Here is a 72,089-nt window from a genome sequence, read left to right on the forward strand (position 1 = left end):
AAGCAAACCAGGTCAGATACCATAAAACCATTTTATTTCATCAGCAGCTGATAATACAAATAAATTATGTCAGGGTCTCACCTCTAGTGAACACATATTAGAGTCTATATATTTCTTCTGAGAGTTGATGCTCTCAGTCCTCTAACGCTCGCTGAACGTAAAAGCTCTATGGCACAAATAATTATCATTAAATGTGGGTCTATTTCCTGGTTATGTGCAACAGACTGAATATTCTTTATAGAATTTAGCATATTGAGGTCCATCATGCTGACTTTAAAAAATCAAACTACACAGAATTGTCTTTTATAGTCAAACAATTTCTGTGGTGACGGTAAACTGACGGGATAACCTGAAAATATGCAATATTATTTTAAACCGTAGTTCTTTATTATTACATTTGTACATCAGTTGTGGTATAATTGACTGGCCTTTAGTGATAATGTCATACGCAGTGTTATTTATGGGAATCTCTCATATGGCTTTCTGTAGAAGTGATCACCAAGCATTCTCATCTTCCCATTTGAGGTCATCACCCCAGCCTTCTGTCTCCGTCTAGGGAAGAAAAAAAAAAGGTGTTCAGCCCATGCTTCAATGATTGTGGTTTGCAAACATTTCAACAACTGCAAATGTGCATTCAGATTTGACAACATGGCTTCATCATTGGCTTATCACCGGTTGCATATGAAATGGTAAACATTTTGAATGTTTTGAAGTCATTAGCTGCGTCCCAAATGGCACACTATGCACTCATGCACTATGTACTTATGCACTTACACACTCAACAGGATAGTATATGCATGTAGTGTTGTCCCAAATGGCACACTAATGTTTTTTTTACTAAGCGGAAATTCAAACCGTTTCCCTGATGCCAAATCATTGAAGTAAACGGCCGAATGATCAAATAATACCTGCCGTGAGTATTGCCGCAATCACTATCGGGAGGCGCTATAATCACTCTCGTAAAAGAATTTTGCTTTCACCATCCAAATTAAATAAAGTTATTCAACATGTGCGTCCGATAGCTCTGCCCCTTCCGCTACGTAAGCAAACCTGCGGTCGTTGAGTGCGTGAAGTGTCCATCATTACACACTTCACTTTAGCGGCTGAATGAGTGCATCATCCGGGTAATTAAAGTGCACTTATTATTTTTAGAGTTTTCAGTGTGAACGCACTACTTACACTATTTATACTACAAAATGGCGTAGAATAGTGCATAAGTATGCGATTTGGGACGCAGCTCCTGTATTGGTTGAATTCAAAAGAAATTCTTTAAAAGGTCTGCCAGGAAACAAAGTTGTCACAAAACCACAACTAACTTATACCGAGTCCAGACCACAGCAGAATGAAATGCCAAATATTCCGGCATATTCCGTCTAGGGCCCAACCCTGTTCTTGGAGATCTACCTTCCTGCAGAGTTTAGCTGTAACCTTGATCAAACACACCTGTCTTTAATTACCAAGTCCACCTTCAGATCCTACTTAGTTGTGTTTGATCAGGGTTGGAGCTAAACTAAACAAGAGGAGAGCTCACCCAGAAATAAAACTTACCTCATCATTTACTCTCCTTTATGTGGTTTTAAACCTTTATGAGTTTCTTACCACAATAGAAGAAATTTTGGAGAATGCTGGTTGCTGAGGTCTATTGACTTTGTGGAACCATTGCAGGAAAAACAATACATTACTGTGGACATCGATAAGGGCTGGGCAATTAATCGGAAATTGACATTCAGATCCTAAAATTGATCAAACTTTTTTTTAAGTAAATTTTTTCAATTACTTTCCCTTCCGTGTGTGGAGTCTTGTGACCCCGCTCTGTTAAAGTTAATTTATACTTATTATATTAAGTTTTATACTAATTACTCTTACATTACACTTCACCCAAACGCACGCGTATGGTCCAGCGCAGCCTTCTCCTACCCGCACCCCCTTAAAAAGTACACATCACAACAACACGTAGCACAAGCTTTGTGATTGGTCGGTTTGGTAGCAGTGATGAGGGTGAGCAGCGCGGAGAGCCACATTTAGGCAATGTGTGTTTTAACTTCAGTTATTCAGCATTGATGTTCAATAAAGAATCATAGATAATATATAGTGTGTGTTTCAATTATTTTAGATCCAAGTAATGCACCCTTCATTTAAAATCTCTCACTTGTAATATGCAAGCATATTTACTGCACAAAACTTGTCAGTGAACTGTAAGGGCACAAACATAAAATAAATAAATAAAATAATTGTTAATTAAGTGTAATCAAGTTTAAATGTTCAATTAATGGAGATTCTGATTTTAGGCCAAATCACCCAGCCCTAATGTCAATGAAGTTTTGAAAAATCTTTTTTTTTAACATGTGAAATGGGAGTAAATGATGACAGAATATCAGGGTTCTGACGGGTCTTTGAATTTCTGAAATGTGGAATTTTACAAAGTCTAATTCAGACATTAAAAGTCATTGAATTTTTGATTTTTGTTTTGCAAGTCATGGAATATCAGGGATTTGTCATTTTAAATTCGACTTCCTATTTATCATGTTTCCCAGTACTGGGTTGCAGCTGGAAGAGCTCTATAAAACATATGCTGGATAAGTTTGAAGTTCATTCCGCTGTGTCCGAAGAAAAATGAATGAAGGAAATTATCAAAGTGTTCTTGGTTTCTATATCTTGTTTTTAAAATCACATATCCATATATCATATATTTTAAAATCTGAATATTTTGTAGTTTAATATAAAACAATGCAGATGGTGCGGCAGAAATCTGAACGATGTCTTGGCTGGCCAAAATCTACAGCAATTTAAAACAAAAAAAATTTCAAGCTTTAAATTTGTTATTTCAAAAAAAAGTTTGCTGTTAAATTTATCGATTGGAGAAACAAAATTCTTGATGGAGTGCTTAATACAAGACCTGCCTGTTTTTCCATTCATTAAAGGTCATGAAAAGTAAGCTTTTAAGTCAATGAAAGACAGTGAAAACCCTGGAATGTTCACTTGTGGGTGAACTGTACCTTTAAATCAATGCAGAGTCTCACAGTTCAACTTACCTCGGTTAAATCAGCTGCAGCAAACTTGGCAGTGAGGCTCACTGTGTCTATGGATGGATCTGATGTTACGTGTCCCATGACGGCTACACTGGCTGAGCTCTCCACAGGGAGCAGAAGAGATGAGGAAGACAGCTTTATATCCGGGATCATGTCTGCAAAGAAGTCTAGTTCTGGGTCTGGCTCGAACTTCTTCTTCACCGCGATGGTGAACTCCTCGCCGAGACTTCCAGCTGCAGGGCTTCTGATTGTGCTTTTTGGCCTGGGCTCTGATGATAAGCTTGTTTTGTTGGGTTTGAGGGTGTTCGCTTCCTGGTTCCAGCCGGTGTCCCATGATGTTGTATGGTTGTGATCTGGAGCGCTTTTCATGCTAGGGTTCAATCTGAGTGCTTTTGATGGCCTTAGAGGTCCTGCGCTAGGTTCAGACAGTGATAATCCAGTGCTTTTAGCGGACATCTTTGGTACAGAGACTGGCAAACGAGTGGAGGGCGACTGGTCCGAGGTCACTTCAGAGTCCTCAAAATCATCCCAGGGTTCCTCACCATCATCCTCTTTGTGAGCTTGTATAGTGGAGTTCCTCTGATCTGGGATTTCCGCTGACTGAATACTGATCTGGACTGACTGGCTCTTGTCTTTCTCCATCTCCTCTGTGTCACTCCAGTTGGGCCAGTCTTCATCAGTTCTCACCTCGCCGTTACTCTTCCTGCTCTCCACAGGTTGTGTGCTCATTCTGTACCCATTCAAAGGGAACGACATCTCGCTGCTAAATACTGGAGAAAACACTTGATTTAGAATGATAGCACATCAATTCATTCTTCAGATCATATCAAGAGTTCACACTTAGCTGATGATTGATTATAAAGTGTGTTTAGCATGTTGTTCCCGGAGAGAGCCCTGAGCCCATAAGATCCTCAAGCTCTGGACTTTCTCCCGTTTATAGGGTGAGAGGGGAGATTGAGTTCAGGTAGATCTCTAGAACTCCCCTGCTTATTTATGGCTAATGGCGAATTGCTTTAAGAGGGAAAAATAATGTGGATTGGGAACTTGACAATGGTGCCATTTTGGTTTAGTCAATTTACAGTGCTTCCCACACATAAGACTACTTGGGCAGGCCACCCAGGTATATTAATGTCTGCCCAGGTGTATTTGGTGGTGACACATGAATAACACTATTATTATCATCATCCTTTTACACTTTTTTTATCTGCTCAAGAAAGACAAACATTCGCGATGGATTACCAGTGAAAAATCTTCTCTCGCTCTGCACGTTTCCTACTGCTGGTTCTCTGTGTGTGAGAACTGTCAACACTTACACAATCTCACCTGCTCTGCAGACACACAGACACGCGCCTTTTGCACCAAAATGCATCCAACTGTAGTTTCTGAATCTCCTAAAATGCCGAGATTTGGGTTTTACTTTTGCTTTGTAAAGTTGCAGTTATTTGTATGAGTTTTTGCATTACCTTCTCGCAGCTTACTGCGCACGCACATCCGCGAGAGAAACATTAAATGATTAATCACTGAATAACCGACTCAGATAAACTTTACTATATACTCGGAGAGAACAAAATATACTGGCTGCAAAATATTTGTACAACATTAGAAATGGCTAATCGACTAATCGACTAATATTTATTATGATTTTTAGAAATAATCTCTATTTTTAAGATTCATTTATTTTTCATATTTGCTGTATATTTTATAGATTTAATGATGCTAATATATTACATACTTTTTACTAAAATGCGTTGGCAATACTGTACTATATCATGCTTTATTGGCATAACATTATAAATATCATGCCAAAAAAGCAGAGAGAGAGAAAGAGAGAGAGAGATGGAGAGAGAGAGAGGGGAGATCTGAGGAACACCCTGAGCAGATACAGACTCTGCAGACACTAGCGGGCCGGCACAGACAAACATGGCTGCCGGTGGAGGAGCGGCTGTGCCCACACTGCACTCAGCAGCTGATTGAGACGGAGCTGCACTTCCTCACTGAGTGCACAAAATACTCTGAGATCCGGGAGAAATTCTACCCGAAACTTAAACACATACAGAAAAACTTTAAGTCCCTGCCGAACAGTGAGAAACTGCCTATCTTACTGGGGGAGTGTGTGTGCTGCTGTGTGTTAGCAGCTCAGTTTGTGCACTCCTGCCACCGTCTGAGGAACCCACAATGACCCGCTCCACTGTCTCCAACACACTAATACTGGAACTCTTTATCTGTGGACTTACTTTTGATAATACTGTCTTCTACCTTTATCCTGTTTTATACATTACCATTAATATTAATCTATTTTTATTTTTATTAACCTATTTTTATTTTATTAATCTATTTTTATTTTCTATTTTCTTTTCTTTATTTCTGTATTATATTTTCTATTTTTTGCCCTTTTTGCAGTCTTGTTTGTACGCAGCGATGCTGCACTGCTTTTTAAATAAGAATGTACAGTTATTTGTCATGCCAATAAAGCACCTAAAATGTGAAAATGAGAGAGGGAGAGAAAGAGAGAGAGGCCTTTACTTGTCAATGGGCTTACATAGCTTCTAATTAGCATAAAATAAAAGAAATAGTGGATTTCTGTTGTTTCAATAGCCTTTTTTAACTTTAACCCATTGAGAATGTGTATAACAGTGTGAAAATAAAAAAGATAAGTTAAAAATCACAATAATTTTTGTTTGTCGCATGCAGTTGACCATTTATGTGCCGAGTGTAAAAGATGTGTTTCAATCCAGCTACCAAGTATATTTCAAACCTGTGGGAAGCACTGACTTACTTATGACACATGTCTTTGGTCTGTGGGAGGAAACCGGGGGAAACCCACGCGAGCATGGGGAGAACATACAAACTCCGCACAGAAACTTCAACTGGCCTAGTAAGGATAGGAACCAGTGATGTTCTTGCTAGGAGGCAACAGTGCTAACCACTGGGCCACCATGCCACCCAATCTAGGAAGCAGGGGGAGACAGGAGGGACTCTTCAAGACGAAGAATGTGATAGGAAGAATGGAGAATCCAGTCATGGTCAATCATAAGCACGTGATCGTCTCAACACTAGTTTATAAATAAACTTCACAGAGACATAGTAAAGAACTGTGTTTTTTCACCTACCCGTCCTTTCTGAAATGTGCTCGGATGTGGTGTTTTCAGCAGCTTGGAAGGAGTACATATTTTCTAGAACCACCTTTTGGTCCTCCGAGCCTTTAGAGAACAAATTTAGGACCGTTGGCGGTTGTGAGATATGGGGATGCGATGACCCAACGATATGCACAGGCGATGCTTCAGAGAGAGAGAAAAAAAAGTTACATTTTACACGTGCACATTTGATTAAACAAAAGTTGTTTGATCAATTTAATGCAACTTTAAAGTGTGTAAATATTTATATAATCGCAGTTGATATTTAGCCGCACCATACTGGTGTTTTGTTACATCTAGTTTTTATGAAGTGGGTTGTAAGCCCCATTGATCAACCTACAGCCTGGAGATACACACAAACACTATGGACAATTTAGCTTGATCAATTCACCTATAGCGCATGTCTTTGGACTGTAGGGGAAACCGGAGCACCCGAAAGAAACCAACACAGGGAGAACATGCAAACTCCACACAAAAATGCCAACTGACCCAGCGGGGGCTCGAACCAGTGCCCTTCTTGCTGTAAGGCAACTGTGCTAACCACTGCGCCACTGTGTTTCCACATAGTAATTAAGTTAAATTATTAAAGGAATATTTCCCACACAAAACTGAAAAATTGTCATCATTTACTGGTTCAAAAGCTATTTGAGTTTCTTTCCTCTGTTGAACACAAGAGAAGACATTTAGAAAAATAAGGGTAGCTATTGACGTCCATAGTAGAAAACGAATACTCTACAAGTATTCTTCAAAATATCCTTTTTTAGGTTTAACAGAAAACATGAGGAAGAATAAACAATGAGGTCATTTTAGGTGAACTATCCCTTTAAGAGATAAAATGTTGTCATCAGTGTAATCCATCTCAATTTTGTTTCATATTAGGTTTTGTTTTGAAAAGATAAATGAATAGATGCCATTTATGTATAACTGACACAGCAGTGTCCTCAAAACTATCAAAACTATAAATCGAGCATTTCAATTTAATAAAAGCAGAGATCCTATTCACATTTCTGGGTTTCTCAGTAGCGGAAGGTGTCATGGTTGGGTAAACTTAGAGCGCAGTGACTCAGATAACACAACAAACAATTTTATTACAATCTTATTTGCTAAAATAATAAAAGAAAAACGCCACGATAGTGGTATCAAGACTTTCAGAAAAAGGAAAAAAAAAATTGTGACACACTAATGATGGCAGCCAGAGGAGAGAACAATGTCAAATCAGCCCCATAGACGGCGCATTAAAGACACCTCGCATAAGTAGTAATTAGTTTTTTTGAAACAAAGATGATATAGCACATTAATACATAAATGCATATAAATGTTCATAAGTTTTTTAAAAATCTATATATTAAAAACTTTAAAGGGTTTAAGATTATGATGACCGTTAAAAGTCTTGTTGAAAGGGACCATTAGCAAGTATTGACTGATGTACAGTATCTGGCTATAGGGCTTTATTGTCATTCCTCTCCATATGTGTTGTCATTCAGTGGAATAACATATCATGACTCACAGGACAACGGTGCAACAGAAATAAACATTCATGAATAATAACACAACTATACACAAACTAGTGCAATTTCTGGGTCAGCTCTAGCAGCCTGAATGTTTTGTTATAATAGGAAGAAAATAATTGCTAAACCTACCAAAATACAGGGAGATTTAAAGTAAATAAGTGATGGCCTTTAGTAAAACACAGAGAAGGTGTGCATGTTGATTAATATATTAAATAGAAGTGCATTAGCAGACATGTCTTACTCTCTGGAGTGACTTCTGTGGACTTGGTGAAGTTTGGTGTAGTCCGTTTAAAAACTTTGGTTCTTTCCCCACCAACAACCACTTGTGCACCGAGCAAAGGGACAAGCACGGCCAAGCTCTGTAGTGTCATTGCGACAAGTGAGTCATTTGTGTCTCGCATTCCCAGCAAAACCTGCATGACAAGAGTGTGAGAAATCACGATCACAGTGGAAGTACAGTATTAACATAAAAACAACCGGGACTCAATCTCTTTCACATTCACTTTGGCTTATTTGCCTTCTTTATCAGGGGTTACCAAAGCACAATGAACTGCTACATTTATTCCCACATTATTGAAGATTACCAAGCGGTCGAGTTACCTGAGGAAGAATCTGTTTTTTGAGTTCTTCAAGTGGAAAGAATTCAGCGTAGACGTGAATGTGGGAGAGAAGCACCATCCTGACATGCTCCTCGTTCACCTTGTAGAGCTTCAGGAGATGAGGAACCACATATCTCCTGTAGAGAGACAAAGACAGAAGGCACTCCTCCCCGGCGTTCACACTCGAGTCTGTACATCACAAAACAAACACTTTGCTTTAAAACTACAGTATCAATCACGCCTGGGTAATGTGCACTTTGAGCATCTTTACTGGCTGTTTCTACCTTGCTTAGGCTGCAAAAGGTGAGGAAGAAAGCTTTTCACAGCCATGGGCTCAGCAAAGACCAAAGAATTGAGCAGTTTAGGAGCCAGACGTGTTGCAATTAACTCCTCCGGGAGGTTCTGTACCCGGTCCAAGAGAAACCTGCAGAAACAAGCAGCTATTTAGTCCACGTCACACTTCCAGAGTTATAAAACTGTGCATTCGAGGGGGAGACTAACTTGAAGAATTCATTCTTCTCCTCTTCGTTTTTGAGGGTCAGACTTTTCAGAAAATTCATGATATCCAAAAAGTCATTTCTGTAAGGATGAAATATTATTAAATATTAACACATTCTAATCGTATACTACTAATATTAATTTGCTGACAACTTTGCATGTCAACTAGCTGTCATTAGTGTATAAGAGGTCCGTCTGGTTTAATATTAGCTAACACTATATTTTGATGATCCCCCCACAGACATTAAGTAACTTTACAAGTACATGTCAATTTAATGTACTAACATCAACCTGAATGTCTACCAAGAGTCCTGTGAGAATTGGTTGACATATAGTTGAAAAGTTACTTATAGGCACTGTAATAGTCCAGAAGTGAATTCCATGGAAAAAAGTGTACAGAAATGATATATAGTGTGCCCATGCCTATACTCAACAAAGAGGACCCTCAAAATAAAGTGGAACAATCAACTTCATTAACATAAATCTTCTGCATTTATTTGACCAATATTACTTCTAAAAAGTAATATAGTGAAACATCAATACAATTTAATATGTACAGTGCATGTGGAAAGTCTTCATCGCTCTTTACTTTTTTCCACATTTTTAAATTACAGCCTTCTTCCAAAATGGACTAAATTCATTGATTTCCTCAAGATTCTACACACAAAATCCCATAATGACAATGTGAAAAAAAGGTATTTAGCCTTTGCCATGGAGCTCTGAATTGAGCTCAGTTACATTCTGTTTCCACTGATCATTCTTGAGGTGTTTCAGTAGCTGGGGAAGGTTACAGAAAAATTTCTGCTGCTCTGAAAGTTCCAATAAGCACAGTGGCCTCCATCATCTGTAAGTGGAAGTGGAACGACCAGGACTCTTCCTAGAGCTGGCCGGCCATCTAAACTGAGTGATCGGGAGAGAAGGGCCTTAGTCAGGGAGGTGATCAATAACCCGATGGTCACTCTGTCTGAGCTCCAGCGTTCTTCTGTGGAGAGAGGAGAACCTTACAGAAGGACAACCATCTGTGCAGTAATCTACCAATCAGGCCTGTGTGGTAGAGTGGCCAAACGGAAGCCACTGCCCACCCAGAGTTTTCCAAAAGACATCTGAAGGACTCTCAGACCATAAGGATTTAAATGATCTGGTGTGATGAGATTTGATGAGAATTGAACTCTTTAGAGTGAATGCCAGGCGTTACGTTTGGAGAAAACCAGGCACCGCTCATCACCAGGCTAATAGCATGGTGGTGGCAGCATCATGCTGTGGGGATGTTTTTCAGCAGCAGGAACTGGAAGACTAGTCAGGATAGAGGGAAAGATGAATGCAGCACTGTACAGTGACATCCCGAATAAAAACTTGCTTCAGAGTGTGTAGAATTTTGAGGAAATAAATTAATTTAATCCATTTTAGAATAAAGGTGAAACATAAAAAAAAATGTGGAAAAAGTGAAGCGCTTTGAATACTTTCCGGATGTACTGTAAATGGTCTGCATTTATTTGACCAAAATTACTGTTAAAAAGTAAGACATTGAAACATCACTACCATTCAAAATGTATGAATAACATTTTGGCAAAGCAGAATTTTCAGTTCAGAGTTGATTTTCAAAGGACACCTATCAATGCATACATATTTAATAGCATATTTTGAAGAGCAAACCTGAAGAAGTTGTGAGTCAGCAGAGTGCTAAGAGATGGACGAGACTTGTGGTCAGGGGTCAACAGGCTGGCCTGCAGCATGTTCTTTAGACTCACCAACAAATCATCTGAGACTGAGACAGAACGTTTGGGTGGAGGTTACAAAGATGAGAGCAGACATGAACAAATAAAGGGAGGGAATGGAAAAACGCACTACAATTTAGCATGTGAGACTAAAAGAAAAAAAAAAAAAAACGCACATGTTTTTAGTAAAACTGCTCCAAAATACATGCCAAACTATTGCATCATCATTGCATTGCTCATGTGGATCAATTTGTTCTTTGAACATGAAGGCTTTATAACCTGCCTAGAATGGAAAACCCGTCTTTAAAGAGTCTCTGGCATGCTAAATTGTTTTTAAAACATAGTTGTTAGTCCATTAACAAATACGTCACAATGTCTGAGCAGTAAAGGCTTAGCAGCTGCAACAACAGGATGAATCTGAGACACACTCAGCCTGCTTTAAATGCGTCTGCTGAATTAAGTGTTACTAACCATGTCCCGTCAGCAGTGGAAGAAGGGCCTCCACCATCACTCCAAATGAAAAAGCATCTCGGGAGTGGGCATGCTTTTCGGGAAGAGTTTTGAATCCTTCAAGCTACAAATAATTATTATAAAAAAAAAAAACATTACATTGCATTACTCAGTCAGAATGATCAGGATTGCTGTCAGCTGCAATTTTGTCCCAGACCTTATGGCAACAAATCAGCAAGGAGACATTTATTTGATTCAAATACAGCAAAAAGTCATCTCTTATGTGTCATTCCATTTACATTATTATTCAGGATCCTTAACTACATTGTTCAGTGTGACATGATGCTTGAGAAATCATCCTAATACACTGATATGGAGTACTTTATTAATAATTGAAAAAGAGTAAAATTTGCATTTGGTTTATATGGTTCTTACCTTCTCCTCAGGAGGAATGGCACCATTTTCCCTTACATTCTGGATACTTTTGAGAAACTGGAGGAAAAAAATAAATAACAATTGACACAATGCAAAGTTACCCTAGTCAACTTTGTCTAATTTTGAACACAAATTCGCTTTAAAAATCTTTTGGAAAAAGCATTTGAGAAATTAGGAGTAAACAGGATTTCTATCTTCATTTAAGTATAAGTTTAGGGCACAAATTAGTACTTAAGTGGTTACAAACGTCACCTCTGGTGTTGCCTCTGAAAACTTGCAGACAGTCTCCATCCCACCAAGCTTCCAATGACCATCTTCACCGACAAAAACTGAGGATATGCACACATTGTTGTGACTTGATTTGCCCTAAAACATGCAGGGAAAAAACTGTTTAGTTAGAACAACTGAATGTACATCATGCCATTCCTTAGCTAAATATAAAATGACTATATGTAAGGATTTTAATGCATTAACTGCTTTTGTGCCAATTTATTAACAGCTTGAAATGAAAAAAAAAAAGATCTTTCTAAGTTGTACTTGAAAAATTTATATTTTTATGTGAATGTCAAATTGTGACATTTACACACATTTCCCAGACTCTTCTTCTGTTTTGGCAGTTAAAACTGAAGCTTAAATAATGTTTATGTTGTTGCCAAAAGCTATTCTGTACGGTAATGTCAATTTATTATGCAAAGAAAGCATTTTTTACATAGCTAGATCAATTACTCAAAATATCATACAACTGTCATTTTTATTTTAAAGTATTTATTCTTAGTTTTTATTTTGTTATCGAGAGTAAAATGCACAGCACATATTTACATATTCATCTGATATTACTTTAAGCAACTTAGATTAAATCTGAAGGTTTCCTATTTGTGTACCATTGCAAAGGCGTTTCTAATTTATTTTTTTGACTTTGAAAAATGAATGAAAAAATGAACTGCGCAGAGAATATTGTACATTTTGCATGCAAAAGCAAAAACCAACCAAAGCAAAGTTTAAAAGATGTCTAATACAATAGACATTTAAACAGTCTGTAATCTAATAGATTCTCACTGACAGCTGATTGAAGTCTAACAATAGACTATCAAATAAAATCACTTGTGTAGTCCTGCCTTTTTGATGACTAGTTTATTTTTGAACTTGTTAGACGTCAGTTAGAATTTCACTGACAGTCCAAATTTAGCCTAGTTTTAGCCAAGATGTCTATGTTTCGACGTCTTATAAGCATAACAAAAGCTGGAAAGTTGTAACCCTTACCCGGTCATGTAAAAAGACTAGTGCTTGCAGCAGGTCATAGAGGCCTGCACAGATCTCCTCAGCAGAAAGATTGTCTAGCAGCCGTTTTAATGGTTGAACTGGCTCTGTCACTAAGTGTATGCCTCCATCCTGCACTGAACATGACAGGAAGCGAAGAAGACACGGATGCCTTAATGTCTTCAAATGCTGCAACGAAAGATCACAAACAGGTTACTCACCTTTACATGACACTTCATATGGGTAGTTGACATGTAGGAATGACATTAAAAAATACATTACATGTCAGCAACCAAAGCTATTTTCATGGCAAGAACATTTCATTAATAAATATATATTCAAAAACAACAAACAGATGAATATAGAAATTAAATAAGATTTTTAGTGCTAATACTTGATAAAAATTCAGATTTTTTTTATGGTGTCACTTTGCTTAAAATGTCCTTAGAAGAGATTATTTCATAAAAAAGCCTTCAGGACAGCCCAGTTAAATGTGTTTTACAGTCAGGGGAATTGTGCTTGACATGAAGGGGAAAAAAAGCTTTTCATGTAAAACACTGTTTATGAAGAGACAAAAAAAGTTATATTATGTTGTATAAAGTCTGTTAAAGAAAATATGAGGCATTACAAATTTCGTCATCAATTCTTTTACAGTTTTTATTATGTTTACTGAACTGTACCATAAAATATCCCATTGTGTGATGTAGCAAAAATAAAGAAAAACAACTCTTAATTAATAATATACAAACTGTCTGAGAGTGATGTATCTTCAATGTTGGACACTTACCTTAACGCTTATAACGCTATTTATTTTATATTAAATTATGAATATTTTTTCCCTTGTTGGACATTTTTAATTAATAGGGGTGTTACATCAAGTGACAACAAAACTTAATTTTATAGTGGTTCCAAAAAACGTATTATAATATGCAAAAAATTCTGAGACAAAACCTTAACAAGTGCACTTATGGGCCACACAGGGTTTCAGTCACATGATCTTAAAATGGAATACTTCAACTGACCCAAATTTTTCGTGGCATTGCCAAAAATATTTGGATATGATGTCACAACAGAGGACATGTTTTTCTGTGACAAAATGTACAAAGATCTATGTTTTATAGAAATATACGGATGGTAATAATGATTTCTATTTACTAAAATAGGCACTTGAGTCATTTATCAATGAATTTTTATTATTTTCTTTTTCATTTATAAGAACTGTAATTTAACGAACTATGCTTATGACCAGGGGTGCCCAATTTTTTTTTTTATTATGAGGGCCAAAAACCAAATATCAGACCCTAGTTTGGGCATCTCTGCTTGAGACAGTCACACCATACGACGTTTTGAGATTTAGCTCAAAAATGTAATAACACAGCAGTTTTACTTAATTAAGTTTTAAATGCTTAATTTACAGCATTTTAAATGATATCAATATTAATTTATGCACATTTTTGTAATGTGAGACAGTAAACAATGCAATATGTCAACACCCCATGCACACCTTATATACTTATTATTAATAAGATTATAAATAAATGGGTAAAACTTTATTTTGATGGTCCAATTAAGTATTACTAGATTGTCTTAAACACACCCAGTCCTTTTTCTTTTTCAATTTAACAACAAAAACGGTGGACCAATTGGAGCGGTTTTCAGACCGACCGCAACTTGACGTAGGAGTTCGGTCCCCCCGCCCACCGAATTGATTGACAACTGCGCGTAATAACTTGTCCCGGTAGTTACGCGTATAATCATATCAACAAGACCAGACATGCGCAAAGCAACTGGGAATAAAAGGTCTGTTCAGTTCGCTAGGATCATCAATCATCATCAAATGTGATCAAGAGTGAGTTTCACATGTTTAAAATGTTTTAAAACAGTGCACGTGTGTAATGAAGTACAGCGATTTTACTTCAGCTTTACATCATCAGCACAGCCGTGTCAGAACAGTCATAAAGGAAGACGCTTCAATCCCGGTTTGTAGACGTTAAATCAGGTTTTTTTGCACATTAACATAACAGATATCCACACAGCAGTGGAGATTAACCTGTATTCTGTCACATTTGCGTGCTAAAAGAGTGCAAAGCTAAACGCGCTCTGTCTGTCTGTCTGTCTGTCTGTCTGTCTGTCTGTCTGTCTGTCTGTCTGTCTGTGTGTGTGTGTGTGTGTGTGTGTGTGTGTGTGTGTGTGTGTGTGTGTGTGTGTGTGTGTGTGTATGTGTATGTGAACTTTGTAACGATATTGTGTGTAACTCATCGATGCAACTTCACATCAAATACTCATTGGTAAAGTTCTTCCTGTGGTATTTCTCACAAACGCTACGTGAGATCTGCTTCCTTTAAGTCTGTTTTGTCTGACACAGCCAAGGGAGGAGATTAAGGCACGCAGAAATGCACGTAACAACGGTAGATGGGGAGGACTAGCCTTAAAAGCGGCGTAATACGACAAAACTGCCCCCAGGTGCAAAAATGTATAAAAACAGAATCTTGTAAAAGGTATAATGAAAAATCTGATGAGTGTTTTGAGCTGAAACTTTACAGACACATTCTGGAGACGCAAAACACTATATTAAATCTGAAAAAAGGGGTAACCTAGGTGCCCTTTAATATCTGTTGTTACTGCGCATTCAACAGACATTTAACTGACTATAAGAAACTTTGACAGTACATGTTAACTTACACTAAACCCCAGCTTAACAGTCTCCTTATAATCTGATGAGAATTAATTAGCATGTAGATGCAATGTAACTTAAATCCAACAAACGGACCATCAAAATAAAGTGACCAAAAATTATTGACTAGCTATTTATTAGCTTACTTTAAATTAAGGGAAACACTGTATATGACCTCCCACAAATAATGCGTGAGGTAATAACCAAGTCTCCACTAACTTTTGACAAATGCTTGCCAGTGATTAGAATACTCATTGATGTTTCACTTATACCTTGGCAGCTTTATTGACTTTGTCTTCATTGTCTTGCTTATGTACAAACACAGAGGCAGGCTTGCCATCCCGGAGGAGGGCAGAGAACATGGTGAGACCAGAGGGCAGCGTCAGCAGTGGCTCCTCCAGCACACAGCTTGGCAGGGCACTGCTCTCGGCACCCATCCTGAGTTGGTATCGTCTGCCTATCACACTGTCAGGGAACAAATCAGAATGAACATCTGCATCACAATAACATGACAATGTAATAACGTTAACCCAGACATCTCATCTTTAAAGTTTGTATATATTCAGTAACATGTAATCAAAGCAGCATGCAAGATGTTAAAAAGTAGCACAAGTTTTTATTATTTACATCCAATATTCCAACTCATTCCAACGCATTTAATAAAGTGTGCAACCGAGTTTCAGACTAAATGCTTACAAAAATATTTGGCATATGGCTGATAGTAGTTGTTTTCTAAACAACATGTCAAAATTCTTTACAGAGCATTAAGAATCACTGTGGACGTGCACTTCGTACACTGGATTCGGGTTCACAATTTAATTGTCCCTCGTTATTGTGTTTATCTCGCGCCCGGATCTAACGTTAATGCCTATACATGACAGCTGTACAGCGAGCAGTGTACCTGTATGTCGGTGTCACCTCGCAGGAAACGTGCTGCTTATGAATACCCGTTTTCCTTTCCCGCAGACACCATGATTGCAAAAACTGTCCGCGTTTGCTCTACTTTAACTTGGACCAAGCGGACAAACACTTTGAATTCATTTTCTCGCCAACGAACCAATTGATTTGTGACAGACCAGATCAAAAATGGCACGAAAAACAACTTCCTGTTGGCAAATGGTAAACACCGGTTGTTCCTGTTATAGATTTGGACGAAACCATCTTGTTGTACAGGGGGGACTGACTCAGTTTATCAGCAATGAAAGCGTCATAATTAAATAAAAACAGCTTTTTAGCGTATTGTTTTACGCAGCGGTATATATTCAAAATACTTTTTAATGTCCATTACGATTGCACATGAAAGTAACTGTTAGTTCAAAGATTATTGTTCTGTGTAGTCGCTTCGCATCCGCAGAAATATCGTTGGTGGTTTACCCCTCGGTGGGGTGAGAAAACGCAGCGATTTGATTGCGAAATTATCTAATAAGCATTTAATTAATAATAATAATAATAATAATAATAATAATAATAATAATAATAATAATACATTATAATACATTATAATTAACAATACAATCTTATTAGTAATAGTAACAATAAAAATAATTGTTATTACTACTATTATTTTTTTATCTATACTTAAAAAATAAATAAAAAAGTTTATCGATTACAGCAAAACAACATGGTCTTGGTTCTGTTCTTCTATCCGTATGATTTTAAAATGTTGTTAACAAATTAAAAATGAGGGTCTGAGCCTGAGGCTCATTATTCAGAGCTCGCTAAAAACAACTAACTAAAAAGTAGTAGGTTAGTCTATGTTTTAGATGGCCAATGACACGAGCTAAGTTAAAACTAAAACACTTAGAAAATAGTGTTTCTAATACTATCACTACTAATTTATTACATGTATATAACAAGTTTTGCAAATCCTAAAAACTGTTTTGTATTTACGTTTTTCCCCCTACTAGGACATGTGTAATAGGAACAGTGTGTGATGTCACTCAGCGTACTTTGAGTGTTTTCGGCCAGGCGCGCTCTCAGTGTGGGTGAATTGGTCAAGTCTGTTTGTCTAAGTGGATTACCGCACCCTTGCAAACTAGACGATTACTAATTCAGCACTGACTGCATAATTGGACGGAGAGGGGAACACCAACGCTTTTCAGGCTCGGTATAAAAGTGAAGAACACAGCAGGTGAAGAAAAACAGAGTGTGTATTAGATGACTGTGATGACTTCAAAAGACAACAATTGAGATGGCAACATATCTATCCGTACTGCTGCTGTTTGTGTGGGTCTCCACAAGCTCTTCAAATCCACGTAAGCCAACAGATCGATCGATCGATCTATCTATCTATCTATCTATCTATCTATCTATCTATCTATCTATCTATCTATCTATCTATCTATCTATCTATCTATCTATCTATCTATCTATCTATCTATCTATCTATCTATCTATCTATCTATCTATCTATCTATCTATGGCATATCTATCTATCTATCTATCTATCTATCTATCTATCTATCTATCTATCTATCTATCTATCTATCTATCTATCTATCTATCTATCTATCTATCTATCTATCTTTCATCACAGATCTATCTATCTATCTATCTATCTATCTATCTATCTATCTATCTATCTATCTATCTATCTATCTATCTATCTATCTATCTATCTATCTATCTATCTATCTATCTATCTATCTATCACACAGATTTAATTACTATCTGAAAACATTACTCTCTTGAGAATGCAGTGGTTTCAGTTGACTCTGTAAATAATTAACACCGCTGTTGTTTGTCTTTGTGTCTAAATGTAGTTATGTTTCTCAACATTTTGAATTCTCAGAGTGTTTTTCTTGTCAAATAAACAGGCAGTTGTGGGGGTCGTTGTGGAGAAGGCTATTACAGAGGAAGTTTCTGCCAGTGTGACTATGATTGTCTGGGCCTGAATGAGTGCTGTGCAGACTTTCAGGATTTGTGCACTTCAAGTACGGGTCATTGAAGCACTGGCTTGATCTATATTCTTTGTAACCGCCTATTAAATCATTTAAGTAATACTTGTATTTCTCATCACAGAGGACTCATGCAAAGGACGCTGCGGAGAGCCTTTTAATAGAGGCAATCCATGTCACTGTGATATCGACTGTGTCTCGTATAATCAGTGCTGCCCTGATTATGAGAGCATGTGCTTGATCGAAGGTAAAACTATTTGGAAGTAGTACTTATAGCAATTACAGCATGTTATAAATGCTGTATATGCATATACATGCTTCAAACGCGAGTGCAATATTTACTGCTAATTGTATATTTTGAAGGGCAACAGTTGTTACTAACTGTATATTCTAACAGGGCAAACAGAGGACATGCCAAATATAATATTTATTTGCAATATTGATGCACTTTTGTAATAATTTTGAATGATTAAATATGAACAGTCTTTATTGTTGTCAATGTGTCTGAAGAATTGAGGAATAGATATATTTAAAAAATTCTTACTCCTAATGTTGCAATGGTAATTTCTATACATACAGTTGAAGCCAGAATTATTAGCCCCCCTGAATTATTAGCCCCCATGTTTATTTTTGTTTTCCAATTTCTGTTTAACGGAAAAAAGATTTCTTCAACGCATTTCTAAACATAACAGTTTTAATAACTCATTTCTAATAACTGATTTATTTTACCTTTGCCATGATGACATTAAATAATGTTTGACTTGATATTTTTCAAGACACTTCTATACAGCTTAAAGTGGCTTCACTAGGTTAATTAGGTTAACTAGGCAGGTTAGGGTAGTTAGGCAAGTTATTGTATAACAATGGTTAATTCTGTAGACTATCAGAAAAAAAAATATAGCTTAAAATAGCTAATAACATTGACCTTAAAATGGTGTTCAAAAAATGAAAAACTGCTTTTATTCTAGACTAAATAAAACAAATAAGACTGTCTTCAGAAAAAAAAATATTATCAGACATACTGTGAAAATTTCCTTGCTCTGTTAAACATCATTTCGGAAATATTTGAAAAGGAAAAAAATTCAAAGGGGGGCTAATAATTCTGACTTCAACTGTATATATATTAAAAATGTGTAATAGCAGATGAATTCATCTGTTTGCATGCATCTAATCCTGAATAATCTGCTCTGATTTGAAGCTTATATCTCTGTGACTGTCACAGATTCTGCCTTAAAGCCAAGAAACACTGCCAGCGCAGCTCAAAGGATCGCTAACTTATGCCTAAACATAAAGAATAAAAAGTCTACAGGTATAATTACTGTAGCTTTGTCACACATAACCAAATCAAAGTGTGCTGATCTTTTGCTTCATGTACTGTAGCTTTAGATTTTTGCATCCACAAACAGTGCTTTTACTGTAAATCTGTGTTTCCTTTTGTCTGTGATAGAATCCTCCAATGAGGAGATGACCAATTTGGAAGGAACTGGAGGTGTGTCTTTCTTTCTTTCTTGGTCTTTTCAGTCCTATAATGATTTTTTTAAAACACAATACCTTTGACATTTCTCCTGATGAAAAATAAGCAGAATTAAAATGTTAAGATAAAAATCAAACAAACAATTAAATTACTTTGTGTAAACAAGTAACAAAAATTGTTTTGGTAAGATTAATCAGTTATGACATTCAAAATCAGAGACATTTATTTTCCAAACATTTTCTTAAGATTGTTGATTATTTGGCAAGCCTCCATTTTGTAGCCTGAGGCAAAATCACTGTAAAACCCTGTTAACATGACATTGTTTTCTTATGCTGAGGCAGATGAGTTTACAGTCCCTGAGTATGAAACTGAGCCCACACCTTCTGAGGGCCGTGGTGAGTAACAATAGACCTTACACTGTGTTTGTCTAATGTGTAAAACATCACACAGAGCAGGACTTTGCCAGTATGTTGCATATTACAAAACTAATTAAACATAAATTTTATGTAATCACACAGATGTCCCAGCAGAGATTTTGCCTGAAGGACCTTACACAGGTTCAGATATAGAGGAGAAACAGAAGGAAAACAGCACCTTTCACCCTGAAAATGAGACTTCATCTCCTGCCCCATCCACTCCAACCGCAGGTTCCAGTGCTTTCCTTTTTTTTTAGTTTGCAAACACTGCACAGAGTTTGACAAATCATTGTTGCAGATTTCCTCTGCATGCTGCAGTCCATTTTTATTGTAATAGTTTTGTTCTCTTCAGATGTGAGCAGCATATTCCCTGCTGATGAGAACCATATAGACTTTACCACTCAACAGCCGTCTGAAGAATTGACCGCTTCCAGCACATTACAGCCTCAAGAGAACTCAAGCATAGCATTAACAGAAGGTCCCACAAGCGTGACACCCGTAGATGATTCACCAGAAGAGGATCCAAAAAAACAAACAATAACAGTAGATCCAACAAGCCCAGTGCCAGCAGAAGATCCAACAAGCCCAGGGCTAGCAGAAGATCCAACAAGCCCAGGGCCAGCAGAAGATCCAATAAGCCCAGTGCCAGCAGAAGATCCAACAAGCCCAGGGCCAGCAGAAGATCCAATAAGCCCAGTGCCAGCAGAAGATCCAACAAGCCCAGTGCCAGCAGAAGATCCAATAAGCCCAGTGCCAGCAGAAGATCCAACAAGCCCAGTGCCAGCAGAAGATCCAACAAGCACAGTGGCACCAGAAGATCCAAACAACCAAACACCAGCAGAAAATCCAACAAGCCCAGCGGCAACAGCAGATCCAACAGACCAAAACCCTGCAGAAGATCCAAGAAATCCAGCACCAGCAGAAGATTCAAGAAAGCCAGCACCAACAGAAGATCCAACAAGCATGGCACCAACAGAAGGTTCAACAAGTGCAGCACCAACAGAAAATCTAACAACAGCACCAACAGAAGGAGCTACGCCTGTCCCAAGAAAGACACCTGCTCCAATGAAACCAACAAAAAAACCCACTCAACCCAGTAAAGAAAATATTGATAAATCAGAAGTAAAGGAATCTCCCAAGGATCCTGTAGTCATTTCTCCAATCAGAGTGACAGAAAAGCCTCTTAAACCTTCTTCAGACCTGAATGGCAGAACAGATATTTTAGATTATCAATCTGGTAAAATCTTTAATTTCACTGTTTCAATTTTGTTTCCACACTAATATCCTACGTGCTTCTCATACAATGTCTAAACGCCCAAGACGTTTTTGTTTTCTAGATGATTATGACAGTAACCTCTGCAGTGGGCGTCCAGTCAGTGGTCTGACAACTCTCAGAAATGGCACCATTGTGGTGTTCAGAGGTCAGTTCAAATGGCAGTTAATGCACTCTTCTACAGTGGCATAGTGTAATGTAAAAAAAAAAAAAAAAGATTGATTCCTTGGTTACTAAATGGACAGTTCCTGAATGTAGATAACACTGAACTGAATGTTAAGTGTGGAAGAATGTCACTTTTCCTTTCTGCTCTGTAGGACATTATTTTTGGACTCTGGACAAACAAAGGAATCCTGATCCTCCTCAGTTAATTACGCAGGTGTGGGGAATCCCGTCTCCCATCGACACTGTTTACACCCGCTGCAACTGCCAAGGCAAAACCTACTTCTTCAAGGTTCGTATGCAGTCAAGAGGACAAAACACTTCATTTCACACCAGTGTAGAATAATATAGCTCACTGTTGTGGCAGAAGGTGTCAAATGAAATGCTGGAAGAGAGCTGATGTATCTCCCCAGCAAACAATTTTGTTTAATGGACATCTAAAAAGCATCTAAACGTACACAGCCTGACTAAAACAAGGTTAAACTTGGACTGTCAGTAAAAATCTAATAGACAGCTAAAATAGTCCAAAACTAGACTAGTTGTCAAATAGACAGATTGGACACTTTTAATGTGTAGTCATTAAGTTCTGTTTATTTGACGACTAGTCTAATTTTGGCTTATTCTTAGACACCTATTAGATTTTCACTGACAGCTCTGTTTTAGCCAAGACAACTTTGTTTAGATGTCTATTAGACATCTATTAGACATCTTTTAAAAACAAAAAAATGCTTGCTGGGTTATATTCACAGGGAAAGAACTACTGGAGGTTTGAGAACGGTGCGATGGATCCTGGCTTTCCTAAACCCATCAGCGAGGGTTTTGGACAAATTGGTCATATCACAGCTGCTTTATCTATACCAGAGTATAGAAGCAGAAAAGAGTCTGTCATCTTCTTCAAAAGAGGTAAGTACTGTTGTTAAAATGTACTCAAACATGCTAAAAGCTATGGAATTTTATTACCACCAATGTAAAAAAAAAGGAATTGGTTACCTTTTATAATACTGGTAGAACTTTCACACTTTGCAAGTAAAATAAAAAAATCTGTAAAATGAAAACGGCAGTTTTCTTATTTTTATTCTGTGGTGAGAACAAAACAACAGGATTACATGATATAAACAAAATTTAGTGGTTAAAAAGTTAGACTTGTACGACTCAGAAACTTGAACTAGCAGTGTGAGATATCGAATTAACAACATTGTTCCACAATATTGGGATTATTTCTTTCAAAAAGAAAAATTTGGTTCTTAATTTCTAATTATCATGTTGTTCCAAGCCTTTGAGACCTTCATTAATCTTCAGAACACAATTTAAGATATTTTAGATTGAATCTGAGAGCTTCCTGGTCCTCCGTAGACAGCAATAGTTATGACTTGTTCAAAGTCCAGAAAAACACCAAAAACAGCCCATAGATGCATTCAGTTTACACTCAATACTTTGGTGCATTTATAGAACAAAAATAATGACTTGATTCAATAGTGTCTTCTCCTCAGTGTCAATATAGTATGCACATTTACTGGTGCAAAGATAAACTGATTTCACTTTTAACCGCAATTTAATTTGTCACGGGAAATTAATTGTGAAGGCTTCTTAACACCATGTTTCTGTATGAAACAAAACTGCTGCAACTTAAAGTAATGCCAACTGAGTGCTAGGTTGAAGTTCCGAGCTTGTACTGGACACCATTCACTGGATTAACTATGGCTGAAGCTGTCAACTCCAGTCACATATTGCATCTTTTGCACGCGCAAGTTCGTTATTTCCAATGGAGGCGCGTGGCTTGCATATATGGAGCGATGGACTTGTGCTTTCCATACGCACCTACTAGTTAAAAAAGAATGCCACAAGCGCCCTACACCGAGGAAAAAAAAAGCAAAATGAAAAATACCAAACAATTTTGTTAAATAGATCAAAGGTTTCAGCAGCCTTTGAATAGATTTCTTTACTGTAAAAGGAAAATGCTTAGCTATTATGTAACCTAGATTTACATTAGACAAATACTACTAATTCATTTATTGATTGATTTTTTAATTTTATTTGAATTTATTTAAAAAAATAATTTTTAATTTATTTATTAATTTATTTTTAATTCATTTATTTACAATTTTTTATTTATATATTTTCATTTATTTTAAATTTATTTACATGTGATTTATTTAATTTATTGAAATTGTATTTAATTATTATAAATATTTTAATTTATTTAAAACGAATACATTCTTTTTATTTAAATTTTATTTATTGACATTTATTTTCAGTGTGTAAAATTATTACTTATGTTTAAATGCCAAAACTTTTTTCACTTATTTTTAAGTCCAAAGAGAAATGGACTGTTTTTATTATTATTTTGTGTCATATTATTTGGTTACTCAGCAGCAATAATCAACACTTTAAAATACAAGTAGTTTTTATGTATTTTTTTTAAACTAGCAGTGTTTTGAAATTAATAAATGCATAATAATCGTGATAACCGTGATTATTCCTCAGATTATAATCGCACAACCAAAATCTATAATCGTTGCATCCCTAACCTTGTTGTGTCTTAAAGTATCAGTGCAGAGTCCTTGTAAATGTGCACCCTATACTGACACTGAGGAGAAGACACAGCCATTATGTTAGTTTTTTTTATTCTTGCAATATTTAAAATTCTTCATGTTTCAATTAAACCGCTGAAGACACATGGACTATTTTGATGTTTTTGGTACATTTTTTAACTTTGAACGAGACAAGATCAATGGGGAATCAGGGAGCTTTTAGATTGAAAATATCTCCACAAAAGGTTTCTGGTATTTGGAAAGAAAAGAGGGTAATTATTGGCAGAATTTTAATTTTTTGGAGACATTTTTTCATAATCTTTTTGGCAATATTGAATACCCAGATAAATTGCCCTCTTGTGAAGATTTTGAGAATTGCACACACAATCGGCTTCTGACGAGAGTAGAGACGATAATAAAGGACAACAATAACGACAAGCACAAGTAAATTTATAAACTGGAAAAAAAAAGCCTTGAAATGGCCAAAACCCCTTCAAAATCAGGCTTGTCGACCAGCCAAAAACAGACTAGGCTGTTTTTCAGCAGGGAGAACAGCCATTAATGCAAATAAATAAATAAATAGACATGTCAAACAATTTTCATTGAGTCACGTATAGAATAAATCCGTCAAGTGTTGTTCAATCAAGACAACTTCTCATGAAGTACACAAGTCAGACATGAATGAGTCCATGTTGGAAATAAAAGGGCTGAACTGGACACACTTTGGGTGCTTGTTTTGTTTTAGGCAAGTGTTGACTTTGTAATCCGTTTCTGCAGGTGGAATGGCTCAAAAGTACACCTACCAGGTCACTCCAAACTGTGGGAGAAGGCCAAAAATTCCAGTGATCACAGTGAGGATGAGAACAAGAAGACAAACAGGTGAAGAATCAACATGTTTCATTACATAAGACCATTACAGTCGAAACAGCAGTACAGTAGTGTTTGAGATAAATCACATTTGTATAAATGACAGGAAGTTAGGGGAAAGTTGTGTGTAGATCAGCATTTATACAAACAAGAAAAGTAAAAATTCTATGTATAGAATTTCCTGGAAGAGACATTTCACCGTGATAACCTCAGACAGGACATGTTGTTCCATGTGAGGCCTAACAGACAAGATAAGCATCAGACCTCGAAGCATTTTCATTCATTTTTGGGTGTTCTGTTCCCCCAGCTGCAGCACTGGGGCAAGTGATCAACATCTCACGAACCTGGAGAGGATTTCCAACCATGGTGACCTCATCTGTGTCTGTACCCTCCAGGGTCAAAGAGGGATACAAATACTATGTTTTCTCTCAAAGTGAGTGTTATATCATTTAGCAAAACTAGGGAGGAGCTTTAAAATAGTTAGAAAGGTTGCTCCTTGCCCTGCCACATTTCTAAACCACTGTTATTTTTTTATTATTATACAATTATAGCATTTATTAGTATTTTAAAAGTTGAGTTTTGTATTTTTATTAGTTTTAAAATATACATTACATGGTCACTTTAGAGGGTTTTCTTTAATATGGCTATGCTTTATGCTATTATGGGCCCCAATTTTCAATTTTGACCTGATGGCTATAAGTTGGCACTTATAAAGCACATATTAATGCCTTATTCTGCATGACCATATACTACACTTTATTCCTATCCCTTACCTACACCTAACCACTACAACTACCTTACTAGAAGCAGTACATCTGAGCAATAAATCAGAATTAATAACAAATGTTCCTCATACTTAAGTACTACCATTCACATTAGCTGACTGTATTGGTTCTCATGAACTAACAAATATAAATACAGTAATAATGCTAATTAGTTTCAATGAATAATGAACACATTAATAAACCATTTGTTGTAAACTAAAGAGATCATTTATGATGATAATTATCATCTTTCACTCTTCACTTGCTTCACAACCCTTCACTTGCTCAAAACCTATTTGGTGTTTTCCTTTTCTATTGAACACAAAAGATGATATTTTAAAGAATGCTGCTTGCTGGCTTTGGATATCCATGAGTACCAGTGAACAGCATTCTTCAAAATATCTTCTTTTGTGTTCAACAGAAGAAAGAAACTCAAAGATTTTAAACCACACGAGGGAGAGTAAATGATGATGTAGTTTAAATTTTTGTATGATCCCTTTTTTTGTTGCTAATCTTAAAGATATATATATATATATATATATATATATATATATATATATATATATATATATATATATATATATATATATATACGCATGCATGCACACACGGACAGTAAAATTCATTGCAATTTGCTAATCCATGTTAGCTAATTCATAAATTCCAACAAATCTTTGTGTTCTCAATTATGCTACATAGCTCTATATTTAAGCTTTCATAACATTATTCAACCTGGTGTCTAAAGCAACATTTCTAATTTGGTTTTACTACATCATATATCCATTTTAACAGAAGTAACATGTATTACCCATTTCTGTTCTTGTCCTTAACAGGAAACTATTACAGCATGAAAATGGAAAGAGATAAACCAGTGATCTTAAAACCTGTTACAGGTCCCAAGGAAAACCCAGCGACCAGCTTCTTCAAATGCAAAGACACTCAGAAAATCTGAGTCATCCATCTCCTTACCTCCTGCCATTCACAGTACATGTTCATGCACTCGTCTAATATGCAGTGGAAAACAACCGGTCACATCTTCACAGACAAAACAAAAATCTCTTTCTTCAAAACAATTTATTTTATGGATGTAGAATCATTAAAAATAACAACAATGGATTGCTCAGAGCATACAACTAACAAACGACAGCTATAATACACTGACTTGAAGTCCTGAAGCAGAATAAAGCACAGCTGTTCTTGTGGAGCCAATAGTTCAGGATGAAGACTAGAATGAAGACTGCTGGGATTTTGCTTCATCTGGCAAAGCGTCCTCTCACACCCATAACACTCAGTCCATCTATAGCAAGAAAGATGTTAAAATTATACTTTGTAAATGCAGCCCGCTTAAAAGCGAAAATGTATGAAGGAAGGAAGGAAATAAAAGTTTAAGAAACTAACAAATAAGAAACAAAAGTCTCACCCCTCTTCACAATGCTTCTAGAACCTCGACTACCAGTCCACTGTCTGCCAGAGCCGCTCCTGGCTTTAGGAGGCTGAGAGCTGCTTGTGTCTGAAAGAGAAAAGCGAGACACATAGTTAGTGAAACAGAAATAAGAGATTGCATGTGGTTTGTCTAATATTATTGTGTTTGTACCTGCTGAACTAGATGATGGTTCCTGGCTTGTTGAAGGCAGATTTGCATCATCTGAAGGCTGCGCTGCTTCTTCTGCCTCAGTCTGAGACACGGCCTCAAGTGAAGCTTCAGCACTGCACAAACATTTATCAAAGTTCCCATTAAATACTAATATATATGGATTCTTGTCATGGCAAAATCATAAGAGAAAATGTTGAAAAGTCTCAAAACTCAAAAATCTCACCTGTCTCCTGCATCCAGGAACATGTCGTCTCTCTCCTCCACTGCTGGAGCACTGAGGCCTGGGGTAGAGGTGCTCACCATCGGCACAGACTGAGAAGCATGTTCACTCGCTTCAGATACAGCAGCCTCTGAGAGAATTGTCACTGAATGAATACAAAAGCGGAATATCACAGTTAAAGGTGTCACAGAGTGTATTGATTCAAGTAGTTAAAATGTACTCTGATAGCTACATAGGAAATATGTGGCTTGAGTAAGTTAAACATTTCTCCAGTAGGGGTGTAACGGATCACGGTTGATCCATGATTCGTACGGATCACAACCCATGGTTCAGAACACACATGACCTGCGGAATAATATATATTTTTTTACTTGTAGATTAATCTTAAATTTGTAACAATCACAGAGAGATCACCTCTCATGTCATTCAAACCGCAAGTATGAAAGCATTAGGCTTTTCTGTAAAATATAATGATGATAGAAGAAGTTGTGGATATGGTGGATTTCTGAGAAGATGATGTTTATTAATTTGTGGGTAATTAAAGGTGTTTTCTGTCACTACTTGTTCAGCCTGCATTAATGTATCCAGTGTAAGCGGCACGATTAATCATTGAAAGATCGGGATCTCAACACCCACGCAACATAAATGATAAATTATGGTGATTTGCAAATGTTTATTAATCTTTCGAATCGCTGCATTCAAATCTAAAAATGCAAAAATAAATAAATAGATTCTGTTTTTAGTCAGTTTTTGAGTTAGTTATGCAGCCAGCAATTACATTATTTAACTAATAGGTGGCGACAACCAGCCATCAAAAATATGCCACTGAATTCTTCAAAGATGATCATCTAGCAATGAAAGATGAAAGTTTTAGGAGTAAAAAACAGAATCATTTAATGAAAATTAGACTAAGAATACACATGAATCATACTAATGACATTAGATTGGGCGACACAGTGGCACAGTGGTTAGCACTATCGCCTCACAGCAAGAAGGTTGCCGGTTTGAGCCTCGGCTGGGTCAGTAGCCGTTTCAGTTTGGAGTTTGCATGTTCTCCTCGTGTTTGTGTGAGTTTCCTCTGGGTGCTCCGGTTTACCCCACAAGTTTAAAGACATGCGCTGCTATAGGTGAATTGGGTAAGCTAAATTGCCCGTAGGTTATATGCGTAAATGAGTGTGTATGGATGTTTCCCAGTGATGGGTTGCAGCTGGAAGGGCATCCGCTGGAAAAGTTGGCGGTTCAGTCCGCTGTGGCGACCCCAGATTAATAAAGGGACTAAGCTGAAAAGAAAATAAATAAATGGCGCTAGATTTCTACATTTAGCGTTATCAGCAACAGTAGTAGTAACAGTGAATTTTTCACAGTAATAAATATTTTACAATTTATTTTTATTCAGCTGATTATTTCTTCATTTTATTTGTAATATTTCTTATATGTTTTTGTAACAAATAAAAAGCAAATTACATTCTTCTTCTCCCCTTTTTGGCTGATCCGAAAAATGGTACGATCCTTGACTTAAAAAAACAGAATGTGATCCGAACAGTGAGATTTGTGATCCGTTACACCACTATGCACCAGAAAGTTTTATATACTCATTTATAAACGGGAATTACCCCCCTATAATAAAAACCTCTGGTCTGAACAAATTTGAAATGTTTGAAATTATTACCACTACTTGTGTACTGATATGCGCACGCACACACACAATGATGCACAGACTTTATTTATCAGTTCTAAATAGATGGATGTAAAATATAGTCTATGCTCATCCTGCATGTTCAATATTATATATAAATGTAAATGAAAAGAGAAGCTATTAAAATATCTAATTATCATAAAATAATTAAATAAATAAACAGGTTATAATAGATCATAACAGAATTTTACAACTCTGCCTAAATGATGAACAACAAGAAAGTCTGACTAAAAAAAACTAAATAAGAAAACATGCGTTATTTACCAGGAGCGCTGATCTGCAGAGGGGTTGTGGGTACACTGCGTCCCCCTGACTCATCCTCATGAGATCCCAAAAAAACAGAGCTCTCATACATGCCTAAACCTGCACAGCACAAAAGACACCTTTAAAAAACTGAACAAACTAATGTTTGACATTATAATTGATAATCTCTAAATTTAAAATGATTGTGTTTGACCTTGTGAGGGCAGCTGACTGAGGTCTGAGTGAGAGGAGCTGGTCTGCGGGAGCTCATCTAAAAGCCCGAATCGAAAGCGTGGTACACCTGCCACCTGTGGAGAACTTCATTCGACAACAACAAATCAGTTTTGTGGTAATATGATTAAGTAATAATAACAAAACACAACAGCAAACATGACATGATGAGTAGTAGCTGGTCATGACAATTGACACTGATATACAGTTTGTAGATTGGTGATTTCCAATATTACCATACATGTTCTCAAACTATTAGAATTACCATGTTTTACCCATAACCTGCAGAAGATAAAAATAATACATAAACAACATGCAAATTAAAAGTCATCAGCCTTTCAAGTTTTTCACCATTGGGTTGCGAGCCCTGGGGTTATTACCCTAGATTATTGACACAGCAATAGTGTTAGTTGCATCAGATTGATTTTACGGCACAATGTTAAACTTTGACATCTTTACGGCACTAAAATACATTGAAAATAAAGACCACGACGGAAAGAAGATGATCTTAAAGTGGCGGTCTCCGAAATTAAACCAAACATAGTCTTTAGCTGTAAACAGTGAGAACAGCATATTCATTGAATGAGGTTAATATTAAATTAAAGAAATAATGACTATAAAATATTACAGAGTTGGGCAGTAGCATATCTACAAGTATTGACGCTACTAGCTTAACTACATTTCTTAAGGCTGATTTATACTTCTGTGTCAAGCGCATGCGTATGCTACGGCGCAGTGTATGCATAGCCCTCGCCATCGGCGTGGCTGACGTGCACCTCACAAAAAACTGTAACTATACGACGTAATAACGCATAGCGCAAGCTCTGTGATTGGTCTGCTTGGAAGCCCTTAAGTCCGTTGGAGCAACTGTTTACAAGTGTTGACTGTTTACAAGGAACTCTGGATGGAAACTGTTGCTTTGTGTTTACCTTATGGTTAAAGTTGTTGCACGTTCAACCGGTTCCTGCCTCAAAATGAGCGAGTTTGGACCACTTGTACATTAAGGAAGCATTTATAAAAAACAAAGGTGAAGAAACTCAACACAGAGGAACATAAACACCTGCTGCTAGCTAGCGTTTTGGAAGTGTTATTGCAGAGCAACAGAAACAGCGCGCATAAGTATAAATGCACAGCTACACGTGTTACATGTACCATGGGTCACGCGGATCACTTGTAACAGAAGTATAAACCAGGCTTCAATTAGTGTGTTTCTAAATGAAATAACTTTTCAGTAGCAAGGCTATTTTTGTGTGTGTGTCAAGTAGCACAGTAGCGTACACACAAGCTACATTTACCAATTGCGTATCATTATGTGACGGCACCGACATTTAAGGAGCTGCGAGTCCGGTGTCTAGCCAATTAAAGAAAAACCCATTTGATGGTGAGACTGACGATTTCTTCTTGTTTTTGGGTGGTCGATTTTGGTGCATTACTGCCACATCGCGCTCTGGTCAGTGATGTCGCCAACCAATTAGGCTAACACAAGAAATTTGCTTGAAGGAAAGATGACTGAGGGAGAGGAGGTCTATAAATATAGTTTACTGTATTAAAGGCAGAAGTATACTATGGTAATTACGATTAGATCATGATCGTTACCAATGATACTACATAATGTAGTGTAATTCATTAACAAAGATGTGTAAATATACAATATAACACTTATTCCTAAATATTTCCCTTGATAAATTACTATAGTATTTCAAATGTGTAACTATAAACTTTGTTTCTGTTTAGTACAGCATATTATTACAGCAAATGATTTAACAATTGTGCCACATATGTTTCATTGACAGTTTTATTAATCACTAAGATATGATTGACTTGGATTTAAGTTGCTTCGATATAAAAATGAAAATTAAAAAAATAGCTTCGATTATTTTTGTGTCGCCAATAAGCTCATTTATAGACTTCCTACTGATGTGTGTTCTGTTGTTTAATATTTGTATGCTTAATAACCACCTTTGAGGATAGTGGGGATCGAGAGTTACTGGAATTGATTTTTTGCGGGTCACAAGCTAAAAAGTTTGGGAACCCCTAAAACAGACCATAGTAGGCAATATGATATGGCTCTCGTATGCGCTATTATTAATATTAAGCAGTGAGGGGGCCTACGCAGTTTGCAATATGTCATGAACATTACACATACTGTATGGCTTCTGCAAATCCATCAGAGCGAAGAGGAAGTGTAGGAGTGCTGGGAACCATCCTGTCATCATCCTCAAAGAAAGGCTGCTGTTGGGGAAAAGAAAGGGAAAAAAGATAAGTCAATAGCAATAGAAACACACAAAGACAAGCAAACTAAGCATCGAAAAAGCCACTCACTGCACTACTGGCCATTCCAGAAGCAAGCTGAAGGCCTCGTCCCACTGACTGCCGGCGAGCTGGAAGACGCTGCAGACACATGCAGTTTTTTTAATGCACACTCCAGGCACTGCCTGAGAACAATTCAAGCTATGAAAAAAAGTTAACAGTATCTGTGAGACCCTTGCACATACCTGTACTTGAGCAGGAGGCCCGAGTTCCTGAGCAGGAGCAGCCAAAATGTTTAGCCGAGGTGGCAGAGGATGCTGAGGCCTTCTGGGGGATTGTGGAGGTCGAGGGGCGGAGCTGGTGACGGGGACTTCAAACATTTCCAATGTGTTCGATTCAACTGAGACGGATGGGAAAAGAAATAAGACATTTAGATTCTGAAAGCTTCAAAATCATTGATGGTATCTGAATGGAAAAGATACAGTACCAACAAGATGCTAAACAACGTTCTGGCAGACATGTTTATTTAGGACATGGTCACTTACAGCTCTGGGAATCTGCCATGCGCTGAGTGGAGTCTGTCGCTCCAAGACTTTCTTCTGTCTCAGTGCCCGGATCAGTGGGATCAGGGCCCTGGGAAAAATTAAAGGTAGTAGAAAGGAGGGGAAAAGTAGAATTAGAGGAAAGTGCATATGTGGTTCATTTTCTCAAGCTGAGAATGTTAGTCCAAGTCATACGCTTTTGAATGAGTGTGTTATTATCAGAGATGTGGAAATGTTGCGCAGTCAAACTGAGGCTATTTTGTCAGCGATTCACAAAAACATTGCATAATGGCAAACTGCAGTTAGCTCATTAAATCAACATGACTGTTTACAAAGACGTCTCTGATGTTTAGTCCAAATGTAGGCGTTTATTTGGCACTAAAACAATGAGTGTGTGTGTGTGTGCTTGTATATGTACTGGGAAAACTAAATTCCAGTCTAAATTCCACAATGAATTCACAGTTAGCCCATTTAAATTTGAAGTGGGAATAACCCCTAGTAACATTTCTGGGTTTTTCAATACGTGCAAAGCAAATGGTTTAAACTGAAAACTTAATAATAATAATACAATTACCGTTTATAAAACTGTAAGAAACTGTAAAACTGTAAGAATTTCATACATTTGTATGCATCACACATAAAAATAGAAAAAAACTAGCCTTACAGCAGTTACTTTCAGGTCCCGTTTACAAACAGGTTTTAGCTTTTTTAGAAAAAACAACAACAAAAAAAATGATCCACATCCACAATGGCGTTTCATCTAGCGTTGCAGAAAAGCTCTCAGACCACACTATACCGCTGAAAACGCACATCACATGACCATACATGCCCTCAAACCTCTGAGCTCTAGGCAGTCAGCAGAAGTGGAGCACACCTGCCTGGCTGAGAGCAACCAAAGATCAGCCAGTCCATCCCAAATCTGCCGATGGATCTCTTCTCTCTAGTTGTTAAACATGATCTATAATTTAAATTGTGTAGACCGATATCTAACGACTCTGTCTTTTGAATTTATTGGTCTACTTCTCAAGTAATGTGTTTTGGCTGGTGAAAAGATTAATATACGTATTAATCTAACCACACACTAGAGCTGCACAATTAATCTAAAAAAGATTGCGATCTCGATTCGACCACTCACACAGGACATCGCACTGTTCTTTTGCTCTTAGATCTTACAGCTGCTTTTACTACAGAAGACCATAAGATATAATTTTTTTATTTAGAACACTGTATTGGTATTAAGGGTATTGCCTTGGAATGGTTTCGGTCATATATCATATTTTGTGAAACCTAATGTAAAAAACCTGGGTGTTATTACGGATAGTGACTTCAAACTGGATAAACAGATTAATTTGGTAATCAAAGCTAGTTTTTTTCCAGTTGAGGCAATTATCCAAATTAAAGTCTTTTGAACCTTTTACTCTTTGGCTTTTCATACCATATGACAGTCATATGTCTGTTGTATTTGTCCTATGTTTTAGATTGTGTATATGTGTACAGCACTTTGGTAAGCACTTGTTTTTAAAAAGTGCTTTATAAATATACTTTGACTTGACTAGTTTATATTTATTTTCATATTTGTAAAATAGTTTTCAGAAAGTATCTTGAAAATTTTATAATTTTGGCATCTGTTTTCACAAGACTTAAGATTTAGCATCCACAACATCTTACCCCTGCAGTTAAGATATTGTTTTTAGACACGACACTTAAAATTCATTTTGAATTACGGTAAAAGCCATTGTAAGAGAGGCGAAGCTAAGATTGCTTTCGATTTTTGAAGTCATTGCTTTTTTTTACCCATTTTATTTTTTGAAGCTTACCCATCAAATACAGTTTTAAGTAGAAGTCAAGTCTATCTCACATAGATAAATGTTAAACACATTTTCATGACTTTTCCAAAACATTTTGGGATTGTTTGTTTATCCAAAACTTTTCCAGGCCTGGAAAATGCCTTTTCGAAATTTCATGACTTTTCCAGGACCGTATGAACCCTGCATTGAAAATCTTTGTGCGCATATATCCTGACATTAAAGCACATACTGCTAAAACCACACAGTGAGCCAAAGATTTCATATTTTTCAATAAATTAAAGGAGGCAGTTATTCGGCTCCGTTTTGTTATAAATTTGCAAACAGTAAAAATATAAATATGTACATATAAATATGTACATGATGCCTTAACATTTTTGCTGTTTGTTACGTTTAAGTTGTTAATATAAAAATTTAAAAAAGACTGCTTTGTCATGTTTTTATTTTATTGCTAATTTAGTGAAACGTAGCCAGAGTAAATGTCTTTACAATGTACACTATCTTTCCATTTGAAGGTTTAAAAAATGTGTCCTCACATGCTTGGAAGTTTGTTATAAACTTGCGTAGTCTAAACTTACAAGGAACAGATGCAACTTATGTACTTAATGATGAGAAAAGGCCCCAATCAGATGGGGCGAATGTTTGCAGCTACACCTTCATTTTCAGATGTGTCTGTTTTCCCCCCCTCCACACTAGGAACAGGTATCGTTATCTGTATTTTAATGGTTCTCTTATTGGTACTTTTTGAAGCGTTTCTTTCTTTTTTTTTTATGTTTGGCAGAAGGCAGGATATTTCTTGGTTTATTGTGCTCCCTGCAGTTAAAAATGCTCTCTTTAAGTTGCAAAATGCAATTAAATGAGATAATGTTTATAATTTTTCTTTATAACATTCACATAAATGAGTTAACAATGGTTTGGACGTTAACTGGTGTTTTTAATACAGTTTGAGCATCTTGTAATGTAAAAATAAGCTTTCTTAATTAAGCATAATTTTTTTATTAGGCTATTCATAAGCTATATTTGTAAATACAGCTGATATAAAAGAATTTTAATGTATAAGAATTATTTAGGCTGCTATATAGAAAATAAAATATAGAAAATAAAAATATTGTTTTCATTAACTTTTAATATTTTACAAATTTAGGAGATTGACTGCAAGCGTAACGATGTGGATGATTTAACTTTACCGTTAGTAGCTAGGCAGTCAAAAAACCTTATTTGTCTTTCTGCAGTTAATGCACTTTTGAAAGATACTTTCAATTAGCCAGGTTGCTTGCCTTTCCGCTTATACAAGAAAACAACTTGATCCGTTTGTTGCAATGAACATAGTCGCTTACCACTCAGGAAATACAACCCGTTTGGTTCACTCCGAATGCTTACAAGCTGTGTGTGCACAAATTTGTGTCGCAAGCTATGTGTGTGCGCTTAGCGTGAGTCTCAGCTGAGTGCGTGCTCACAGTCGAGAACAGTGAAGGCTTTTATACTTGACGCACTCTCAGGAAACATGAGCATTTCCCATGTGAGATTGCGAACTGTGCAGATGAATATGGCAAATTAGAAAAGGTTTGTCAGTTAAATTATGCAACTGTAAGTAAAGTTCATTTAGTAATAATTCTCTCAACGTCAGAGCTTGTCGATACTTTGGTCTTTTATAATTTAGCATTGATACCGATAAAGTACCGAGTTCCGGTACCCATCCCTAATCCACACAGTCACAGAGCAGCAGCATTTTAAAACCAAAACAACATCTTCAGCATTTCCAAAACACTGTTTCCAGGGCTCAAAAACTCCAGGGTAGTTTGGACGAAAGGCGTAACCGTAGCAAAACTTATTTATTTTTAAACTAAAATGTATTAGTGTAAACGAGACCTCAGTTTTATAATTTTAAACCTCCACTTCTAAATTCTGACTAGTGCAGATCTTTACCTCTGTGTCATCTCCTTCGTAGGCCTCATTGTCGTCTCTACTCTCCTCATTGCTTTCATCTCCCTCTTCCCCAATCCCTCCATCCTCTTCATCATCATCATCATCTTCTTCCTCCTCTTCCTCATCCTCCTCCTCATAATCCTAAAGCAGGGATAAGTGGTTTATATAACAGGATTGAATATCACTGAATTTGACCTGCAGTGCGAGGACACACCTGCTCTTCTTCCTCTTCCTCCTCCTCCTCCTCAGACTCCTCTTCCTGTTCTCCTTCGCTCTCGGTGTCACTAACAATGACTATGACGTGGTGATCGGGCTCCTCTGGGCTTCGATGGGTCTCAGATGGATGGGGCAGCATTCGATCTCCAGGGACAGACTGAGATGGTCCTGGTTCCTCATCCATTTCTTCCAGAGTAGAGTAGTTCTCCAGCTCCTTCAAACAGACATGAGAAGAAAAAAAACATTTAAGTCAGTTACACACTTCTGACCTGTTCACCGGAACTGATCTTGGATTAAAGCACTTTTTTTTTTTGCTTCCATTTGAGACTGTGAGTTTCCCACAATTCAGAATAAATAACTAAAAAGCTTTTTATTAATTGATTCAACGACTCACTTGTCAATACTCATTTCATTACTGGATGATTCAGCTTTTTTGAACTACCTCTTGATTAAAGACTTCACTTAAGTAGTAAATTAATCTTAATGATAATAAATGCTTCTAAAACTTGCTCATATAGAGATGATTCACTCATATATACAGCTAGGTCCATAAATATTGGGACATCTGCACAATTCACAAAAAAGTTTTGGCTCTATACACCAACATGATGGACTTGAAATGAAACACACAACATCTTTAACTGCAGACTGTCTGCTTTTATTCGAGGGTATTTACATCCAAATCAGACGAACTGTGTCGGAATTACAACAGTTTGCATATGTGCCTCCCACTTGTTAAGGGACCAAAAGAAATGGGACAGAAGTTGTCTCTTGATGGTCGACTCTGACACACCTACCTCCGGGAGAGTGCTCTTGATCTGTCCAATTGTTGTGAAGGGTTTTCTTCATCAGGGAAAGAATTCTTTGGTCTTTCACCACAGTTATTTCCGAGGGCTTCCGGGTCTTTTGGTGTTGCTGAGCTCACTGGTGCTTGCTTTCTTTTTAAGAATGTTCCAAACAATTGTTTTGACTACGCTTAATGTTTTTGCCATCTCTCTGATGGGTTTGTTTTTTCTTTTCAGCCTAATGATGGCTTGCTTGCTTAACAGCTCTTTGGAACTCGAGAGTTGACAGCAACGGATTCCACATGCAAACAGCACACTTGAAATGAACCTTAGACATTTTTTCTGCTCATTTTAATTTGGATAATGAGAGAATAACACACACCTGGCAATGGAACAGCTGAGAAGCCAATTGCACATATGCAAACTGTTGTAATTCCTACACCGTTCACCTGACTTGGATGTATATGTCCTCAAATTAAAGCTGACAGTCTGCAGATGAACCACATCTAGTTTTTTTTTTTTCAATTGAAATCCACAGAGTTGGTGTTTAGAGCCAAAAAAATTGGAATTGTGTCTATGTTCCAATGTTTATGGACCTGACTTTACTTCCCATCTTTTATTACTGGATGAACCAGCATTTTAAAAATAATTGTATGAATGAATGATTCAAGAATCAATTCATAAAAATTTTTATTTTCTAGATGAATTACAGATTTGTTGAAAGATTCAATGACTCACTCAAAGAGATAATTCACTCATATACAGCATACCTATATGATTAGTTATTGGACAAACCAGCATTTTGGAACGATTCATCTGAATGAATGAATGAATGAATGAATGAACGGCTTGCTAATAATGAGTTTACTCTCTCCATTTCTGTATGAATCAGCATATTTTACTGATTCATTGACCCGCTTTAAAAAATTCACTTGTTTCATTAGTGTATAATGATAAAAAAATCTATTCATATTTAAAACACATTCATCATGACTTTGTTTTATTTTCTAGTTGAATGATTTAATGACTTTTTCAAAGAGATAATTTACTCGTATAAATACTTCCCATGCTTAATTACTGGATGAATCAGCATTTTAAAATAATCCTCTGAATGATTTGACTTAATGGCTCACTAATAAAGAGCTTACTCTATCCATCTCTGTATAAAGTTCACGTTTTACTTCTGTATAATGATTAAACATTCATTTATATTTATAAAAACCATTCAATAATGACTTATAGATTAATTAAATGATTCACTCATATATTCTTCAATTGCTTAATTGCTGAATGAATCAGCATTCTCTAACTAATCATCTGAAAGAACGCTTTAATGGCTCGCTAAAAGATTTTTTACTCTACCAAGTCCTGTATAAATCAGCATTTTTGAACTGAAAGATGAGCACAGCTGTAATACAAACAGGAAGATCATAAGCACACATCATTCTGAAAATACCTGTCCAGCATCAGGAGCCTCCTGGATCTCACCCGGTACAACGCTTTCAGCCTCAGTGCTGTCCTCAGCCAACATCTCTTCCTACAATGTGAAATTTGTTATTTTAAATTGCACAGACTTTTAATCTTTATGTAAAATTAAGCAAATGACACCAAAAAGACTAGAACAGAACAAGCTTTAGTAATGAGACTCACCTCCAACCCCACTCTATGGATTCGGAGCCTTTTGCAAGTGGGAGAGTCATTGGGCTCATCTTGGGACTGTGTGTCAGCAGACATGCTCTCTTGTTCCTCTTCACGGGGGCGCTTGCTTAAGGCACTACCAGGAGATGCAGAAACTACAGGAAAGAGACGTAAGAGACCACCCATAAACTGACATGCATGATAAGTGTTCAGCTAATGTAACTGTTTGCAAGTCAGCATTACCTGCACTGGCACTGCTTGTGCTAGGGGTGGCGCTCCAGAGCCCTGTGGATGTAGAAAGAGGCCTATCTAACTGTGAGGTTGGCAGCATTAGAGCAGCTGGGGGCTCCTGATTGGAGGGTTCAGCAGGGGGTTGGGTTTGTTGTTGGGTGGGCTGGATGAATGCAGTAGCTTGGTTCTGCTGTTGAACGTTCAGCAGAGGCTGAGCCAGGGTGGTCTGAACATTAGGGCTCGTGGACCTTACTGAACCACTGGCACTGCCATACACAGTCACATGCTCCAATGGGGACTCTGAGGACTGCATGGCTGCAAGTTTAGGAAAAAAAATTTAAAGTTAAAAGATAACTTGAAGGGTTTTAATTTTTTTTTTTGTAAGCACACAAAAAATGAAAAACTTGAAATAAATTTATGAATTGTTTGCCATTTTTGGTTCTTAATTTAATCAGTTGGATTACTTTACTTACAAACTATCATTAATCATGTTTTATATTTTCAGTTTTAGCTATTTTATACAGAACAAAATAGAAAAGTAGTTGTCAACAAAACCTTTTTTTCCCAGTTTATTAAAAATATATATATTTAATTATTTAAATGTTTTTTTATTTAGTATATTTTATGGTTTAGTTAAAAACAACAACCCTGGTCCAAACCATCAAATAAATGAGTACAACAAAAAAACCTCACTTACGCTCTTGGCTTTCCACCTGTGTGGTGGGCATGACTGTGGCAGTGGGTGTAGGAGTGGGCACCGGGGCAGGAGTGATCATGGGTTTGATGCTGGCTCTTGGAGTGGATTTGTTTCCAGGAATGACTTGAGGCTTGCTGGGGGTTGCTGCCAGAGGTGTGGGCTTTATGTTGGCTGTTGGGGGCTCAGAAGTGCTAGCACTAAAAAAAAAAAAAAAAGCAACAATGTGGAGAAGCTTGATTTTTTAAAATACAGTGCTTAGCATATATGAGTACACCCCCCATAAATCTCTCATTTAAATTATTTTTTTCTATAGGATGCTGTACAATATTATATGTGCGCATATACATTAGTTTAGTCAGTACTGAAGCCAAATCTGGAGCTAATCTAACATAAAAACAAACAATAATGGTTCAAACATTAGTAGCCAAAATGTATGCTATAGAAAAATATTAAATAAAATCTTCATAAATTGCAAAAATCAAGATAAACAAAAAAATATCTACAATTTAGTTTAAATGTTGTAGTTTGCATGCAATACTTTGCATGAATTTAAATGTATCATCTTTCTATTTCTAAAGAGGTTTTGTGACTAAAATATTATTTTAATAAATATATCTGTTTAATAAAACTGTTTTCAAATGCACCAATATATATATCCCATATGCACTTAGAAATGGATACAAATATTAATTTTCAAAATGAGGTGTACACAATTATGCTGAGCACTATAACTAAGGGTGCTTTCACACCTGTGAATCGATTCAGTTGTTCCGAAACAGAGATTAAAATTGTTACATTGTTGCTCTTTGCTCTTGGAGCGGTTCGCTTTCACATTGCAAAGTTTCTAATCGGACCAAAAGAGCTAAAACAAGTCACGTGCGAGTAAACTCTCCTCACATTGGTCAGAGTGTCAGGGTTTATTTTGTAGCGTCCCGCTCAGCTGTCAGGAGAGGTGGTGGTTTGGTGGTGATTGACAGGGTGCGCGCGTGTGACGTGTCTGAGGAGAGATGCGGTGGGGAGGGGTGAGAAGGGTGCGCGACGATGCCTATTTGAGGACTGGGAGAGAGACGCGAGATTACCGGGAGATCATCACTCGTTTGCGGGCATCCGGAGACTCGCGAAACTTCCCGCCCTACTCATAATTCTCTCTTCATATAGCCGTAAGCCTATTACATATCCATAAAACACTGTGATATAAGCGCGCTCGGATCGGATCGCTTTCTCACTGCAATCGAACCGCTCCAGGGTTCGTTTCAATCGAGCCGAGACCACCTCACTCAAGCGATCTCGGAGCGATTACTTTGGCGCGGAACAGAGCGCGATTGCCCTGTTCACATATGCCAATCGAACCGCGCTAACTGGGCAAACGAGATACGTTCCGAAACAAAAGTGTAGGTGTGAAAGCACCCTAAGTTAAACATGCAGGTGAATGAGCAACATCTACAGTATGTTAACATTCCATACCTTCCTCTTTCTGCCGCTGGGGTTGTCTTCAGAGAAATCTGTCGCTGTTCTGTTGTCCTTTGTGGTTCCTGGGTCTTTAAACATGGAAAAAAACAGCATTTTGAAGCATTTGAAAGTAAAAGAACATTAGGTATCTAAAGATGGTTAATAGCTTGAAGTCAAAGAGAAATACCCTATAAAATTATATTATATATACATATACATCCACATTTATGTGCATTAATATTAATTTCTTACCAGATTAAGCTTAATATTTAGTGACGGAAAGTAGTGTATAAGGATCAGAAGCATCTAAAAGATTTTACTGGCCCCATTTTTTTTTTCTTATGAGGGCTGATCCAAATATTTGTGGCTTGAAACTAATGGTAAGGTGTTTATCACAGTTGTATAGACGTTTTACACTCCAGATCACCTGACTGAAAACTACGAATAGGCTTGCATTTATAGGATTGTGTGGCATTACCTTGCTGGAGCCCTGCTCTTGTGGTTCATCCCTCTGTTCTCCATGTCTCTCCTGCTGTTCGCGAAGGTCTCGTAGCTCCCTTTCCTGTCTGCTCAGACGCCCCTCATACTGAGACTTCAGCGCACTCACACGCACTTCCAACTCCTCTTTTTGTTGCTTCAGCTCCTCGTTCTCCTTCTGAAACTGTCCTTTTATACCTGGATGTAGAAAAATAATAAAGAAAAGAAAAAGACTAAAAGCACATACTATTCTCAAAAAGAGTCAGTTCTCACCAGTAAGTTGACTGATCTTCTGCTTGGCCAATAATATGGCCTTCTTGGTCCTCTCCTCCTTTTCAGTCAGCTGCTGTTTGAGACGCTCCTCCTGAGATGATTTCTCCTGAAGCTCTTGTCTGAGACGCGTTAACTCTGTCTGCAAACGAGAGGCTTGTTCCTGCGCACTGCGGGCCTCCATTTCTCGCTCTCCTACAGTCTGCAGAGGACAACAGAAATGACACATTATGAGAAAGACACCCGATAACTTTAGTCTCATCTCAAAAGGTTCAGTTTGTAAGGGAGGATGTGCAAAGACACACAAGAAAAACAGGGATGCCAAGCTATATTTTACTTGATTGATAAACAGCAAACCAGTCAGTAAGCAGAAAGCAGGTCTATCATCAATAATATTATTTTTTTTTAAGAACTGATTTGGATCGAACACTGGCACAATTGTTTTTAAACAATTAATGGTATTAAAAAAACCCACAAATAAGATCTCTTCAGGTCAAATGTTTGAGTCTAGAGTGTTCATTACAGAGCTATTACCAAGGAAGTTATAAAATAAATAAAAATAAATACACTATGCAACATTACTGAGCATTTTCTTTTAAGTTTCAGTTACTCTGTACACAAAGAATAGTTCACAGCACTCTCAATTCCAGTCCAGCTATCTAACACAGAGGTTCCTAAACTTTTCAGCCCGCAACCCCCAAAATAACAATGCCAGTGACTCGCTACCCCCAAATTTCTTGGAAGTGGTTATAAATATACAAACGTTGTGCACACAAAAATAGGTCTATATAAATGAGCATATGGACAACACAAGAAAGTGCAACAGTCTAACAACCATATCATTTTTATAGTCATTTATTAATTTAGTTTAATATTAACCTTACCTAATGCAACTTGTGGGCACAATGTTTTCAGCACAAGTCTATTCTTGGTTTGATTTCTGAAACTGGCCCTTAGAGATAATTCACAATGTTCAGTTGTGGCCTGTATTTATTCCATTGCTATAAAAGAGTCAGAAAGTTTAATCTGGTGCTATAAAATCAATCTTCTGCAGCTGACGCTACTGTTGTGCTGTTAATCTAACAAACACCAATTTAAAAAAAAAAAACCATGTATGACAGCTGAGCAGAGTCCTCTAAAAAATTTACCGGGAAACTCGGACCAATATGAGGAGACTTTACCCACATGTGAATTGTTTGAACTATTTTGGTCCGTTTAGAAACTTTGACGTGTGAAAGTGAATCGCACCAAGAACATAAATAAACACTTGTCTCAGAAACAAAACAATCGATCAACCGGTGTAAAAGCACCCTAAGGAAAAAATAAAGAAGACCCTTTAACCTACACATTGCACTTACTCTATTGAGATTCTCTAGTTGGCCTTCCAGTTCTCTTATCCTGGTCTCTGATTGATTGAGGGACTCTTTAAGATTCTGAAGTTCTTGAGCTGATGCCTGCTGTGCCTCCTGATCCTGGGCTGGTGCAGATGCCGCCGCTGCTACCAACTACACAAAGACCACAATTAACACAGACTTCCACACCAAACACATACTTGCATGCTCCTAATCATAAGCCTTGACTTCACACCTTTTCATATTCAACCTTGAGCTCCTCATATTGTGTTTTATACCGACGACCAATTTTTTTAACTTGTGTGATGGTTTTTATTTTCTCCTGGATGTCCAGTATTTTGGCCTCCTGGTCTTTCTTCAGGTTGTCCCTCTCCACCATCACCTTTCCGAGGTTCTCCCTTAGGTTCTGCACTTGAGACTGCAGAGTAGTCAAAGAGCCACTGCTCCTGTAGAGAACAAGTCATTTATCAATACACAAAAACGAAAAACAAGGCTTTGGTGAATCCTGTGAAGAGAGCTGTTTTAACCTGGCAGCATCAGCTTTTAGTCGGCCGGTTTCTTCAACAAGTTGCTGGATGCGTTTAAGATGTGCTTCCCGCTCAGAGTGCAGACGCTTGTACTCTTCCGGGTCAGTGTCTTTTTGCTGGCTCACCAGGTGCTAAACACCATGAGAATGCATAATCAAGACAGTTAATGTCTATGAAAAATATTTTCTGCAGAAATCACTTGAAGATACATGAAAGCTTCTGACCTGAGTGCGAGCTTTCCAGCGTTTGATGTCTTCTTCCAGAAGTTTCTTCTCTGCCTGAAGCATGCCACTCTTCTCACTCAGCTCTGAATTGGACTCCTGCACCGGCATGATGTCGGACTCTAGTTTACGTATCTGTGAACAAAAACAGTAGTTCTAACTTTTGCCATTCATTTTTAAATAGATAGTTCACCCCAAAATGAAAATTCTGTCATTTATTTACTCACGACTACTCATAATTTGTTGGAAATCAATGGTTACAGGTTTCCAACAAATCTCAAATCATCCTTTTTAGTGTTCAACAGAATAAAAAAAAAACTCAATAAGGATTAAAACAGGAGAGAGTTTTCATTTTTGGGTGGATCACTTTAAGCAAGTGGATCTTGATGTCCATGTTTTTAATCTATGTTTTATTTAATTTGTGTGTTATACATTTTAATAAAAGTGTCTTGCCTTGGCTTGAGTATCCTGCAACTCCTTCTCCAGTTTTTCCTTCTCCTCTCTCAGCATCTTATTGGTCTCCATCAGGACATTCATGGTCTCAGTTTTCTTCATCAGCTCATCGTGCTGGGCTAGAGTCTTTGCAGTCACCTTAAGACAACAATCAAACAGATGGAGTAACAGCCACAAGCAAAAGGAATACATGGTTGTGATTAGAGAATGCATCGGGGCTTTCCATGCCAACCTGCATCCTCTCTCTCTCTGCATTTAGACTCTCTTGCATATCCTTCAGCTCTCTCTCCAGATGCTCCACTCTGAGCCTGTGCCTCAGACTCTCCCCCTGGACAACCTCGAACCGAGACTCTGCGATCTCCTTCTCTCTGCGCACAAATCTGAAAACCAATTGTGGAATAAAAGACTTTCATGAATGTGGAAAATTGATTTCCCATATTTCTACTCTGCTTCATTCTATTTTTCAGCATTTTCTCTGCACAATCAGCCCAACGGCCATGCTAAAAATAATTGGTGTAATTACCAGAAACAAATGTATATTATATACACTTTTTGATTCCACATTAAATCATATGTGGTATTATTTAAAAGTAGGGGTGTCAAAATTAATTGTTTCATCGGTGCACCGCGATGCAGACGCAGACAATTCGGTATCAGTTCAGTAAAGATCATAACCGGTTATTATGTACTGACATCATTTATCTCTTATGCGCTCTGTCGCGAGGGAGGTGAGTGCGAGTATTTACAACACTCAGCCAACTCAGGGCCGGCCCGTGGCATAGGCACCATAGGGAAATGCTAAGGGCGCTGTATATCCAGAGGGGCGCCAGAAATTAGCGTGGTTCAGTTGGTTTTGTTTTAGATTTTCCTGAAACACATTCAGTTATAGACGGCAATAACTCAAAAAACTCTTACCCTAAAAAGATCTAAAGTGTGTTTCCTACAAAAAGACAAGGCTGGTTATGTTTCACAGCTGTCTTTCTTTTTTTTTTTTTTTTCGCTCGACATTACGAGCACTGCTCTGTTTAAGCCCTCGCAATATGTGTTTAGCCGGGATAGCTCACGCTGAGAGGAGCTCTCAGTAAGGGACCGTCGGAAAAGTGCTTCTTTTTTAAGTTTTTCTGCTCCGCTCAGCGCGAGTTCTCTCTGTTGCGAGGATTCAAGTGTGTGTGTTTGCGTGTGTGTGTTTATTTGTTTGGTGCTGTCTATGTTTGTGTATGTGTTTGAATAAGAGACAGTGTGGTGCTGTGTGTTTATACAGACAGCTTGTTATAGCCTCCCCCCTAAAATATAACACTGTATATAGAAAGCATCGTCAATGCACCGTGATGCACCGAGATATCGAATTGAACCGAAGGCATGATAATCGTAACCGAACCGAACCGTGAGACCAGTATAGGTTCACACCTCTATTTAAAAGCTTAAAAATATTAAATAAGGGAGAAAGTTACACAGGGATTAGGCACCAGAGTGATTCTCTAAAGGCAAGTTTTATATCTCTAGGGTCATTTTCTGGTTGCAGTTATACTTCCAAAAGTAATGCACGCCATCCAACAAGAACAATATTCAGGCCTAACATTCAACGACTTCCATGATCAAAGCTACATTGCTGTTGTGTGTCATAAGTTTTGTGGTAATGGAAATAAGAGTGTAGATGCGCTGGTTTGGCAGTTGACAGAGTAAGATGACTAAAGAGCCTCAATTATTGTTGATTAAAAGCTATCAACTTCCTAGTTAATGGCTGATGACAGACAGTTGCTTGGTGCAAATTATGATCACATATGAAAGAGGCCTAAAGAGAAACCTGAGTATTTCAAGAAGTTGCTCCTGAGACTTTCCTTCTTCAGTCAGGGAGACGTTGAGTGGACTCTCAGTGGTGGCTCGCTTCAGCTGACTTGCCATCTGTCCACTCAGAGTCTGGATCTGCTCATGGAGGAGTTTGTTCTGCCTCTGCAGATTTTCACAGCGGGACTGGATCTTACACTGCTCCTCCTGATATGAAGAAAGAACTAGTGTAAACACAAATAAATAGCACTTCTAACTCTATAATAGACATCTTGTTGCAATTCCTTTACCTTAAGAATCTTCTCTTGTTCCTCCCATGACACACGAGCCTCTAGCAGTTGAGCGCTGGTGATCTGTACTTTCTCCTCCAGCTGCTGTCTGACAAGAGAAGCCTGTTGAGCCTGAGCTTTGGCAGCCTGCAGTGCCTCCACATCTGCCGCATGCAGTAACATCTCCCTCTCATATTTATCTTGTGCCTCAGCTGCCATCTTAGCCTGCTCCTGACCATCCAGTAAGGCCTGCTGCTCCTGTGCCGCAGCCACAGCTGCTTTCTCCTGGGCACTCTGGAGCTCTGCCTGCACACTGCTGAGAGACTTTCTCAGCTCCGTTAGCTGTGGGAAAAAAAAAAAAAAAAAAAGCAAAGGCAAATTCTGCCTCTTAAAAATCTGTTCTCTTAAGAAAGACAAAAGGCACATCACAAAAATAATAATGACCGATAATAATTACATAAATAGCCTTTAATTAATGTAACCCCTGTGACACTAGGTTTCCATACATCTATTTTTATGCACATTTTGGATATGATGAAAATGCGCATTAAAAAAAACTTGCATACGCATAACTGAGCAGAATAAACTTTCAATTCAATAAGAAAAGATGCACATAAACTACGATGGAAACACTTACCAAACAAAGCATTAAAAAAGGTCATGTGCTTTTGTTATAAGAGATCATGTGATGATAAAAATGTGTGTGAATGGAAAAACCAGCAGACTGAGCACATTGTAAAACATCTGAAAAGTTGTTTTGGTCATTCTAAAACACCATAACCATTTCAGTATTAGTGCTATTTTCTAAACATCACCTCTAGAATCAAGAGCATCTGTGCTCCGCATCTCACACCTTCAAATGCCACCACACGTTTAATGCATGTCGGCATTTTTCTTCTGAGGTGCAAGTCATTTAATAAATAACAAAAAGATTTAAGCAGCTTCTCCTATTGAAGCAAATTCCATTTTTACTATTGATATTTGGCGCCAGTTAATCAGGAAGTGATGATTTAGTTCTCTTTGACTCATTGGATTGAAAAGCTGCTTTATTTGAAAGTCTTTAATGTGATAATCCAGTTTTGTGCATGAATTTAAATCTCATCTTTGAATGGAAACATGGCTAATGTAATCTTAAAGTTCACTTAAAGATGAAATTCTGCCATCCTTCACTTATCCATGTCTTGCTACAAAGCAGTTGCTAAAAACTAAAAAAAATATATTTTGAAAAATGTTGGAAACCTGTAACAGTTGACTTCTATAGTATTTGTTTTCTTTACTATGGTATTCAGTGGTTACAGGCTTCCAACAGTTTTTAAAATATACATAATTTGGCAGAACATAAAAATTCTAAGTGTATTAGAACAAGTCAAATGTGACTATTATGGCAGAATTTTCAGTGAACAGTCACTTTAAGAGGTCCTTAAAATGATTATCGTTTTGCACAGGACAGCCATTAATAAAAAAACAGGCCTTTTTTTAAACAGGTAAAATGTAGTGATCCAAGGTGTAAATTCACTACCTCTTGCTCTACAGCAGCAACAGCTTTGTTTTTCTCTTCCAGCAAGTTCTGTTTCTCCTTGTCCATTTCCAGCAGTTTCTGCTCTAGCCGTTTATACTGCTCCTGAGCTGCCTCCACTTGGTTTTCTACAGATGAACGAACTTGCTCAGTTACCTAGAAATGGGAAACAAACAAACAAAATTCTAAAAATCAAACAAAAGTGCCAATGAATTGTAGTATAAAAATGTACTCTAAGCCAGCCTTTAATAGCCAAGCACTGTGATTTGATGTGATATTCATATACACCGAATAAAAGGACTAAGCCGAAGAAAAAAAAAATGAATAAATGAAAATGTCTAACTACCTGCTTCTCCTTATCTAGAGACTCCTCCAGGCTAAGACTCATAGCCTTGTATTGCTCCATACTGGCAGTAGTGTTTTTAAGTCGCTCTGTCAGTTCTTCAATTCTGTTCTCAGTCTGCCTTATCTGGGCACGCAGAACCTCCATGTCCCTCTCACTGCCCTGCAGACCTGAAGTAGTAAGAAAAAAAATTGAGAAAACATCTAAACCCAACCAAACTTGTTTAAGTAAATTTATGAGCATTAATTAAACCAAGCAAATAAAATGTCTCACCTGTATGTACTGCAGCGGACGCCAGCCGGCTCTCCCCGCTATTCAACTGCAATCTCAAGTTGGTTAACTCAAGCTGTGCAGCACTGAGCTGTTCTTTCGTCTTGTGGTGCTGAGCAATCTGTGCTTCCAGCTGCTTCTTAGTGTCCATCAGCTGCACCTGTGATGCAGAGAAATAACAAAGAGAAGCAAAAATGTGAAGACTCAAATCAGGGGAAATAAAAAGGATAAGCGAGATGAAGTTCTCACATCTTGATTCCGTGCCAGCAGGTGCTTCTGCTCCACCTCATTCTCAAGTCTCTTCTGGAGCTGGGTGATCTCTCTCTCCTGCTTTTCAATCTGAGCAGTCAGCCGTTGTCTTGTCTCCGTCTCAGAGCGCTCTAGAGTAGTCTGCAAAAATCATTCACAGATGCAGTATGTTATAAAAACATCCAGAGTTTGTATGTACCAGAGTCTGGGTTATCTGATGAAAGCAGTGATGACCTGTATTGATTTGAGGTTGGTCAGCAGCATATTTTGGCCAAGCTGTTGGGCCTGGAAGGACTCTTTCTCCTGGGTCAGCCTGATCTCAACTAGCTTCAACATGTCCCTCTCTTTACGCAGGTTCTCCAATTCAGACTAAAATAAAAAGACGAAATTACAATAATGAATGTAGATTGAAATAACAGACTGAACTGGTGTTTGATTGAACTAACTAGGAACATACCTCAGCAATGGAGAGCTTCTCAGCTGCTGCTTGTAGGTCCTGTGTGAGGGTGTGTGTGGTTTGTTCACTCTGCTGAATTGCTGCAGCCTGTTTCTGAAGCTTCTCATTCAGAGAGGCAATATCCTTACGATAGCCCTCAACATTATCCTGGAGCATCTCATATCTGACATGCACACCACATACAAAAACAAATCAAGCCAAATGCAGTTAAAAATATCATGACGACAAAAAGAAATATGACTGGATACCTTTTGGACGTGAACTCTAGCTGTGTGGAGATCTTCATGTTCTCCGAGCGAAGTTCGGTAACTTGATCCTGCAGTTTCTCATTTTGCTCAATTTGTGCCTTTTCAGACTCAATTTTCTCTTTCTTATAGGCCACAAAGACCTCCTGAAGCTGAGCAAACACAGGACACCTTTAATTTTGTGCTTATAGTTATATAACATCTTGAAGAAAATCCACTTATTCTTTATTTAAAGAACCCTGAAATAACACTATTGTTATATTGACTGTTTGATCAAATTAATGTAGCCTTGCTAAGCCAATTGATTCATTTGAAGCCTTTTAGCACTCACAATGTTACATTATTAATAAGCTCCAAGTCTATATGTTAGCGATGAAAAAAAATGGCACCACATGGCTACCTGCTTCAGTGCAGCCTTGGCCTCAACTGACTCAGTGGATTCTATGGCTGTGGCAACCAGTGCTGTAGGGGTGCCAGTGGTGGGTGTAACGGCTGGAGAACGACGGGGCGTAGAGGTCAGCATAAGCTCCTCAGCTCCAGCACCTGTCACATTTCAAGCAAATACTATTTCATTAATTGTGAAAGCTTCCCATTAAAATGATAGTTTATGTTTTATGTCAGATAAAAGCTTAATAAAACACTTTTGTTATTTATAGAATCTTGCATGGCCTCAAGATCCCTCCAACTTTCCCCAAGTAGGACAACTTTAGCACAGAATACTGTCATGAATACAGTCTACTTTTAATGAAGTCGATAAATAATACATTGCATGTAATATATGCAGCATGGAAAAAATCTTTGATAACTTAGCATTTTAATGGATAGCATTATAAAAGACATGTATGCACATTTATTTCTCCTACTGTTGCACAAAATAGAGAGTATAGAGTATAGAGATTGCAGAAATTATACCAATATTTTCAGATGAATAATCATTACCCTGCGGGAAAGTGACCCCAGTAGTCTGAGTCAGAAGCATGCGGAACATGTCCCTCTGCCGTGCCACAGTGTCAACCTTCTGCAGATCTTGAGTTCTCTTTTCCTTCAGCTGCTCCAACTCTCGCTGAAGCTCCTCGAGATATTTTTCCACTTCACTGCGTCTGAACACACAACCAGCATTATGCATGGTCCACATAATATCACAATCAACACTTGAAATCACACACTCACTTCATGGTGTCTCCCTCCAATTCATCCTTCTCCTTTTCCTCACTAAGGTCTCTGAGCGCCACTAGGAGTCGCTGGTTCTGCTGCTGCAGCTCTTCAACGCTACGGAAAGTGACCAGGTGCTGAGAAATAACCTCCGATGTGCTGCTCACATCTGCCGAACCCACATCATCATCCTCCCGCATAACATGGTTACCACGTGCTTCCTCCAGCTCAACGAGAAGAACTCGCACCTGAGATTACAATGTTAAAATTATTGTAACTTAGATCTTTTTTTTTTTTTTTTTGCTCTGGCATGAAACACTGATCGCAAAGTTGTGCCTCCAGGCCTCACCTGTTGAGCCATGTCAGCCAGCTGAACCTCAAACCTCTGGTTATCTCTTTCCAAAACTGATGCACGCTTGTTGCTTTCATCCGATTCTTTTTGCAAGCGATGTACCTCCTGAAAAGTACCAAAAAATACACAATTGTAGATTTGGTTTTATAAATATAAAAAGTAATCATCTGGTAATGTGACATGTAATAAAACTTTTCAATTCTCACCGTGACAGCTTGCTCTAATTTAGCAGAGAGACTGGAAACTGATTTCTGCATGCGCTCGTACTCTTCTCTCTGTCTTTTCAGTATAGGAGCCTTTGCTTCCATTTCCTGCACAATGTCATCCAGGTACTTGTGCAGTCGCTTGTTCTCGAGTTTTTCACGCTGTAAATGCTCTTGGGTCTCAACGTATGCGGTATAGATCTACAAAAAAAAAAATTGGAAAATGTGCATTAGCTTACTTTACCTCATAAAAATGATTTATGAAAATGAACCTTAGACTGGTATAACTGATCAGAAGTAAGGTTATCACCTCTGTGAGTTTCATGCCTGGTTTGATCATTTTGGCAACTGCAGCAGCAGTGGGGGACATTATGGTCACCTGCTCTTCTGTAAGAATTGAAGCAGCTCCTGGAGTGGCAAATGAAAAACTTGTATACATTTTATATCAAAAACCACTAGTCAAAGTTGCAGAAATAAACATAAAAAAACAGTAAAAAGCAAACAAAGCAACAAATTGCTAACCTCTGTGTCTGCTGTCAGACAACAGGTCGTTGGCATTGTCCAGCTCTTTTTCTTGGCTGCTTATTTTCTCTTTAAGTTCAGCAATTTCCTTATTCTTATGACTTTCCAGATCTGCCATCTTCACTTCCAGATCTTTATGTGCTGTTCAGAAAAGTAGAAAACAACAATTGATATGAATGCATAAAGACTCAAGTAACAACTTCAAAAAAACAAAATAAAGAGTAAAGATTATTGCACACTGAATGTGAAATTTTCGTTCATAATTTTAGACGTTAAAAATAAATTCGACCTCATCTTGTGTCATTCGTATTGACACACTGCCTTCTAAACTTTTGTCCGTCATAAAAAGATTCAAACCAGGTTGGATTTTTTTCACTTTTCACATCCAAAGAGGCACTAGGAGAGGTGTTTTGACAGTTCAGAGCCATCGCACAAGCAAAAGGCTAAATACAGAATGCCGTCATTTGAGCTACAGATAACTTTGAAAAACACAGTGCATTAAATAAAGACATAATGTGGTGGACAGCTATGTGCTGGATTCTGTGACTGGCGCACCTCTCCCCTGCTGCTGTTTGGTGTGAGTTTGTCTAACTAACTGCTCGTAAACAATATAATAAAGCATGGTCCAATTACAGTCCGTTACTTCGGCATATCAATGCGTCCGCCATCTATTGTAATGTCTAAAGGTACTGCCAGTCTCTTTTCAGGGTTTGTTTACATACAAGAATGTGTGAAGTATTACAAGGAATGTATCAAAAATCCACTGATTTCCTACATAGAACCTCCAACTGATTTCCTGAAATAAGTTTTGCATTTCGGGATGATCGTAGTAACGCAGCTCTTTGATAAGAACCCTCCTTTCTCTCTATGTAGGCTAGTATTAAATAAACGCAATATGCAGCATATTCCTCTTTCTTTTTCTACTTTGCAGAAGAGAGAGGCAAACAGCATCACTGCTTAAACTGACTCTAAAATGTTTAGCATTTTTCGTAATGTATTGATTAATACGCATCAGACTCAGTGTGCAAGGTTTGTTAAATGTAACAATTTTTTCGAATATGCATACAAAAAAAAAATGCATATAAAACTTTTAGACTTCAGTGTGCGAAGACCCTAAAGCTAAAATATTTTTCAGCTTTTTGTTTTTTTAAGATCATTCATCACTTACCCTCTCCAGCCTCTTTAAGCAGCTTATGAAGCTCATCAACGGCTCTGCTGAGCTCTTCACTCTTGGCCTCAGCATCAGCTGCTGCTCCCTGTGAATCATCAACATAAATACATTTGGTTATAACATAAAAAATCTAGTCTAATACACATTTTCCTTTTATTGCACAATTCAAAACTTGAGTCAATTTAACCATACCTTGTACAGATTTGAGAGCTTAATGTTGGCATTGAGCTCATTACTGAACTTTTCTTCCAAAGCAGCTTGCTGTTCTTTTGCCTAAAAGAGCAACACATTTCCAAAAGTATATGAAGAATTCTGAAACAACAACCAATAACTGTGGTGACTATGCATTGTCTGACCTCTCTCATCTTAATGATCATCTCCTCTGCTTGCTTCTGAAAGGTCTCATTGGACGCCTTCAGACTGGTCACCTGATCTTGAAGGCGGGTGATCTAGTCAGCCAAGCAGAGACACAAACTTAGAAAATATTCCAATGCAGTGCAGGGGATATTAAAAAAAGCTATTTTAAATTCATGCCTCAGTACCTCGTCCTCCTTGTTATTAAGGTTACACTGGAGCTCCAAGATCTCATTGCCTCTCTGCCGGGACAGAGACAGCAGTTCTTCACTTTTGGCTTTAAGTTCAGTGTTCAGCCAGGTCACTTGAGACTGGAGTAGATCTTTCTCCTGCTCCATTCGTTTTTCCTTATACTAGAATACAAACATTAAAATCATAGTCGTATCATGAAGACAACATGCCAAAATTCTGACAATTAGTGTTTAAACAGGTTAACATTAGTACTGATTCAAGTATTGTATCAATGCATTCATATTTTATGAAAAATAAATGCATTACAAATTAAAAATATATATATAAATAATTATATATGTATATTATATATATATATTTAGGGGTGTAACGGTTCACAAAAATCACAGTTCAGTTCAATACGATAGTGGTGTCACAGTTCAGTATGTTTGAAACAGAAACAAAAGAAAAAAGCCAGAGGATTTCTCTGATTTAATTTTTTATTGTATTAAAACTAACATCATAAAAGTCTGATCTTTTTTTTTTTATACTTCTGGGGTTTCTGCTTAGCAGCAAATAAAACAATCCTTCTTTATACTCAAAACAAAAAAGCTGCTTATAAAAAAAATAATATAATATTGTAGTAGTTAAACGAATAAAAAGAAAAGAACAATTGAGTTTTTATATGGAACTCAGTTTCAATCAATTTTTTAGTTTTTTTTTATTTTCAGAAAGATGAGTGTCCACTTTTCCTTCAGACAGCACAGATCTGCTTGATTTGACTGTCACCTGCCATTTTAGTGGATCTGAAAGCAGGAATTATCTGAATGAAATGGGCTTATGAAGGAATAATGTAACAGGGCTCTATTACATTTAACATTTTCTTAAAATCCAAAACTTCCACTGCGGATTAAGGTCTCACAGGGCTCTAAATGAATCTTTTTTTTTTCTTGGTAGCCACCGGTGCTCCTAACTTCAAAAATGTAGACGCACCAGACAAAATTTAATCGCACCCACCAACAATTATGAGCACCTTTACTACACGTTTTATGTTAACAGATTCTATTATACATTAACACTCTAATCACAACTAACAAATAAACCCAAATCTGCATGCACTCACCAGCCCTGCATGCGCTGCTTGATGTGAGATGAACTGAACTCCCAATAATAACTGTGCTGTTCTCACGGGGGCTGTCTGATATTGCACAGCTGATATTATAACTTATTATTTGCATATGTCATCTTAATAGCAGTAACAGTCTTTTCATGGGCTGCAATATTAGTTTCATCTCAGTGAATGCATGCTCTTTAGCTAGGTGAACACTGTGTCAGTCGCATGATTGACAGCATTGTGATGATTAAATGACAGATTAAATAATGTTAGAACATTTCGTGTTCAAAATGTGTATATTCAGTGGCAAACACCGTAACCTGAAAACTCTGACTTTAACCACTGGAAGACTTTTTTTCCACTCTTCGAAAAGTGTAAATGCTGGATTGACATTTAGCACATGATCTCTAATCAGATGTGCCATTAGTTATAACTCTAGCTGGTTTTTAAAACTAAATATGCCAGTGTTGTTTTCATTCTCTCGGATCCAGCCCTATACATTTTCGCAGCTGTGGCACCCTGTCAACGGAACTAAGAGATTAACAGCCGAAATTAAAAAATCTCTTTGCATTCTATTCTACTGCAGTGGGTCAATAAGGAGAGCTTGAGGGCGGGGCAAGCATTGCTGGCTTTTTTGAACGTATTGTCTTATATCTTTTTAGATCTTAGTCTGAATCGTTCGGTTTGCAATGCGTACCGAACGATTCAATACGAATACGCATAAAGTTACACCCTTAATATATATATATACATACATATATAAATATATATATATACACACATATATACATACATACACACACACACACACACACACACATATATATATATATATATATATACGTAACACACACACACACACATATATATATATATATATATATATATATATATATATATATATATATATATATACGTAACACACACACACACACACACACACACACACACACACACACACACACACACACACACACACACACACACACACACACACACACTTTTTTTTTTTTACCTTGATTGAAACTTCAGAGGTTTCTGACTCCTCCAGTTTGAGCTGAAGCTGCATTTTTTCTGCACTGACTTCCACCAATCGATCATTAAGACGCTTAAGGTCCTCTGTAAAACAACAATAATAATAATTAAAAAATAAATAAATAAAGGCCATTCTTTTGAAATATGCTTACGCAGGATTTTTAAAATAGTAATAGTTATTTTACATTGCATTTAATTTAATTTCATTCTGTTTTTGATAACAAGTAGGGCTGCACGATATTGGAAAGATCTGACATTGCAATATGTTGTTTCGCAGCATATATTGTATGAATATAGTCTCAGCAGATGATATGAATAGCTCTATTTGGAAAGATTTCATTATTTAGATTGATTGAGATGATTCTTTGCAGTGGATTTGCATAAATAATAATTAATTACAAGGAAAAACAAATAAATAAACAGTGCTTTAAGGTTTTCTGGGAAGCCTAACAGTATCCAAGTACAGAAATGAAACAATCAAATGTAAAATATAATGATCATAATTTTATAAATAATGATAGTTAATATCTTTATCTTGTAACTTTAATAAACAATCTAATTCTGAGATGTGACCATTGCAGATACACACATTGCGATGTGGATGCTCAAACAATATATTGTTCAGACCTAATAACAATACATAAGTGTTTCTTTATTACTGATCAAATTCCGAACTTGATTCAAAATCAAAACATAAATCTGTGTAAACATTTTAGTGTATGTAAACAAGACGTCCAAACAAAATCTGCCCTTTCAGTATTACAGTGCAACATTACAATAAAAAAAGTTTCTTAAATAATACTTAAATACCGCTTTGGTGTTCCATCTCCTGAGATCTTCTTTCCAGTGTACGGACCAGCTCTCTTTTTTCTGCTTCGAGCTCATCTTTGGCTTTGGAAAGGTCATTCTGCAAACAAGGCACAGTCTTTCTAGTCTCATCACACACCTCAAGAAGACACTGAGATCTTCTCCTCTAGCAAACTGTCATGTAAAATTTTACCTGTTTAGATTCTAGTTTGGCGTATGAAGCTGCTTGCTCCTTATTGTTCTCTCTTAAACATTTCAGCTCATCCTCTGTAATCGAAAAGAGCAAATACAATTAAGCATAACATTCAAATTCTAAATACAATACAATATAGACATTTGATTGACACCTACTTACCCAATTTATAGTGCTCCTCTTTCAGGATCTGATGTTCTTGAGTCTGGGACACAAACTGAGCCTGACTCTCTGCGAACTTTTTCTCGATGTCAAAATACTGTTGTTCTATGTTAAAAAAGTAAAATACCAAAACACATTAACATGCCTGCAAACAAGTGCACGGTAACAATGTGGACAGAAAAAAATTATTTAGATTATGAATTTAATTGTAACAATTGTTTACTAGTTATAGTTTGCAGAACAACACGTCCAAGAATTAACGTAAACAACATCATACAAATTACCTCAAGATAACCAGACCCAGGCCTCGTTCGTGACTATGAACTGTTTACATTGACTAAAATAGCATAGCCTTACCGCTATCCACACGAAATTGCTCCTGTTGTGCCTTGAGGTCATCAACTTCACATTGCTGCTCAGAAATGTACTTCTCTAATTTAGTCAAAACTGTTTTTTGGAGTTTCGATATCTCCGACCGCTCAAGTATCTGCTGCAACACAGCCGCCATTTTTCGTTCCGGTGACTCCTCCTCGTCCGGCGCGTCAAATGCAAACGTGCTTATTACTATTTTCCGCAAGGTGGTAAAACTTCCACCAGGTGGCGCCCATGTAGATTTGGAGAAGCTTTGTAAACAAATTCGTCAAATGATCTATGAAGTCAAAAGACCAAATAAATAAAACAAATAAACATTTTATCCTTTAACTTGTTTAACAAACACACTCTTTCAAGTAAAGGTGATTGTGATTGGACAGCCTGGACATCGATGAGAGAAGTAACGTGAAAACTGCGTCCTTGTGACGGAGTCATTTACACTTGAATAAGGATGTGGATTTAAAATATTGCACGTATTATGTCGATGAATTTCATTATGGTTGTATGCAATATATTTGATTCGTTTAAATTGGCCCGTAGCCAGCCTGGTGAAAGTGGTGGTTCTTTTTTTCTCAAAAAGTGGACCTATTTGCAGTTATACGACTCAGTTTCTATTTAACTATGAGATTTAAATACTGCATTTAAGTTGGGTTTTTTGTTGGTAAACAAGTCAGATGTCATCATAATCACACTTTTTGATGACTAAAATATTTATATCCTAAAAAATTGCAATAAAACAAATTAAAACAAGACTATTTTTTAAAATACAAATTTATTACATCATATATCATTGGAAAAAATAGCAATCTATTAAAGTCTTAAAGTAAAAAAAAAACTGTAGCTCACTATTATTTATTAGACAAAAAAAAAAAAAAAAACCTGGCCAGCACATTCAACTGTCCTCAGTCACAATTTGGCAATTTCTATAATAATAATAATAATAATAATAATAATAATAATAATAATAATAATAATAATAACAGTAATAATACATGGTAATAATAATAATAATAATAATAATGAATTCTTCAGAATTTTTCTAGTCTCTTTGGCAAAAACAAAGTACATTTTAAAATTCCTGGAAATAAACAATAGGCAAAATATATTCAAATTAATTTTATATGGTCCGCTTTTGGTGCTTCACACATTTTTTTTACACCTGTAAAATGTTTTCTCTGTTTAAAAACAATACAGCAGTGAAAGAAGACTTCTCTTACGTCAGATTATAGTCCCACCAAAGCAACAGCCGACAGAAGATTCCGTTTGGTCTTAACGCCTTTTTCGATGGATTATTTTCATTACTTGTGATGACATAGCAGTCAGAATAGAACAATTGAGCTAATGTATGGGACAAATTCTGGACCTTTGTCACTGTCAGTGAGGGGTGGGCCTTCCGAACCCCCCTGTCTACAGGCCTGAAAAGTTAGAGCACACGTTTTTTGCTTATAGTAAACATGTTTTTAATAGAATTTTGGCTGTAAAAGCGCACCTACAGGTGTTTCAGGCACAGGGCAGATTTTCTCCAGGTCATAATTTTTTTTGTTCATATTAGTTTTGTCTAAAAATGATTATACCTGTCCAGTTTCATCTGGAACGCACCCCAAATCACCTTCTGAAGTGGTTTGAGCGATCTGACATCTGATCAGAATAAAACGAATGAATTGATCTAACAGTCTCATAAACACAGACGTAACGGGAATATAAATTGAATATGAATATATAATATTAATTATATAAATAATATATTATACAATATTAATTTACATAAAATAATTAAAATGACAAATGCCGGACCTTTTTGACCGTGAAGTGGGTGGTTAGTAGCAAGTAACATGCTATTAGGTTATGTGACCGCTAGATGGCGATCTTGGATAATAAGAAGCTTACCACCACTAGGAGTTAGTCAGTCATTGATCAGAGCAGTGTGTCCTAGCCGGGCTCACTTTCTGTTCTAATGTTTTGCTTAATTATATTCATCTGTCTCCATATTCTACTGCAGTGGTTCTCAAACATTTTTCATCAAGTACCACCTCAGAAAAAAATGGTCTCTCCCAGTACCACCAAAATGAGCAGTATTACAATACAGTAGCGCAGTAGGCCCAGTAAAGCAGCTACAACTCTGCACAGTTAAAAAACGTGGCAGATTACATCAGAAATATAGGCTATATGCCATACATGATATATTATATCCATCATTTTTGATTAATTTTGAAATTTGTATAGCATGTACATGACATATTTCATTTCTCCGTGTACCACTAGAAGGAAGCCTGCGTACCACTAGTGGTACACGTACCACAGTTTGAGAACCACTGTTCTACTGCATCCCAGACTATTTCACAGCACCAAAAATGTAAAAAAATATTTATTCAATATGTTTTTGTCCACTGCCGACCGCAACTCCCGAGCCTGTGTGCTCCAATCATAGTGCTCCAATGAGGTGCGCTCTCTTCAGAGGTGCGCTCACCATGACAACGAGACTTACAGCAGTGACATGGGATTGTAAACATTTGCATCGGCATTCCAATAAAGCTCGTCGCTTCTCTCTCAGTGTTGTCAGTTCGCTTGGTGTTGCTGTTTGTACTTGACCAAGGTGAGTTCAATACCAACGGTACGAGTGGAGTCACGCCAATCTCACGAAGACCGCTTCGTGAAGCTTCACTCGGACCCGTCTGTGCTGTAGTTCCTTGCGGTTTGCATACATAAACGCAATATCGTGAAGAACATTACGTGTTTGTTGCTCAAAATGTGCCGCCGAGCAACATTCCAGTGAACACTGGCACGGACTGGTGCCCGGTTAGCTCGTGCACTCCCTGGGGTGAGGCGGCTTGTGAACACTAGGCAGGGATCAATACAAGCCCTAAGGACCCTCAGGGAAACACGGGAGGACCTGTAGTGGGACCCCGCTGCGAGGGTTATGGTGGGTGGGAGAGCAGCGAGGCCCACTCATCGTCTATTTTAAACTATAGTTTCAAACTTTAGTTTACTATAGTTTAAAATAGAAACCATGGTAACTGTAATGTTTTAAATGTATGTCTGGCTGTTGTAATGTTTTGCTTTGTTTTTAAGCAGAGTTGTTGAGCAAAGACGATCTATTGAAGACAACCGTTGAAGACAACTGCGAGTTATATTCATGAGTGCACGCATTATAACGTTTCCGTGATGTTTTCTGAAAATTTAACTTGTTTAGATAAGTTTGCAGGTCAAACAAAATAAACTAAACTCTTTCTAAACACCTGTCTTGTGCTTTATTTGTCCTCTAGCAATACACTGTCACATAAGTTTGTTGAATGCATTTGTATGCAATATGGTTTGACAGTAGTCAAACAAATAAATAGGCTAGTTGTTATAAATGTACCTTCATTAGTCAACATTTGGTGTAGGTAATAAAAAGTTAATCAAAAATGTCCCAAGACCTAATGGTAATGTTATGGTTGTTACATAACTGTATTTATTATTATTCTGTGTGTTTAAAACCAGCAGATTATACTATATATTTAACATGTCACGAACTTACTGTTATTCAAGAATCTGCCTAATAAAAATGTCCTAAGACAATAATGGGTTTTGTTTTGGTTTTATGTCACACTACTTTAGGTTTTAGGTTGACTACAGCAGGTTTAGGCTACCTTTATCATAATATTGGTGGTCAGAGTTATTTTAATGACCCAAAATCAAGTAAAATGGCTCTTACTCAAGTACTTTTAGCATGCAAAAGTCAAATTTAAGTATATAAAATACAGTTTCCAACAACAACATTTTGTCTTGTGAAAATGATCAGTGGGGTGGTGAGAAAAAAGTTAATGTCAAGTTATAAATATAAAAGAAGGTGAACAAGTTGTCATAATATTTAGTCATAATGCATTTGCTATACATTTCCATTAGACCTTTTTGTAAATCTATAATTGGTAAATTGCTCCCAGGTCAATCTGGACTTTGTCTAATGAAGGTGAGGTGCATCTGAAAGGAGATTGTCCTGTTCACATTTCTACTTTTGTTTTGTTTTTTCTTTGTCCTATGCAGTGCTGTCTTTTCCTTTTTGTATCACAATGACATGATCTGGCAACAAATCACAGTACAAACAGCAAATAAAATAAATAAAAAAATAGCCAAAGTTTACCTCAGAACACCCCTCCAGAGTACACTGTTATACTGACAACATGACTAGGCCCACACAGAATCTACGCACGCAGAATTCCACAGATTCTTAGCCGATCATTAATTCTGTTTATTTACTTGTGTAAATCTATGTTTATTCAGTTTTTAAATTATTTACGGTGATATTATTGACTAATATGAAAATATTTATATGAATTTTGTACAATACAGTTTTAAAGTTATATTTTCTGTCTATTAGTCTAATATTTTCTGTCTTTTAAGACTTGCTTTGTTTACCAAATAAAGATGATCTAATTGTATTTGCATTGTAAACATAAAATTTTAAAAGTTGAAAGGTATTACTTTTTATTTATTATATTAAGGTTTTAGTTATGATACTTCCAAAATCATTCCACAAAATCCACCGATTTTAAACACAATTCTGTGCAGAAATAGCAAAAAATGTCCACAGATTCGGTCTGGCCCTAAACATGATGGACTGTCTTATCCGTACACAATGACACAAGGACGTTTCCTTCTGACGGCACTGACATATTCATTGAGAGATGAAGGATGTTAAGCAAGAGACTGGCTTTTGCAGGTCATCCATGCTGTTTTGCTATTTGTATATGCTGTTTTGAGAAATGGACTTAATGTTTTGTAAATTTAAAACCTGAGAAATGTACCAAAGCGACTGAAAATCTGTAATACAACACAAGTTAATGCAAAGACGAAAAGGCTTCAAAGACAAAAGTGTGTATTTTTATTTGCACATATTCTTTTACAAAAATAGTGTATAATTGGGTTTTATATTTTTTGGCTTAATAATTAATACTTTTTAGTCTACTCATTTTGATTTAACCGTAATAGTACAAAAAAGAAGAAAGTCATGTATTGTAAAACAGATATTTTTAAAAAACCCATAGTGTAATAGAACATCACAACCTTGGTTTCTGCAGGTGGTTTCGGCGAATGAAGTTCTGCACAAGACTTTTGGCCAGCGGAGAAATTAAAATGGTCGTGCCCAACTGAGTCTGGTTCCCTCAAGGTTTTTTTTCTTCACTCCCATCAGGTGAAGTTTTTTTTTCTCTCTCCGCTGTCGCCACTGCCTCGCATGGTTCAGGATTGGTAGAGCTATGCATCGATGAATTGGCTCTTCAGTGTTTGAACTCTCAGTAATGATTAAATCACACTGAACTGAGCTAAACTGAACTGAACTGAACTTAAACACTAAAACCTGAACCACACTGTTCCAGTTACTATGACCATTTATGTGAAGCTGCTTTGACACAATCTACATTGTAAAAGCGCTAAACAAATAAAGCTGAATTGAATTGTTATTCACTATGTCAAATTTATGACTTTTTAAGTCTTTTCTTAAAACTATTGTGAATTAAATTTCAGTCTTATACAGGACTACTGTACATGCTAAGGATGTCTTAATTGGTGTTCCCAAACTTTTCAGCCCCAGAGCAACAAAATAACAATGCCTGTGACTCACGACCCCAACATTTCTCAGAGCTGGTTAACCATATATAAAAATTTTGCAAACAGAACAATAGGCCTATATAAACATGAACATTGCCAACACAAAAAAGTGCAACAGTCTAGCAACCACATCATGTTTACAGTCATTTATTAATTTGCTCAATTTAATATTAACCTTACTTGGTGGACACAATGTTTTCAGCACAAGCCTATACTTGGTTCAATTTTGGAGACAGGCACTCAGAGATCATTCTTAATGTTCATTTGTGGCCTGTATTTATTTTTTTTGTGTATTTGATTCCCATAAAGGTGTCAGAAAGTTTTATCTGGTGCCATAAAATGAATCTGCTGCAGCTGACACAACTGTTGTGCTGTTAATCTAAACACACCAATCCTATAAAAATAAATTAAAAGGCTGATGGCTTTTCATTTGCATGTTGTTGCTTTTTTAATATAGCTATTTAATACTGTTGGCAATTCTAATAGTTTAATAAAAGTTATTTGACCTTTGGAATTCACCAAACGACCCGCGACCCTTCAGGGATCCCAACCCCCACTTTGATTTATAGTATTAAAGGGATTGTTCACCCACAAATATAAATTTACACAAATTATTCCCTTACTTACGGTACTTAGTTACTCACGGTACTTAGTTGAGCTCATTTAACCTCACTTTTTTGCCTGGCTCATCTTACACCATTCTGCCCCACAGCCTTTTCTTCCTTTGATGAGAAGCATCTTTTGACTTTGCTGTCTCTTACAGCTTCCCATTCCTTGGACCAGTTGTAACACATATCAATGTGACCACAAATGATTAATCAATATGGAATTTTCAAAATGTAAAAAAAATAAAGCACATATCATGAAGCTAGTAATGCTGTTCGTGGGCCCTCGGGCACTAGATATTATTTACAGTAAGACAGTCAGTATGGGAACATAATGTAACCTCGCCTCTCTTTGCTATGTAGTCTTAACCTTGAATCAGCCTAGCAATGCTCTCTGTTTCACTTCTTCTAAATGTCAACACATTTTTGAAAACAAAACCCATGGGAATATCTCAAACCTCATGTCATATTTAAAAATGGTTTGCTTTTTTTAAAAATTTGTAAAACAATTAAGGGTAGCATAGTGGCTCATTGGTTAGCACTGTCGCCTCACATCAAGTAGGTTGCTGGTTCAAGTTGTCATTTCTGTGTGGTGTTTGCTTGTTCTCCTCGTATTTGCGTGGGTTTCCTTTATGTATGTGGAAAATTTGTACAGTGATTTATTGCATTCTTTGATTCCCAAATCCTGGTTTCCATAGCACCATATGGGGAAAATAACTTCACCTTGCGTGACAAAGCTACCTAAGATGTTGAGTAAGAAGAGGGTAGGAAGTTTTCAAGTATGTGTTCGTGTGTGTGTGTGTGTGTGGGTGATGAATGCTGCTGTAATTTTCACACAAAGCAGTGTTCAACAAACCTGTGACCTCACATCCTCTCATGTCAACCCCTTGACCCCACCTTCATCCAAGCCTTTAAACGTTTACACCTCTTACTATTGTCTTTTATTATGCCAATGTTATATTAAAGAGCAAATGCTACAGCGGAAACCAATTCAAAATCATTTGTTCTGATTCCTTGTATTTGTTTTGTAAATCACATTATGCTCAATTGAGAAATTGAAGAATATTTCTATTTCATGGTTATGTTTTACAGTCATGTGTGATCAAGCGTGATTCATTTTCCAGATTTTCCCCCCTGAAAAATTCCTGAGGATTTGTTAATTTTATTTTTGGTTACCTCACTCCACTTACACCAAGCTTTAGGTTTTTGTTAGACATTACTTATGGCAGTGATACTACTGTGTGCCATAAAATATTGTGAGGACTGACTCTATCTATTTCATTTTATTTGTGGATCTTTAATTTGATTATGTAGCCTTATTAAATACAATATACAGTGATCAGTGTATATGGATTATACAGTGTATAATATAGACAATATATTTTGCTGCATTTAAACAAAACCATTCAAAAAAAGAGTTTGGTCACCTAACATCTTTAGGAATAGAAGGATAATACATTTAAATTCAACCAATTATTGCAAAAAAATATAAAAATTTTATTAAAAAACTACCAAATTTTAACTACCTTTTTTAATATTTCTCTTGATTTTTCCTGTTTATGAAAATATTTGTTTATATTTTCCCCAAGATATTAAATGGGGTATACATTTTTGTGGACTGTGATCTTAAGTTTTTTTGTTAGATTAGTTCCAGTTTTATCTTTGGTACTGACTAATCTAATGTAAATGTAACAAGTATATTATATTATAAAATAATATAAAATATATATTTAATATTATATACACATTATTTCCTTCATACAAGTGAGATCAGTGTTATATTAGGGGTGTTCACCTTTTATTAGACAGGATAGTAAACATTTTAGACAGGAAGGTATGGGAGAGACAGAGACACACAATGGGTCACCTTGAGCATTTTAGTGCTATATGTTGACACACCTATTGGCTATAGGAACAGACTGTTTCTATATTGAATGGAAGTAAAATATAAAGAAATAACATGCTGTTGCAAAAAGCCTTCACCTTTGGAGTTCCGCAGGGGTCTGTTATTGGACCTATTCTGCTATTCATGTTGTCTCTGGGTTTGTTTTTTTTAAAATATGACAGATTGCACCATTTTAAAGCTGATGATACAGAAATGCACCTCCTTCTGGAGTCAGTAGAAAATTGTGTTTTTAACTAACTTACCTACCTGGTTTATTTAAACCAATGTAATTAATCAGGGATAATAATCTTTAGACCCATCAAAGAAAGTACAGACGATGCTACCTAGGTCCAGGTCATTCTAACTGTCACACAAACTCATTTTAGGGAATCTTTTTTTTCTTTTTTTTGCTGTGGTTCTTTGTTGATGTTTCAATGAAAAACTTTTAACATGCAAGGGAGATTTTAATTCTACCTAAGATTCTTTATAGTGAAATACCTGTTCTAGGTTATTAAAATGTTCTTCACCACAAAGCAAAAATTAAAATAAATAAATAAATAAATAAAAGAAGGTTATTTGGGCAACAAAAAAGGATTATTCTTTAGCATAAAAATACCCTTAAAGAAGGTTGCTGGTTCGATCCTCTGCTGGGTCATTTGGCATTTCTGTGTGGAGTTTGCATGTTCTCCCAGTGTTTGCGTGGGTTTCCTCCGGGTGCTCCGGTTTACCCCACAATCCAAAGACATGTGGTACAGGTGAATTGAATCAGCTAAATTGTCCGTAGTGTATGAATGTCTATGGATGTTTCCCAGAGATGGGTTGCACCCGAAAGGGCATCCTCTGCGTAAAACATATGTTGGATAAGTTGGCGGTTCATACCGCTGTGGCGACCCCAGATTAATAAAGGGACTAAGCTGAAAAAGAAAATGAATGAATAAATGTCTAAATGTTATGTTTTTGCATTGTAAAGATAGTTTCACACATTAAAGGGCATGATGAAAATCAACTTTTGAGAGCTGTTTAGACAGATCTGTGTGTAGGTCTATTGTGTCCAAAGTCATATTGGAGTGATATAAACACAACAAGTCTCTTTTTAAAAATTTCATGATGTTAAAATATGACCTAAATCCTATTGATTTTGAGGCCCACCAGACTTGACGTATGAGTGTGGTTTTCCCCGCCCACTGAATTGATTGACAGGCACCATGTTTCTATAATAACATGTAAAAACGTTTTTTTTTTTTTTGCAAATAAATCAGGATTAAAACATTTGTTACAACTCTCTGTGATTTTTGTAAGTATTATAAGTTTAAAATGTTTTTAAAACAGAACATGCCTGTAATAAAGGCAGTAAAATCATTATCTAATTCTTAACCACTATAATCACTATACGGTGTCAGTAAATGCTACATTAATATGTGTGTGTGTGTATACTGCAAATGGCATTTGTGTGACACTTATCGTTTCAGAAAGACTTAAAATAAACTCAGCTTCATCTGATTCTGTCTCTATCACTGACTGCGGTTTATCTGACGTAAAGCATGATGAAAGCCAGCACGCATGTGGGAGCATTGGGGAGAAGCAGCTCATTTGGATTTAAAGCAATAGGCTACAATAACAGCTACAATTTATTCAGAAAATGTGCAAATTTGGGAGGCTATAATAAATTATCTGTTGGGTATTTTAAGCTGAAATTTTACAGACACATTCTGGAGACACAAAAGACATATTAAATCTTTAAAAGGGGTTAAAATAGTTGCCCGTTTATAACAGATTGAAACCCTCACTCACTTTCTTTCAGCTTATTCTCCGCTTTATCAACAGCGGAATGACCCGCCAGTAACTGTGGCTTATGTTTTACACAAAGGATGCCCTTCCACCCACAACCCAGCCCTGAGAGGACAACCCTCAGTGCTGGGAAACACCCATACACTAATTTATTCACACACTTTCACACATTACAGGCAAAGTTGTTTATCCAATTCGCCTATACACTACGTGCCTTTGGACTGTGGGAGAAACCACCTGTATGAAATCCATGCGACCACAGGGAAAACATGCAAAATCGGGACTCAAACCTGCAACTTTCTTACCATGAGGCAACCATGCCTACCACTTAGCCACAGTGCCACCTGCATATTAGAACACATGTATATATAATAAGGCATGGATTTTGTAATCATGCATTTACTTTGCATGACAGAACTTTTGATATTACGATTAAACATGACTCAGATCCTTTCAGAGTTACAGGCCTAAAGATCTCCAGGCTTTTTGATCGGTTGTTACATCAGTGACATAAAGAAAGCTTTTGTGTGGGCGATTTCTCTCTGATGTCCCTTATGAAAACAGGATAAAACTAGTCACAGTCCGGAAGTAAATATTTGTTTCAGGTCTGTAAGCACTGCAGTCAAAATAAAAGTGGATTACTCACTGGATGCTCTAAAATACAAAAATGTTGATTTTATATCTGTTAGATGGTGCGTGGTTTTATTTTCAGAAAATGATTAACTCTTTTACTTTATTGTATTTTTATGTTGTATATTTATGTTATATCACATATAATTATTTGCTGTTTTAAAACACAGGTTTTTTTCTTCATCTCTATGGTTTTTAATAAGCCCAGAACACGTGACAACATGTCTCAGGAATCAGGAGGACTGGGATGTTTGGGCTACTCCTTCACGCATGCAGAGAGGATGGAGGCAAATGTGGTGTCAGGTGCAGACGTTGTCAGGGCATGTTCGTGTGAAATGCAGACGACCTCGTCGCACGATATACAGCAAGAGCTCGGAGTGAGACACAAAAACGTTACCACAAAATCACCAACCAAACCCTGCAGGCCCTCAGTAGGTGTGTCTGCATGGCTTGGCCCTCAAGAGAAAATATGCTAGTCTCAAATTAGTTTCCATGTCTTTTTTTTTTCAAATATGGAAGAGACAGAAAAAACTGCTTCACGACCTCACAAGCTGATGCAATTGCTGTTGAATTTGTTCTGAACTGTGGGTGAGGTAACAATCAAGGTCAAATTATAGGATTTAAGCATACAGTAAATAGCCTGTCTTTATCAGCAGTGTCTGTGCAAATTATGTAGGTCATTTAAAATATTTCATCAGCAAGTTATTGGGTCACATGTATAAAACAGGGTCATGTTATGGAATTTGACAATGGCAAATAAGTGAGAGCCACACGGAAAGAAGCTATTAAAACATATAAATAGAAAACGGTCAGTTTTATATATGTCACATATATTAGAAACCTGTATCAAAACTTAAAACATATATGTTTATATAGGTTCTTTCCATGATGAACGTCGAAGATTAGCCAATAAGCTGGTGATTTCTACATTGATCCGGTGTTTCCATATAAAACATTTTATTTAATGTATAGTGAAACCTCTCCTCCATTGAAATCTATTCATAAATAACAAAAACCTTTTGTCTTCTTAACTGTGTAGCCAGAACAATATGCCTTTTTGACTAAAGGTTGCAGACTTGTTTTTCAAAGGCTTTAAAAATGTCTGTGGGTGTAGAGTAAGGTGAAAACGTGTAATGTGGAACACCTTTTGCAATTTTGGCTTATGCAACATTCAATACATCCAAATGAAGCCCAAATATATGAACACTTTATGTAAATTTCACAAGATGTTCTGCTGTTAAATTTTAAAAATCGTTTTAGATCTTCTTCTCCAAGTAAAAATCAAACACATATATTGTTGTGCAAAACTTGCAGCACCCTTTGCACCATGCGTAGTCCAAATATTATCAGTTATCAAAACTGACTTATATCCTAAATAGTGAAGTATACTTTAATTGTCAGCGTTTCACTTATCGCACAAACATACTGTTCAAACACACAAAAACAAACCTCTGCTTTTAAAAAACTTTCCGTTCAGGCAGTCGATATATAGAAGAAAAGGCTAAAGTGTACGGCAAATTATTTTGATAACTAAAATAAGATCTCACAGTGAAAAAATGTGTCAAATTTAAAGTAAACAAACAGCAGTGGTGGTTGCCGAAATTTAACCATTAGAAATACGTTAGGAATGGTACGTTACTGTATTTTGTCATTTTTTTGGTCATACACCAATGTTTTGAAGTACATTCATCTATTACACAACTTTGTTACACTGACAAAAACAAAGCCATACGCAGGTGTGGCTGAGAAAGTTATAACTTTTCACACAAGCAGAGAAGTATCATACTAATATATAGATGGTGGTCATCCTCTAACTATCAAACACCATCATGGTAACACATATAAAATTAAAGAAATGGAATAAACTTTTCTTTTTTATCAATGGTAGATGTAACCTAAAATTCTAATGTGCTTATCCAATGAGAAAAAAACTAAAAGAACCAAGGTAATGGCAACAAAAAAAAGAAAAAAAAACAGGCAAGTGTCATGCTGGGAATTTGGAAAGTGAATTTACGATTATTTACGGTTTATATTAAGGAAAGGTGCTGTTGTCTGCACCAGTAGCCTAGTGGTACTATGCGCTGACATATAGCACCAATGTGCTCACGACAACCTGAGTTCGATTCCTGGCCCGAGGTCCTTTGCCGATTATTCCCCCCTCTCTGCTCCAAATGCTTTCCTTTCTGGATTCTCTACTGTCCTGTCAAAATAAAGGTGAAAAACCCCTAAAAATAATTATAAAAAAAGAAATGTTCTGTTAAACAGGCTACAGAATTTTTTTTTTTACTGTAGCTTTTTTAAAGTTTTTTACAGTTGAAATTGGGCTCATTTTTTACAGTGTAGATTCAAATCCACTTATAGGATTCAAAAATGCTCATAAAAGCCAAAAAGACCTTTCAGAAAATTTTAAAAAGTATCCTGCACATCTGTGCTGGCTCAATTCTCCATAATATATGAGTTCAGCTCCAAGGTTACTGACCTTAATGTGTAACTCATCTCAAAGGAAGATTACCGTAAATGCATAATTAGAACATGCTGTCAAAATAGCTGATAGCAAAATATGACAGCTACTGGAAATTGTGCAAACGTATAACACATTTTTTTTTTTCATTTAAATCTAAAAAGGAACTTTTGAACCTGCAGGTCAGAGTGAAGTCAGTTGCAGAGACTGTGTTTCAACAAGCACAGTCTTGTTTTTAAAACCACATTAAAAGAAGAAGCAAATTCCCTGGAATCTCACTTTATTGCTCATTTGATTGATCTGTTCTTGCGTTCTTTGGACCGACATGTAATTTGCGAGTAAATGGAGCATGTGTATAGGTAATCATTAAGCCCACATGGAAGCTGTGTGCGCGGAATTCCGCAGATTTTCCGCAGAATTCCGCAGATTTCGGCAGATTTTTAGCCCATCATTAGTTCTGTTTATTTACTTGAGTTACTTTTTATTCAGTAATTTATTACTTTTTATTTAATTTATTAAGGTTATAGTTATGATACTCTGCTGGATACTCCCAAAATAATTCAGCAGAAATTCGCAGATTTTTACCAAAACTCTCAGCAGAAATAGCAAAAAATGTCTGCAGATTCCGTCTGGCCCTGGTAATAGATATATACACTAGCTATTGCACACAAGCATTCGTCAATAGCGCCGCCACATTTGTACAGTGCTCCCAGGGCAAAAGCCATTCAACCACACTAGTCAAGGTTAAAGTAAAGCCAATCTGAAAATGCTGGACGTGTGCGTTGAGTATGGGTGTAATAACAAGTAAATAAAGAAAACAAAGCACAAATAGGTAAGATTTCATTTTTTGTGTTTTTATATGTTACAAACTTTGTGCTAAACAAGTAACATTTCTGATGATAAAACAGTCACTCACTTACTGCACTGATCATAAGGAAAAGAGCACCAACTCGCACTAAATACTAGGCTAATGCTTGTTTGGTTGAATAAATTCAGCAGCAATGTAAAGAAAATTTGACAAGATGCTGGGATGCTAGAAACTTGAATTATTGTCAGCAAAGAGAACGAGTCATTCATAACGGAGATTCATTCACAAACGAATCGCTCCCTCCGCTAGAATTAGAAGTGAAAGCAGGAGAGGGGGTGTGTTTCAGGACATGAATTAAATCATATTTAACAGGGAGGGAGATAATACATTTCCATGCTCACAAACACACACACTCTCTGTTGATAATGCCCATGCGGTCACTTATCAATCAATTTAGAAAAGTGATGTAAACTTATCATTTTCGTAATTTAAAAAAATATTTGCATACTGACCACCAGGAAAATCATAGGATCATAGATATATGTATATATGTTTATATATCTCTGGCTCTGGATGGCCAGTCCTTCCCTGCACCTTGGTCTCGCATTCATTTTAAAGAAGCGCTACCCTGTCTTAAAATGGGGGCTCTATTGATACATTCCTCCCAGTAGACACCAATAGCATAGGAGACATCTATTGTAAATATCTATGATAGGTAATAGCTGTTATCCATTTGAGGTTTTCGTTTTAAAAAAATCTACAGGCAGGAAAAAAGTTTAATGTTTCCATTTTCATTTATTTATGCACGTCTAAAAGCACAGCTTACATCACAATCTTTTTACAGTAAGACAGCTTGTGCATGCAAACCAATCAAACCCTACTCAAGAAACAGCTTGAAACTATTTCTATACAGAGCAGAATAAAAAATGGGCATGCGTAGTTTAAGAAGCAAGTCGCAGTTTGGAAACCATTTGAAAATTTGCATAATCGTTTGCAACGTGCAGTCACATGTACACAAGTACTCCACATAAGACTAATTCATTCTCATCTAATTTGACATTCATCCAGTTGTGTT

At 36.9% G+C, this 72,089-nt stretch overlaps 4 protein-coding genes across 7 annotated transcripts in view; 1 reads left to right on the plus strand and 3 right to left on the minus strand.

The window, feature by feature from the left end:
* Window positions 1–396: 396 nt before the first annotated feature.
* scyl3 (SCY1-like, kinase-like 3) lies at window positions 397–16,414 on the minus strand. Its single transcript, NM_199657.1, is given in 14 exon segments — window positions 397–552; window positions 3,033–3,799; window positions 6,140–6,307; window positions 7,916–8,087; window positions 8,275–8,462; window positions 8,558–8,697; window positions 8,775–8,852; window positions 10,425–10,536; window positions 10,958–11,060; window positions 11,372–11,428; window positions 11,624–11,737; window positions 12,632–12,817; window positions 15,575–15,767; window positions 16,204–16,414. Coding segments are annotated over 13 exon segments (2,307 nt in total). The 5' UTR covers window positions 15,740–15,767; window positions 16,204–16,414; the 3' UTR covers window positions 397–495.
* An 840-nt stretch (window positions 16,415–17,254) lies between these two features.
* On the plus strand, window positions 17,255–28,058 carry prg4b (proteoglycan 4b). Of its 3 annotated transcripts, XM_073932476.1 has the most exons (15): window positions 17,281–17,416; window positions 17,448–17,557; window positions 18,119–18,235; window positions 18,324–18,446; window positions 19,398–19,508; window positions 19,647–19,688; window positions 20,015–20,068; window positions 20,192–20,320; window positions 20,442–21,326; window positions 21,427–21,510; window positions 21,680–21,816; window positions 22,274–22,427; window positions 24,833–24,934; window positions 25,230–25,355; window positions 26,520–28,058. In XM_073932476.1, the coding sequence occupies exons 2-15, from the start codon at window positions 17,494–17,496 to the stop codon at window positions 26,636–26,638; spliced, it is 2,247 nt and encodes a 748-aa protein (XP_073788577.1). In that variant the 5' UTR covers window positions 17,281–17,416; window positions 17,448–17,493; the 3' UTR covers window positions 26,639–28,058. The 3 variants fall into 3 exon arrangements, with proteins under 3 accessions (NP_001315259.1, XP_073788577.1, XP_073788578.1); XM_073932477.1 differs by having other exon boundaries at window positions 17,281–17,557; window positions 19,422–19,508; NM_001328330.1 differs by lacking the exon at window positions 19,398–19,508 and having other exon boundaries at window positions 17,255–17,557; window positions 26,520–27,095.
* Window positions 26,742–57,400, minus strand: tprb (translocated promoter region b, nuclear basket protein). 2 transcript variants are annotated; one of them, NM_001030123.1, is made up of 50 exons: window positions 57,237–57,397; window positions 56,880–56,984; window positions 56,718–56,791; window positions 56,528–56,624; window positions 55,698–55,801; window positions 53,586–53,750; window positions 53,400–53,492; window positions 53,236–53,316; window positions 53,041–53,128; window positions 51,873–52,013; window positions 51,661–51,758; window positions 51,354–51,551; window positions 51,145–51,252; window positions 50,814–51,043; window positions 50,583–50,743; window positions 50,044–50,186; window positions 49,647–49,795; window positions 49,399–49,561; window positions 49,176–49,310; window positions 48,942–49,082; window positions 48,696–48,852; window positions 48,426–48,592; window positions 48,083–48,235; window positions 46,585–46,905; window positions 46,314–46,501; window positions 44,742–44,889; window positions 44,510–44,647; window positions 44,060–44,191; window positions 43,836–43,966; window positions 43,544–43,754; window positions 43,315–43,461; window positions 41,960–42,158; window positions 41,688–41,884; window positions 41,225–41,298; window positions 39,761–39,957; window positions 39,076–39,378; window positions 38,845–38,987; window positions 38,651–38,731; window positions 36,408–36,623; window positions 36,194–36,334; window positions 32,466–32,553; window positions 32,166–32,320; window positions 31,993–32,061; window positions 31,817–31,902; window positions 29,654–29,757; window positions 29,461–29,559; window positions 27,504–27,645; window positions 27,281–27,393; window positions 27,107–27,196; window positions 26,742–26,983 (listed from the first exon to the last, which is right to left on the minus strand). In NM_001030123.1, exons 1-50 carry the CDS (start codon window positions 57,385–57,387, stop codon window positions 26,940–26,942), a joined length of 7,059 nt encoding a protein of 2,352 aa, NP_001025294.1. In that variant the 5' UTR covers window positions 57,388–57,397; the 3' UTR covers window positions 26,742–26,939. The 2 variants fall into 2 exon arrangements, with proteins under 2 accessions (NP_001025294.1, XP_009293026.1); XM_009294751.5 differs by having other exon boundaries at window positions 26,746–26,983; window positions 31,817–31,899; window positions 57,237–57,400.
* Window positions 57,401–71,789: 14,389 nt separating this feature from the next.
* Window positions 71,790–72,089, minus strand: part of pdcb (phosducin b) — a 6,495-nt gene continuing 6,195 nt past the window's right edge. Inside the window, exon 4 of the mRNA NM_001025464.2 lies at window positions 71,790–72,089. This exon is cut by the window's right edge and continues 1,740 nt beyond it. The gene's annotated coding sequence lies outside the window, so the exon portion shown is untranslated.

This window comes from Danio rerio, chromosome 20, assembly GCF_049306965.1.
Source record: "Danio rerio strain Tuebingen ecotype United States chromosome 20, GRCz12tu, whole genome shotgun sequence".
Taxonomy (NCBI): Eukaryota; Metazoa; Chordata; class Actinopteri; order Cypriniformes; family Danionidae; genus Danio; species Danio rerio.

What these genes read in the sequence shown, in the direction of transcription:
- prg4b (XM_073932476.1), top strand. Translation starts at nt 17,494, where the DNA reads ATGGCAACATATCTATCCGTACTGCTGCTGTTTGTGTGGGTCTCCACA. An exon ending in TATTTTAGATTATCAATCTG is followed by an intron (nt 21,327 to 21,426) that starts GTAAAATCTTTA and finishes TTTGTTTTCTAG; the next exon opens with ATGATTATGACAGTAACCTC. An exon ending in TGTCATCTTCTTCAAAAGAG is followed by an intron (nt 22,428 to 24,832) that starts GTAAGTACTGTT and finishes CCGTTTCTGCAG; the next exon opens with GTGGAATGGCTCAAAAGTAC.
- tprb (NM_001030123.1), bottom strand. Translation starts at nt 57,387, where the DNA reads ATGGCGGCTGTGTTGCAGCAGATACTTGAGCGGTCGGAGATATCGAAA. An exon ending in AATTAGAGCAAGCTGTCACG is followed by an intron (nt 51,253 to 51,353) that starts GTGAGAATTGAA and finishes GGTACTTTTCAG; the next exon opens with GAGGTACATCGCTTGCAAAA. An exon ending in CAGAGAGAGAGAGGATGCAG is followed by an intron (nt 44,648 to 44,741) that starts GTTGGCATGGAA and finishes TGTTGTCTTAAG; the next exon opens with GTGACTGCAAAGACTCTAGC.